Raw genomic sequence first — 60,948 nt, 5'->3', positions numbered from 1 at the left:
GTTGGTCATTTTTAAGAGTAGGAATTTCTTAACATCCCTCGCCATCCCCACGAGGATATATGAATAAATGCCTGCAGGTGTACGCCTGCCTTGAATTGGAAAAACAGGTATTACTCAAACACCTCCCACTCCAGAAACCCTAACCCCAGACCCCGCCCCACACAAACCCCGCCCCTTTCTCCCACTGCGGGTCCGGAGTTGGCGCAGTGGGCTGACGAAAGACGTAACCTCCGTAGCCTCCTACGTGCAGCTCCAGGCTCTGCCTCTGGGAGTTGAAGTTTCCGAAAGAAGACCTTCTCGAGTGGTAAAGACCACTACAAAAAGCTTTCTGAGAGGTTATCAGATTCCCCGACAACTCCTCTGTTCGGTAAGTCTCTTGGCGCGGAGGCTAGCGCTCGTCTACTCTTTGATATAATCCGAGAGCAAAAGGAGCGCGTGCCGGTCCCGCCTTCCACTAGCAATAGGGCTTCCGGGGGAGAGGGAAGTGGGATAATGGAAAATGGTAGCAAAAACCCAGCTCCGGAAGGAAGTGACGTCGAGAGAGCGCGCCCCTTCGCCTCGCCAAACAGCTTTCTGATTCGTCGGCTGCAAATTAACCCCGCCTCTGGAGTGCGACCGCGCGTGGGTGACATGGAGGCTAGAGTCGGGCTCGGTTCTGCCCACTAGTATAGGTCTTCTTGATGTCGACTTTTGTTTGGGGGTCGAGATACGTGTCCTAGTATGTGAAGTGTGTTCGCTTCCCAAGAATGAAGGGAGAGGGAAATCTGGACTCTGAAGGGCCGGAAAATGAGTTGTGGTTGTGCCCCTTGTTGGCAAGAGATCGTGGGCAAGTCGCTTTTCGTGTTTAAACTTCATTTTTCCTACCAGGGCTGATGTCTCTGAGCGCTGTAAAATGTGGGGAGAGGCCCAGGGGAAAGTTGCTGCAGGTGCTGTTAAAAACACGTTTTAAAAAAGGGTATTCCTTATTTACCCCCATTAGGTCATTTAATTCCGTTCTGCGGTTATTTCGACATTCCTTTGGATGTTTCTGGAAGGAAGGCTGTGTTATACATTATTAAGACTTTAGCCCAATCAGTAAAGCCATGAATTTTTTTTTTTTTTTAAACTTTCGGCCAGTCACACTCATGATGTGTGTTCTCCCTGCCAGGAGTTGTGCTAAGAAGTGGAAATACAAGGATAATGAAGATACAATTTTTTAATTGATCTGTCCCACACCAAATTGCATTAGTCATCTTTATCCATAGTTAGTTTCATAAAACCACCAGATGATCTATATCTAACTAAACGAACCATTTAAAAAAATTCAATGCTCAAGTAAACTAAATTTGGCGCAATTATTTCTGTAATTGCTACAAAGTTGGTTGAACCTGGTGAATGAATTAAAATGTGCTGTGAATAGCACTGCATGTGAGGGACGAATGCAGACTGCTATGGTGTTTATATTTTACTTAACAGGTTAATCTGAACAAAATAGTGCATAGTTAAATGCTCACTGTATGTTACAGGCATTAGGAATTGGTACATGTCTTTGTAAAGTGTGTTGAAAGCAATAAGGAAAGGATCTCAGTCTAGCATCATTTGATGCTTGATCATTGCATCATTCCCTGCAATGTATCTAGCTTATTCAAAGCTTTAAAAAAATTTCTTTTACTACATTCCTTTTTCTTAATTGGAAATAACTTAATTGGAAATAAAAATAGCAGTGATAATGATATTGACAAGCTCATGACCTTTCTATCTATTTGATAGGCTTTTTAAAAATACTAGTATGCAATGATAAGCAAATTAAATTTAACTTGGACTTCTTGGGAAAGGCGAAAGCTCCCCCTGGTGTGCATGAGTTGTAAACTTTTGCTGTACTTTATTATATTAAAATTTTCACAGTCTAGAGCCAATCAACTCTTGCTCTTTTGACCATCGTAGGAAATTATGAAAAACGATGCCACTGATGATAGAAATATTCTCTCCTAGAATATTAAGCAATTTCATAAAGAGAGCAATTTGTTTCCTCTGATTTTTAATTGTGCCTTAAAGTCCGCACGTTTGACTTCCGTTCCTGCATGCCAAGTCGCTTCAGTTGTGTCCGACAATTTGCGACCCTGTGAACTGTAGCCCAGGTTCCTCTGTGCGAGGATTCTCCAGGCAAAGATACTGGAGGGGGTTGCCACGCACTCCTCCAGGGAATCTTCCTGACCCAGGGATGGAACCCACGTGCATTGGCCGGGTTTTTGTTTGTTTGTTTGTTTGTTTTTACCACTAGCCCCACCTGGGACGCCTGCACATTTAGCTTAATGGGCAGGTTTAGCTTATGTTTTTTGTATTGTTTTGGATATATTCATTGCTAATTTTTGTTCATGTGTTTATGGAAAGGAAATAAAAGTGATCCTAGGAATCACAATATATGTTTAAAATTTTTCTTATCTTTTCAGGCTTACTGTGTTTCCTCTGTCTCCTGTTTCTTAAATTGAATAGTAACCTTATTTTCTAGATTAAAAAAAAATTAATGAATGCACTCAAGGTTCTACATTTACCTCCAGTTACCTTTTTGGCCTATGTTTCTCTCAAGCTGTTACTCACATGTTTTAAATGCTCAGACATACGATTTTTTTCGTTTTATTTTTCTGTCTGAACTCTGAATCAGATTGTGAGGTTGTCTTCTAATTCATCAACTACCTCTTGGAATCCAAGTAATCTGGAGTTTGCCTCATATGTTGAAATTTTTATGACTTCACTTCCTCCTTTCCAAATTGGTTCTTTTTTGTTTTTTTAGTGAATTCTTGTTTTGATATTTTTATGCCTGTTTTTGTGTACCAATTTCCCAGTTTTTGTTTTTATGGTTACTGCTCTTCATTAACTCTTTTTTCCCCCCTAATTTCCATCGTTTTATAATTTTGCTTTGCAGACTCATCTGGAATGGAATTATAGCTTCCCTTTCCAAACTATGTCTGTCTACTACTGATTTTGTGGTTTCACCCACCCATGAACCTTTTCAGTTCTTCAGCCCAATAGCAGAGCCTATGTATGTGGCTGAGAATTTCAGTCATATTATTGTACGTTCGTACGTCACCTCATAGCTGGGCCCAGGTTGTAGCCAAGAGGCTGGTATCTGTTCCCCTCAAGTAGTCAGCTTTGTATAAGCTATCTTTAATTTTACCTGTTGTTAGGCTTTTTTCTTGGAAAGAGGAGCCTCACCCCTAACACCAGTTTAAGGGTTCATCTTAAACTTCCTCCCATCTGTCTCCCATCCTCTGTATTGTATTATTATTTTTCTCTTTAAAGATAGGAAACCTCTTAGCTGTCTTTACACTGCAGACCCTGTTCTTAATTTTGATTTTGAAAGGCTATACTTGTTTTGTTTCCCATTTAATATTTTATCTGCCATTGTCATGTGTTGAGAGCTTGGAAGGCAGGATGTCACAGATATAAACTTTTGGCAGTGATCTCTAGGAAGTTTCCCAATTGTTCTTTGTTTTTTTTTTTTTTTGGTGCATTGGCATACAAGTAGAACCAAAGGGTTTTTTCCCCTCCGTTATCTTTTGGTGACACAGGTCTTCTCCGAGCCTTTCAACAGCAGGTGGATGAAAGCAACACAGCTCTTTAAGATTGTTTGGAAATTCCCATTTTCTAAATAAGACTTTGGACTTCTAGAAGACAGTAGAGTTGGATGTGGTCTTGAATCTTTGCTCCATTACTTCATTCAACAAGTATTTTGAGGACCTATTTTGTGCAACATTTGCTCTAGGTGCCTGTTTCTTAGGAATCATATAATAGCTTTGTAACTTTGGGCAAGTAATCTTGGTACCTCTTCCTTTGCAAAGGAGGCATATGTGACTACCCCTTAGGGTTTTTTTTAAGAGAGTAAACTAGATAATAACTTATTAAGTATAGTAAGAATTAATAAATGTTTGATGTTATAATTTTCATTACTTTTAGAAGTTCTTTATAATATCATAGTCTCTCATTTGTTTGTTCTGCCAATACATAACAAGCATCTACTAAGTGCTCGGTACTGTGCTAGTGTTGCCAGTGTAATGTTGGGAAAAAGCAGATGTTAGCCCTGCCCAGTGGGGTTTCCAGAGGAGAGTCAAAGTTGAGTTGTCATTTCTAGGAGATGATCTCCCTTAAAAGAAGTTTGGTTGGTGGCATAAAGAAAACGTGTGAACTCTTATTTGTATTACTAGATGATTCTTTCCCCTCTTAGTAATTTTGCAGTGTAGTAAAATGTCAGGGCTTTGCTCTAGCCCCTAAATCATGCATCTTAAAATTTCTTGTCTTGCAGTCAAGATTTGATAAACTTTCTAAGTTTTCTTAGGTACCCTATATGTCCTATTACATCATTGCATGTTTAAAGAAGGTAGGAACCGTATAATAAAACTGCTGCTCAAACTATGTTCTGCGAACTTTTTTTCTTTCCATTCTCTGAAATGTGGGGATTGTTCTTTTTCCTTTTAGATGTTGGGTTCTCTGCACAGACTTGTTAGCTATCTCTGTAAAGGGAAGAATTACATATTTTTGTGTCAGACCAATAGAATATTTGCAGACTTCATGCTTAGTTTTTAATAGGGATAAAGAACACACATTCTTAAGCTATGGTGTTAATAATTAAAGAGAAAAGATGTCTCAGTATTTCTATCCTTTTCCCTGCTCTAAAGGCAAGTTTAGCTCTAGACAGTGGATATAAAGATGTGGGTTGTGGTTTAGTTGCTAAGTCGTGTCTGACTCTTGCGACCCCATGGAATGTGGCCCGCCAGAATCCTCTGTCCATGGGACTTTCCAGGCAAGAATACACTGGGTTGCCATTTCCTTCTCCAGGGGCTCTTCCCGACACACACATCAATCCTGGGTCTCCTGCATTGCAGGTAGATTCTTTACCAACTGAGCTATCAGAGAAGACCCTTAAAGATGTTGGTGGTTAAATCTAAATAAGATGTTTTAGGTGGCCCTGAGTATTCCACAACTGATTACAGAGTCAGTTTACATATTTTGTTTTTCAGCTGTGACTGAAGTGAAAAATTTATAATTACATATTTATAATGGAATATGTTGGGGGCAACTCAATTTGTTCTCTGTACTGTCCAAAATATAGAAATGTATAGCATACCTTTTATCAAAAACCAATTGTTTGTTTTGATTTTCTTATTTAACATAATTATTTCCCTTTATCACTAAATAATATTGAGAAACATTTTTCTTGGCTGCTTAGTATTCCAATCCAGTATTATAGGTGAACTGTAATTTATATTTAGTCCCCATTTGCTGACATTCTAATTTTTTACTGTTAAAAATAGCAGTAATACATGTATTCTTTTCCATTAATTTTGTTTATATTTCCAATTAATTTACAGGAATTCTAAGGAAATAAATTATTGTAAGAAAGAGTATCAACATTTTAAATCTCTTCAAACATATAGGTCTGAGTAGCCTTCTGGGAAAATTGTGCTATGCTGCCAAAAGTGTATAAAAACATCCCATTTCATCAAATGATCTTTGCCAGTAAATGACGATTGATTGCCTAAATTTGCAGCTTTTTCGTTACTAATATGGTTTCATTTTAATCACACCCTTTGGTCTTTTTTTTAACTTTTATTTATTTATTTTTGGTTGTAAATCATCTGTTCATGTCAGAGTTGCTTTTCAATTTTTCAGAGGCATCAAATAATGTCATCTGAAATGTTGCCAGCATTTAGTGAGACTTGTAATGTTGAAAGACAGCAAGACTTAAGTGAAGACGGAGAGGAAAATCAGAAGCCAGGATTAAGTGAAAGGTTTCAACCAATATCTAAACGGCAAATGAAGAAGCTAATGAAACAGAAACAATGGGAAGAACAACGAGAACTCCGCAAGTATATATCAAAGTGCATATATTCTATCCCTATTTAGAGATATGGAATGTTGGACCTTCTGTATAGTAATTATGCAATTACATAATTATGCAGTAGTAATTATGTTAATTAAATTGGGACTGTACATATTGTTAGCTCACTTTGTCAGTTGGCTACTAAAACTGTTTTAAGTTTGTTTTTTTTTTTTAGCAGTGTTGCTGAATTTACACAGTACACTTTTCTCACCCACACCTATTGTGAATAGCACCTCAATTTCTAAAATAACCAATTTATAAAAAGGATATAGTTAGCATCTATGTCCTAGATATGGAACAAAAATAATCATCTCAGAAAGGTCAAATTTGGGCCTAACATTGATTTTATTAGAACTATTATAGGTTTTGGTAAGAGCAGTTAGGCTTAAGCTGTTATTATAGAAAGGCAAAATTTATTAGAAAATTAATTGTTGATGTAGATGAAAGAAAAACCTGAGGTTTGGGAGTAGCTTTTTCTTAAAAAATAACTTTTATTAAAGGGCTTCCCTGGGGTGGCTCAGATGATAAAGAATCTGCCTGCAATGTGGAGACCTGGGTTTGATCCCTGGGTTGGGAAGATTCCCTGGAGAAGGGAATGGCTACCCACTCCAGTGTTCTTGCCTAGAGAATTCCATGGACAGAGGCGCCTGGTGGGCTGCAGTCCATGGGGTTGCAGAAAGTCAGACACTACTGAGTGACTAACACTTTTTTCTTCATTTTATTTTTATGGGCTTCCCTGGTAGCTCAAAGAGTAAAGAATCTACCTGCAATGCAGGAGACCTGGGTTTGATCCCTGGGTTAGGAAGATCCTCTGGAGAAGGGAATGGCTACCCACTCTAGTATTCTTGATTGGAGGAATTCCATGGACAGAGGAGCCTGGCGCACTACAGTCCATGGGGTCACAGAATCAGACACGACTGAGCAACTAACACTTTATTTTTCATAGTTAATTCACAATGTTGTGTTAGTTTTAGATGTACTGGAAAGTGATTCAGTCGTATATATATGTATATGTGAAAGTAAAAATGTCAGTTGCTCAGTTGTATCCAGCTCTGCGACTCCATGGACTGTAGTCCTCCAGGCTCCTCTGTCCATGGAATTCTCCAGGCAAGGGTACGGGAGTGAGTTGCCATTTCCTTCTCCAGGGGATCTTCCCGACCCAGGGATCAAACCTGGGTCTCCCATATTGCAGACAGATTCTTTACCATCTGAGCCACCAGGGAAGCCGCATATATACATACATACTTTTTCAGATTATTTTCCATTATAGATGATTACAAAACATTGAATACAGTTCCCTGTGTGATACAGTAGGTCCTTGTTGGTGGCGCTAGCGGTAAAGAATCCACCTGCCAATGCAGAACATGTAAAAGACATGGGTTTGATCCCTGGGTAGGGAAGATCCCCTGGAAAAAGGCATGGCAACCCACTCCAGTATTCTTGCCTGGAGAATCCTATGGACAGAGGAGCCTAGCAGGCTACAGTCCTTAGGGTTGCAATGAGTTGGACACAACTGAAGTGCCTGAGCACAGAATGTGTATGTTAATCCCAAACTCCTAATTTATCTTCCCACTCCCTTAACTGTCCACTCTTGTAACCATACGTTTCTTTTCTGTGTCTGTGCGTCTACTGCTGTTTTCTAAATTACTTTATTTATATCACTTTTTTTAGATTCCACATGTAAGTGAGATCATATTTGTCTGAGTTACTTCACTTACTGTGATAATCTCTAGATCCATCCATGCTGCTGCAAATGGCATTATTTCATTCTTGCTTACAGCTGAGTAATTTTGCACTGTGTATATATACCACATCTTCTTTCTCCATTCAATTGTCAGTGAACATTTAGGTGCTTCTGTGTCTTGGTTTTTGTAAACAGTGCTTCTGTGAATGTTGGGGGTGTATGTGTCTTTTTTAATTAGAGTTTTCTCTGGCTATATGCCCAGGAGTGGGATTGCTGGACCATATGGTAACTCTATTTTCAGTTTTTTAAGGAATCTCTATACTGTTTTCTATAGTGGCTGCACAAATTCACATTCTCACCAACAATGTAGGAAGGCTCTCTTTTCTCTTCTTCCTCTCCAGCAGTTGTTATTCATAGACATTTTGATGATGGCCATATTGACTGGTGTGAGGTGATATGATAGTTCATTGTAGTTTTGATTTGCATTTCTCCAAAGCAACATTGAGCTCCTCTTCATGTGCCTTTTGGCCATCTGTATGTTTTCTTGGAGAGAAATGTCTGTTTAGGTCTTCTGCTCAATTTTCGTTTGGGTTGTTCAGTTTTGTTTTGTTTTAATATTAAGCTACATGAGCTTTTTGTTTATTTTGGAAGCAAATCCTTGTTAGTTACATCATTTGCAAATATTTACTGCCTGTCCATATGTTGTATTTTAATTTTGTTGATGGTTTCTTTTCCTGTGCAAAAGCTTTTATTTTTGTTTTTACTTTTGTTACTCTAGGAGGTGGATCAGAAAAGATCTTGCTGTGATGTATGTCAGAGTATTCTGCCTATATTTTTCTCTAAGAGCTTTATAGTATCTGGCCTTACATTTAGGTCTTCATTCCATTTTGAGTTTATTTTTGTGTATGGTGTTCTAGTTTCTTTTTTTTTTTCAGTTTTTTCAGTGTTTTCCCAAGACCACTTACTGAAGAGATTGTCTTTCCTCTTTCCTGTACTCTTTTTTTCCTTTGTCATAGATGAATTGATATTAATTAATTGATATGTTTCTGGGCTTCCTATCTGTTTCATTGATGTATGTGCCTCTGTGTTTGTGCCAGTGTAATACTGTTTTGATGACTATAGCTTTGTGGTATAGTCTGAAGTCAGAGAAGATGATTCCTCCAGCTTCATCCTTTTCTCTCAGGATTATTTTGTCTATTCAGGGTCTTCTGTGTTTCCATACAAGCTTCAAAAAGTTTTGTTCTAGTTCTGTGAAAAATGCCGTTGATATTTTGATAGGGATTGCACCAAATCTGTAGATTGCTTGCATAATATGGTCATTTTCACAGTATTCTTCTATTCCAAGAACATGGTATATCTTTGCATCCGTTTGTGTAATCTTCAATTTCTTTCATCAGTGTTTTATAGTTTTCAGAGTATAGGTCTTTTGTCTCCTTAAGTTGGTTTATTCCTGGCATTTTATTCTTTTTGATGAGATGGTAAATGGGACTGTTTCCCTTAGTTTCTGTTTTTGATATTTTGTTGTGTGTAGAAATGCAATATATTTCTGTGTATTAATTTTGTATCCTACAACTTTACCAAATTCATTGTTGAGCTCTAGTAATTTTCTTCTGCATCCTTAGGCTCTTTTGTATGCAACATTGTGTTATCTACAAACAATGACAGTTTACTTCTTTTCCAATTTGGATTCATTTTATTTCTTTTTCTTTCTGCCTGCTGTGGCTAGGATGTCCAAATCTGTGTTGAATAACAATTTTATTTTTTTTAATATATGGTTATAATTGTTGCTTGAAAATCATTAGGGGAATGATAAAAGTAAAATTTTTTATAACTCTCAAACTCAGCATTTTAAAAGTTTTCTAAGTACACATAATGGGCTGTGTGCTGTGCTGTACTGAGTCATTCAGTTCTGTCTGACTCTTTGTGACCCCGTGAACTGTAGCCCACCAGGCTCCTCTGACTTTGGAATTTTCCAGACAAGAATACTAGAGTGGGTTGCCATGCCCTCCTTCAGGGGATCTTCCCAATCCAGGGATCGAACCTTGAACCCAGGTCTCCCACATTGCAGGCAGATTCTTTACCATCTGAACCACCAGGGAAGCCCATGAATACTGGACTGGGTAGCCTATCCCATCTCTAGGGGATCTTTCTGACCCAGGCAGTGAACCAGGGTCTCCCACATTGCAGGTGGGTTCTTTAACAGCTGAGTTACCAGGGAAGCCCCATATAACGTGCTACCAATAATAAATGAACTTACAGTTCAGATCTGTGTAAACAATATTTTGCTTTTGCAAACTCATTTGCAAATGAGTAAAGCTTTTAGACTATCTAAAATTGCTGATATTTGACAATTTTTGATCCACGAAGTGGCAGTTTTTTATGATTTAGCCTACTGATTTTAAAATCATTTTTTCTTTGTTTAGAAAAGTTTTGTAAATATCCAAATAACAAAAAGTTGTTTTCGATTACTAATTTTAGACAAAAGCGGAAGGAGAAACGCAAGAGAAAGCAATTAGAACGACAATGTCAACCTGAGTCAAATTCAGATGGAAGTGACAGAAAACGTATTCGAAGAGACGTTGTTCACAGCCCACTCCGCCTTGTCATCGACTGCAGTTTTGACAGCTTGATGGTATTAAAGGTATCATGAATCATTGTCAGAAAAATCCTGTAGCTGAACTAGGTTGAATAATTCTTGCTTTAATATGTAATATTACTTTGATATAATTTATGTACTAAAATGCATCTTTTTTTCTTTTTAATTGTGGTTTTAATGTACATAACAAAGTTTACTATCTTAACCATTTTTAAGTGTACAGTTCAGTAGTGCTAAGTACACTTATGTTGTGCAGCCAATCTCCAGAACTCTTTTTCATCTTGCAAAACTAAAGTTTTATACCCACTGAACAGCCATTTCCATTCCCCCTCCCCCAGCCCTTGGCCTTGGCGTTCTACTTTCTGTCTCTATGAATGTGACTACTCTGTGTGTCTTATATAAGTGGAATCCTACTTTTGTGACAGGTGTTTTTCACTGAGCATCATGTCTTCACTGTGCTGTGCTCAGCTGTTAGTCACGTCTAACTCTCTGTCACCCCGTGGACTGCAGCTCACCAGGCTCCTCTGTCCATGGGATTTCTCAGGCAAGAATAACGGAGTGGATGGCCCTTTCTTACTCCAGGGGATCTTCCTGACCCAAGGATGGGACCCGTGTCTCCCACATTGAGTGGCGGATTCTTTACCACTGCACCACTTAAGAAGCCCCTGCATTGTGGTGTGTGTCAGAATTCCCTTATGTTTTAAGGTTGAATACTATTTTAGTGTATATATAGACCACTTTTTGTTTATTCTTTCATCTGTTGTCAGTGGACATTTATGTTGCTTCCCTCTCTAGGCTATTTTGTTGGTTTCTTGTGTGTGTGTGTGTTTTAAACTATTTTATTGAAGCAGTTGATTTACAATGTTGTGTTAGCTTCTATTGTACAGTAAGGTGACTCAGTTATGCATTTATATGTATATGTATATATACACACACATTTATCCCTTTTCATATTCTTTTCCATTATGGTTTATTACAAGATATTGAATATAGTTAGCTGTGCTGTATAGTTGTACCTTGTTGTTACCCATTCTGTGTGTAGTAGTTTGCATCTGATAAATCCCGGGTTCCCAGTTATCTCTCTCTCACCTTGGCAACCACAAGTCTATTCTGTCAGTCTGTTTCTGTTTTGTGGATAAGTTCACTTATGTCATATTTTTAGATTCACGGGTAAGTGACGCACATTTGTCTTTCTGTCTGACTCAGTTAGTATGATAATCTCTTAAGTCCATCCATGCTACTGTAAATAGCATTGTTTCTTTTTTATGGCTGAGTAGTATTCCATTATATAAATATACCATGTCTTCTTTTTTTTTTCTTAAGTGGCGTATAATTGCTTTAAAATGTTCTCTTAGTTTCTACTCTACAACAGTGGAATCAGCTGTATGTATATGTGTATCCCTCCTCTTGACCCGTCCATCCCACCTGCCTAGGTCGTCACGGAACACCGGGCTGAGCTCCTTGTGTTACACAGCAGCTTCCCACTAGGGGTCTGTTTTACACGTGGTAGTGTACATGTGTCAGTGCTACTCTCTCAGTCTGTCCCACCCTCTCCTTCCCGCTGTGTCCACAAGTCCATTTTTTATATCTGTGTCTTCTACTCCTGGCCTGCAGATAGGTTCATCAGTGCCCTTCTTCTAGATTCCATATATATGCATTAATATACAATATTTGTTTTTCTCTTTCTCTTACTTCACTCTGTATGACAGACTCTAGGTTCATCCATATCATTACAAGTGACCCAATTTCTTTCCTTTTATGGCTGAGTAACATTCCACTGTGTGTATGTACCACATCTTCTTTATCCATTCGTCTGTTGATGGATATTTACTTTGCTTGCATGTCCTATTGTAAATTGTAAATAGTGCTGCAGTGAACATTGGGATGCATGTATATTTTTGAATTATGGTTTTCTCTGAATGTATGCCCAGGAATGGGACTGCTGGATCATATGGTAATTCTATTTTTAGTTTTTTAAGGAACCTCCATACTATTCTCCATAGTAGCTATTCCAGTTTACGTTCCCATCAACAGTGTAGGAGGATTTCTTTTTCTCTACATCCTCTCCAGCGTTTATCGTTTGTACATTTTTTGATGATGGCCATTCTGACAGGTGTGAGATGATACTTCATTGTAGTTTTGGTTTGCATTTCTCTAATAATTAGTGATGTTGAGCATCTTTTCATATGCTTTTTAGCAATCTGTATGTCTTCTTTGGAGAAATGTCTGTTTAGATCTTCTGCCCATCTTTTGAATTGTTTTGATATTGAGCTGCAAGAGCTGTTCTATTTTTTTTGGAGATTAATCCCTCGTCAATTGCTTCTTTTGCAAATATTTTCTCCCATTCTGAGGGTTGCCTTTTTTGTTTATGGTTTCCTTTGCTGTGCAAAAGCATTTAAACTTAATTAGGTCCTGTTTATTTATTTTTGTTTCTCTTTTCATTACTCTAGGAGGTGGATTGGAGAAGATCTTGCTCTGATTTATGTCAAAGAGTGTTCTGCCAATATTTTCCTCTAGGAGTTTTATACTACCTGGCCTTAAATTTAGCTCTTTAATCCATTTTGAGTTTATTTTTGTGTATGTTTTTAGGAAGTGTTCTATTTCATTCTTTTTCTTGTAGCTGTTCAGTTTTCCCAGCACCACATACTGAAGGAACTGTCTTTCCCCCATCATACACTCTTGCTTCCTTTGTCATAGATGAATTGATGATAGGTGCATGGGGTTATTTCCGGGCTTTCTGTCCTGTTCCATTGATCACTATGTCTGTCTTTGTGCCAGTGTCATACTGTTTTGATGACTGTAGCTTTGTGATATCACCTGAAGTCAGGGAGCCTGATTCCACCAGCTCTGTTTTTCCTTCTCAAGATTGTTTTGGCTTTCCAGGATCTTTTGTTTTTCCATACAAATTGTAAAATTTTTTGGTTCTAGTTCTGTGAAAAATGCCATTGATAATCTGATAGGGATTGCATTGAATTTGTAGATTACTTTGGGGACTGTAGTCATTTTCACAGTATGGATTCTTCCAATCAAAAAACATGGTATATTATCTCTCCATCTGTTTGTGTCACGCATCTTTGATTTCTGTCATTAGTATCTTCTTATTTTCTGCATCCAGGTCTTTTGCCTCCTTGGGTAGGTTTATTCCTGGTATTTTATTCTTTTTGATGAGATGGTAAATGGGACTGTTTCCTTGATTTCTCTTTCTCATCTTCTGTTGTTAGAGTATAGGAATGTGTATTCTACCCAGTAAGGCTCTCATTCAGATTCAGCGGAGAAATCAAAAGCTTTACAGACAAGCAAAAGCTAAGAGAAGTCAGCACCACCAAATCAGCTTTAGTGTATCCTAAGTTGGGACTTCCCTGGTGGTCCAGTGGTTAAAACTCCTCGCTTCCAATGCAGGGGGCACAGGTTTGATCCCTGCTCGGGTAGCTAAGATCCCACATACTGCACAGAGTGGCCAGAAAAAAATAATAAATTTTAGATTTTTTTAAAAATTTAAAAAAATTTTTTCCTGAAAAAAATGCATCTTAAATTAAGCTTTTCAAAATCTGTGGCCCTAAATTAAAGTATTAAATAGCTAGTAGGTTGCTTTTATTTATATCTATATGTATGAAGTAGCTCAGTCGTGTCCGACTCTTTGAGACCCCATGTACTACTGTAGCCCACCAGGCTCCTCTCTCCATGGGATTCTCCAGGCAAGAATACTGGAGTGGGTTGCCATTTCCTTCTCCAAGGGATCTTCCTGACCCAGGGATCGAACCCGGGTCTCCCACATTGCAGGCAGACGCTTTACCGTCTAACACCAGGGAAGCTATATCTATATGTACAGACAGAGGGAAAGACAGGTACTGTAATAGGTTATGAAACTCAGTAACTGCATATTAATCGTAAAGAGCTGTGGGGGTTTTGTTATTAATCCTAACTGAAAGGAGGGGGGAAAAATATGACTGGCTTAAAAGGATTATTTAATAGTTTAAGATAGTTGGTTGTTTAAACAATGCTACTATGTTTTAATTACTTTCTAAACTTTAATACTATGGCTCTAAGAGTTTTATTTTTTTTTCTTTTGTTGTCTCCTAAGAAGAGTGAAAGTTTTCATGAATTTATATTTTAAGTGGATACAAAATGTGAAATTATGGGTCACTTACAGAATATTGACTTATAGTAATTATTTAAATAGTGTGTAAGGAAATTGAATGGAAATTAATCAGAAAGGACTTGTATTTCTAAAGAAGAAATGTACCTATCTAGTTATCCTTCCTGCTTCTTCTGTTCCACTCGGATTATGAAATGGCCACAGGTAATTTTTAAAATATTGCTTTAAAAATTGCACTCTTTTATAGGACATTAAGAAACTTCACAAGCAGATTCAACGATGTTATGCAGAAAATCGACGAGCACTGCATCCTGTGCAGGTATGTTTGAGGAATTAAAACAAACTTCCAGTTTCCTTTTATATCTTCCTTCAGAAAAGGTGTAGATGATCCTGATTGCCTGTACAAGAATTAATCTTACAGGTAATCTTTCTTAATGAGCTAAATGTCTCTTTGGGAAAATGTTCTATTTTTCTACAAAAATAGAATATTTTAAACATTTTTCATACATTATTCTCAGATACACTGTACCCAGTCATCATCAGTCCTATACACACTGACCTGTTCATTGTTATGTAGTTGAACATCTTCATTAAAGGACATACACATATTTTCCTACCAGTTTCTCAGCTCTCACTCCTTTCTGGGGAGTAGCGGAACTGCCCCAGTCTGATACGTGCCATTGTGCCTGTTGGCCAGATTTTCTCTACTTAAAGGATTTTGAGTCACTGATAATTTTGAAGGATTGAGGGAGTGATTTGTGAGACTAGTTGACTGCTCTTAAGAGTAGGGTCATTTTCCTTATTGTTTTAATTCTAAGTGAGCTAAAAATTAACTCTGGCTCACTGATGTTAAAAACTAGAAAATGTTGTTAAAATTTTGGTTAGATATTTTCTTTTTCTCAAGTGATAGTAATATTATATTTTTACATTTTATATTGTTTTCACCCTTGATTAGATTTCAAATATGTTTCAGGGTTTAAAGTCAAAGCAAAATTATGAAGACTGTGGACTAGTAATAAATAACAGCAGTGGCAAAAGAAGGGGAAGGGAAACTTGACATGGAAGCAGGAATATTATAGAAAAGTAAATGATCACCAAGCAAGAGGCAGATTATAACTGCTTAGAAAATGGAATGAAAATGTAGGTGGAATACAGAAGTTACTGGGTTAGGAGATGCACAAAAATACGCATTTCTACCAAAGATAAGTCTTTTCATGTTCAAAGCATGTCATAAATTAATTTTTTTCCAGAATGAAAATATTTTGTGCTTCATTGATAGTCACATTAGTGTGTGAGGAAATAAAATATTGACTTTAATAGTCTTTCAGTCTCTCTTTCTGTGCCTGCCAATCTCTTTATCAGTTTTATTTGACAAGCCATGGAGGCCAGCTGAAAAAGAACATGGATGAAAATGACAAAGGATGGGTCAACTGGAAGGTAACTAAAATCGATTAAGTCTCATATAATACAAAGTATTTTTAGGCTTAAAAGTCTGCGTTTTTTACCTGAGTTCTACATAGTGCTAACAAATATGAGTCAGCAGCTCCAAACCCTATGTATCACTGTTCCTAAGTCTAAGTTTACCAAGGAGAGAAGCTAAGAGACTTGAGATATAGTTTGTACCTTCTTTCATGAAATCTCACTTGCTATTTTACTGCCAACTTTAAAACATGTTTTTTTAAAAAAGGAAAGAATTTAAAGGTCTATATGCAATCTCAACCCAGCAAACTGTCTATACGTTATTTATAAGCATGAAGTCACTCTAAAATTTGGAAATATACTTGTTTTCTTCTAAATCTGTTCTATACCCTCTGGTGTCCACTATCCACACATGGCTATTGAACTCTTGAAGTGTGACTGGTCTGATTTGAGATGTGCTATAAATGTCAAATAAACATTGGATTTCAAAGATAGTACAAAAAGGAGAAAGAATGTAAAATATCTGCTTAAAATGAAAAAAACACAATCATTATAAGTTGAAATGATAACATTTAAGGTATATTGTGTTGAATACAATGTATTGTTAAAATGAATTTCATCTATTTCTTGTCCCTTTTAAAATCATTTACTTATTTATTTTTGGCTGTGCTGCGTCTCCGTTGCTGTGCCCAGGCTTTCTCTAGTTGTGGTGAGCGGGGGCTACGCTCTAGTTGCAGTGTGCAGGCTTCCCATTACAGTGGCATCTCCTGTTAAGAGCACAGGCTCTAGGCGCTAGGGCTTCAGTAGTTGCAGCCTTGGGGCTCAGTAGTCATGGTCCATGGGCTTAGTTGTTCCACATCATGTGGGATCTTCCCAGATTAGGGGTCAAATTTATGTACCCTGCATTGCAAGGTGGATTCTTAACCATGGGACCACCAGGGAAGCCCCTTGTCATTTTTTTTTTTAATGTGGCTACTAGGAGGATTCAAATTACATATGTGGCTCACATTTTTTTTTTTTCCTTTTGAACTGAACTACTCTGTTATTTGCAAAGATAACTAATAGATTGGCTTTAGTACCAATCCCTAAGGAACCTTAATCCTATTCTACTCAGAAGTGGTGGGTTATTCTTATACCTTTTCCCTTTCTCCAAGCCAGTTCTCACTGTGACAGACTTTCCCTGTCTCACTCATTAATCCTATAATGACTGCGTTTTTTATTTTATTAATAGTCTATAGCATAAAACATTTTCAAAAGTCTTTTTAAGTTTTAAAGTATGATATATTTACCAAGTTTTACATTCATACCTGTTTTCCTAAGAAATACTGTAATGAGTTAGAGTAGGCATACTCTCAGTTATTTTATGGCTTGTAAAATTTATTACTTTATACCACCAGTTTTCCAGAGACATAATGAGTTCACTAGTTTCTAGTTATGCACGTTCCTCTTGGGGCCTTTATTAAGTATAGGAATCATATTTATTGTATATCATTTTCCAGAAAAATGGCTGCTTATTAATCAATAGGCTATATACACTTAGGTGAGAGGTCTCCTGCTTCATTTTTTTATTTCCACAAAAATTATTGAGAAGTGCCATCTAAACTTTGTGATATATCTTCCTTTTTTTCTTTCGGTGCAATTTGCAAAATTCTGCCTACTGTTGTTCAGCCTTCAGTACCTCTGACCTGACAGTTTTGGTAAAGAAGATTTCAAATGTCTCTTTTTGTGGAAGTAGATACATGAAAATTATTAAATCTGTAAGCCCTTTCTTTTTGATGATTCATATAAATGGAGAAGGAAGTAATTGGAGAAGGCATTCTTTGGCTGGAGAACACTGTGAGCAAATATATAACAAAAATGCATTTGTTCTGTTGGAACAGAAAGTTAGAAAGATAGATTGGTGCTGTATTAAGGTGAGAGTTACTAAGTTAAGGAGCTTGAATTTTAACCTACAGATCAATATGAAACATTGAGAGTAGTGTTTTCAGAAAATGAGTCCCCCAGCCATGTGAGGAAGTAAATTGGAAGGATCTGAGGCTAGAGGTGGAAATAGCATCAGGAGGCTACATAAATAATTGAGATGTGAGGTGAAAAGATGTTGGAGTGATAGGTTCTAAGTAATACATTGTTATAATATTCTTTCAAACTTCCTGTCAAATATTTTTTGGGTAGGTTTGTCTAGGGAAAAGAAAATAATTGTTTTTAGCCAATTTTCACAAAATCCTGTTAATTAATAGCATCTTTCTCTTTGTGTTTTGAAGGATATCCACATCAAACCAGAGCACTATAGTGAATTCATACAGAAAGAAGACCTGATTTATCTTACATCAGATTCACCTAATATATTAAAGGAATTAGATGAATCAAAGGCCTATGTGATTGGAGGATTAGTAGATCACAACCATCACAAGGTACATACTATTAAGTTTTTATTTTGCTTTTGCTCATACTTAAAATTGCTGTACCAGTGTTCTTGATAGTAATGTTAATTTTCTTAACAGTAAATACTGAGAGCTTGTGTTTACTGAGTACCGCGATATTTCAGTCACCTTTCTAGCTAAGCGAAGCATTTCACACATGTTAGTTTGCTTTATCCTTACTGCAGCCCAGTGAAGTCAGTGTTGTTAGTACGCACAGTTTACAGATGAGGAACCAGAGGCACATAAAAATTAAATCTAAAATTAATAAAAATAGGTAGTAGACACTTGAAACTCCAGATTGGTCTGGAGCCCATGTGCTTAAATGATTTTCTGTATTGATAAATGCTGCTTCTGCTAATCAATTTCTAGCCTGCTGGTAAAATTTATATTAATTTATATAAAAATTTATATCCAAACTGGTAAACTTAGGCCCATTTTCAAATATGTGATTATATGGGATGTGTTTTCTCTCCTCTTTAATTTGTACTTTTGTCTCTTCCCACCTCCTTACCCTCATTCAAATGAAAAATTACAGAAATACACTTTCTAAAAGAAAACATTGTTTTGTGTTTTGCCAGCTATGTTGCATTGTGCTAAATTAAGCTCAATTTATTTAGTTAAGTATCTGTTGAAATGTTGTCAGCAGAATAATACACAGTAATTCATTATTCTCCTATAGCACCACTGTGCAGGAGAATTTTATGCATTGTTGGAAGTATGTATATCATCGTGTTCAGTATGGTAACCCATTGGCTGTTGAGCACATGAGTTGTACATAGTATGATTGAGAAATTGAGTTTTTAAAGATTATAATAAGTTTAGGTAGTCAATTGTGTCTACAGTTGGACAGTACAGCTCTATAGCATCATAGGGAATTTTATCAGGATGATCTTTAGCCTTTTTATTTTTTTCTTAGTAGAAAAATTCTGTTTTCTTATTTCTGTAGAACTGGTTTTTTTCTTTCATGTTGTATGTTTCTCTGAACTAAAACAATTTTGTTTTCAAAAAGACCTGACTTGACCTATTATCAAATATTGGCCTCTAAAATATGCAGACTATTGGCAACTCCTCTGGCAGTCCTGTGGTTAGGACTCTGTGCTCTTGCTGCCGAGGGCCTGGGTTTAATCTGTGATTGGGGAGCTATAAGATCCCAGAAGCTGTGCAGCATGAAGTGGCCAATAAAGGAATAATTATTTTTTTAAAATGCAGACTATTAGTTGAGAAATTTAGCTCTTTTTCCTCCTGTGTTATGTCTTTGGGCTCTTTTAGTCCTGGTTAGACCCAGGCTTTAAGGATTTTAATTTTGAGAAGAAAATTCATATTCAGCATTCTTTTTTTTTAAGTTGAAATTCATGCATCCAATAAGTATTATTCCACTGAAATTTGTATTATTTGTTTATTTTTTGTGTTTCTCACACATAAATTAAGTGTAACATTAATAGAATTTCTAAAGTGTTTACATTTCATTAAAACAAAGTCCTAAGACAGGATTTAACTTGATTTCCTTTCTAAAGCTTTTTATTCTACCAAGCTAAGGTTGGGTTTGGGGTTTGTTTGTTTGTTTTCATAATTCAGCATGCTTTTAATTGACAGAAATGGAAATATAAAATTTATGGACCATAGGAAATTTTTTTCATTCAGGTTTTTATTTCATTAGTTTTTGCCACTTGTGCCTCAGCGCTATGTAATTGAAACAGTTCTATGTTTCAGATTCATGAGAGGAGTGATGATGCTTCTATAAGAATTCAGTTTGAATACTTTAAACTGAGAAAAAGGCAGTGTGGAGTGATGAGAAGCTGCTTGAGTCAGGAGGCATGAGCCAGTTTTTCCTTTGGTTCTTCCACTGACGAACTTTGTGACAGGATAGAGAGCATAATGTCTTTGGTTTCCTCGTTTGGTTAAAATAAATACCAGCAACATTCTGACTATACTTATTATCAAGAGAATATTTTCAAATTAGCTGTTAAATATACACACTCAAATTCAGATTATATTCTCTGAACTAAAGTCTTTCCTAAAAATTATTTATTCTATCTTAGACTTTAAGTTTAAATAATGTAATATTCTAGTCCAGGTAATGATGTCTTTGTTTTAGGGACTCACATATAAACAAGCATCAGATCATGGAATTGATCATGCACAGCTTCCCCTTGGGAATTTTGTGAAGATGAATAGTAGAAAAGTTTTGGCAGTTAATCATGGTAAGCTATAAACTTATAAGCTAAAAATTTACCTATGTGAACACTGTGAAAAATAACCTTCTATTTACATTTTGGAAAAGTAGAAAATATATACCTTTGGAAAATTAAAATGTAGCCATTTATGATTTGTTTGACTGATACATGCATATTTTAGAAAGTTTTGAAGCTATAAAAAAGTGTAAAGAAAAATAAGTAGGTGTTATTTCACAACCCAGAAATACTTGATAGTAACTTTTTGGTGTTTCTCCAAGTTCTTTTCCTATGCATAATATCCTTTATTATATAAATGGATTCTTACTCTATTACATAAAATGTTATAAATGTGGGGTGTTTTCCCTCCATTTATATTTATTGAGTCATTAATGGCTGTGTAACTTTTATTCATCTGAATATATCAATACGATAATACAACCATTCTTCTGTTGATATGTTTTTCTTTTTACTATTGTAAATATTATAATAGATATCCTCAGACTTAAGTCTTTGCCTGGAGTTTTGCTTTTTGAAATTTTTTTTAGTAGAGATTTTCGTTAGTACACAACTATTAATTGGGTTTTTTAAATTTCTCTGTAGCAAGCTCTAGGGAGTTATAGAAATGAATTTATTGATTCAAGAAATGAACCTCTTCCAAGACTTTTGATATATAATGTATTCCTTTTCTATCATAAAGTAATCCAAATTTACCCTTTCATCAATGTGTTAAAGTGAGAGGAACTTGGCGGGACAGTATTTGAAAAAAAAAGGAGGCAAGACACTCCACAGAGCGAGTGGAAAGCTAGAAGAAATTTAGATTAATGGTAGCTTCTCCCTGCCCCCTTTTTTTTTTTTTTTTTGGTTTTTTATTAGCATATAAAGGATAAAAATGTGGCAGGAATAAAGAATAAGAAGGAAAAAAAAGAGGGGTCCTCTATTAGTTATAATTGACAACGGATAATGGTAAACCTCTGAGTGCTTAAGAAAGGATATGAGGAAAAGCTACAGAGTAGCATCTTTGAGAGCCTTGGTACATATTAGCTCTGACAGCTAATACAGGAGAAGGAAGTAATAAGAACAAAGTAGTTATTAGGACATATTAGCACTCTTAACACAAAAGCAATGTATTTTAAAGTATATAGCATTGTGATGAGCTAGGCTAAGAAACATACAGAGTTTGTCTTTGTTGCAGTGTTTGAGATTATTCTGGAATACCTGGAGACAAGAGACTGGCAAGAAGCATTTTTCACCATTTTACCCCAAAGGAAAGGAGCTGTTCCCACAGACCAAGCCTATGAAAGTTGTTCATGTGACAAGAAATTCGCCAGAGTTGAAGGTGGATTAAACAGTGATTCCAGTGAAGAGGAAAATAGGCATGAGCTGGATTCACCACATGAGGAAGAAAAGCAGGATAAAGAAAGTAGCACTGAATCTACAGTGAACTCTGTACCGTACTAGTATCATCTTTTTTTTTTTTTCTTAAGTTTAAGGAAAAATCAGGAGAAAGGTGTTTCATAGAATATTTGAATTGGAAGGAAATTTCATTTTCTTTTATTTCTGTTGTGAATTTTTTTAAACTTTCTTTTTGAACTAAGTGATAAAAAGTACTCATAAGAAAGCATTTTTTTGTTCTTGCATAAGAGTTAAATATGTAAAATAAAAAATAATTTTCTAAACCTCAAATAACCATTACTTGAGAATATTACCCTATTAGTAAATCTGTTGGAGAAGGAAATGGCAACCCACTCCAGTGTTCTGCCTGGAGAATCCCAGGGACCAGGGAGCCTTGGCGGGCTGCTGTCTATGGGGACGCAGAGTTGGACACAACTGAAGCAACTTAGCAGCAGCAGTAGCAGCAGTAAATCTGTATTCTTTTATTTACAAGATTGTGTTCTTCAGAATGTGCCTTCTGACCTTTCAGTTTTATTACTATATGTTTATATCAGTGTCTTTCTGATTTATTGCCTGCTTATTTGTGGAGGCAGGTATCCTAAATCTCCTTTAAGTATAACAAAATTTTCTGAATGGGAGGTTACCTTCTATTTGCAGCTTTTATATTCAGTTTAATTATTTCAAAGGAATATAGTGATTTTAGGAACAAAGTAGTATTGGATTGATGAGGGGCTTCTGTGGTGGCTCAGTGGTAAAGAATCCACCTGCCAATGCAGAAGACATGAGTTCAATCCCTGGGTCAGGAAGATCCCTGGAGATGGAAAAGGCAACCCATTCCAGTATTCTTGGATTGAATTGATAAATTCAAAAATTGATGTCTATTGGACTATGGACCCACCTCTATCCTTTTGTGTGTGTGTGATGCTTTTGTGGTTCTAAGGCAAGCACTGAGGACTTAATACTTTAATATATTTTCTTAATTTAAATAATGATGGTAAATTATTTTGATTACAAAATTAATTTTTCAGCCACCAGGGAGGTCCATTTTTCAAGCTAGATTAATTTAAAAGGCTGTTGAGGGATTTCCCTGGTGATCCAGTGTTTAAGAATCCACCTTCCAGTGCAGGGGACACGGGTTCGATCCCTGGTCTGAGAAAATTCCACATGCCGTGGGGTAACTAAGCACGTGCACTTTAACTACGGTGCCTGTGCTCCAGAGCCCTCACGCTGCAACTCCTGAAGCCCACGTGCTCTAGAGCCTGTGCTCCACAAGAGAAGCCACTGCAATGACAAACCCATGCACAGCAGCTAGAGAAAGCTCGCATGCAGCAATGAAGACCCAGCCCAATCAAATATAATAAAAGGCATCGATGGATCCATTTATGTCATTACCCAAATTTAAAAAGAAACAGCTCTTAAAAAAGTAGCCCTTAGCAGCTATCCTTTTTCTCCTTATGTACTTCTTTAAAATAATGTTGGTTCTTAAGCAAATAAAGTTAACTTTATATGTGCATCTGTCTATCATATAATAATATTTAAGCTAATGTAAATATGTTTCTGTAAATAATATAAGCATGTATGAAAATATGCATATAATTGTATATACATCTGTCTGTCCACATCATGTATAATTCTGTTATTGATGATAGTAGGATTGAGTTGCCATATCTATATTATTTGTGTGAATGTGCTGAAAAACACTAAGGAATTTAAATTTCATAAAATGTAAAAATCTGTAACTAAACATTTATATGAGGGCATTGGCAAGAGATGGTAGAGCTAGTAGATATTCTAGTTCCTGCCAGTAAATGTAGAGCAGTTATATTTAATGTGATTATTCTTTGTCACAGCTAAAGTAACATTTCAGAAGCCTTAGTTACTAAGTTTGGATAAATTAAGTTTCTGTTTTTTTTACTTATTGGCATCTCAGATTATATACATATTTGATCAAAAATTCACTGAATTTAATATTGATGTTCACTGTCTCTCTTGTTGCTTTATTCTTAGTAAGCTATTACAGTTATCCATTTAAAGGTCTGTGAGCAATGTATGTAAATAAAGAAAAGCCCCCACAGTTGTAGAACAGAGTTTATGTCTTAAGTTGTATTTTTCAAAGTTACAGATTTTTCTAAGTGTAGTTAGTAGCCTGGAATGTTAGGCTTATAATTTAAATCATTCCATATGGAATAAGGCTCAGTTTAATATTGAAAAGTGGGGAAAGGTCATTACAAGCACCATGTAGTTTAATTTTCACTAATTAAATAAGCCCTATATTTGTTTCCAGGGCTGCTGTAACAAAATACTGCAAACAACAGTAGTTTATTCAAAAACAACAGTAGTTTATTTAAAACAACAGAAATTTATTCTCAAAACAACAGAAACGTCCTCTTCTAGTTCTGGAGCCTGATAGTCCAGAATCAGGGCGCTGGATGGCTCATACCCCTCAGAAGGCTAGTGAAGATTCCCTCCTGGCTGCTTCTAGCTGTCGGGGGTTGCCAGCGGTCCTTGGCGTTCCTTGGCTTGAAACTGCATCACTGTAATCTTTGTCATCACATGGACTTCTGCCCTCTGTCTTTTGTGCTTGTATTGTCTTTTTAAGGATACTGATGATTGGATTAGGGTTCACCATTATCCACTGTGACCTCATTTTCACTTGATTTTATCTACAAAAACTGTTGTCAGATAAGTTCACATCCACAGGTACCACATACTAGGACTTGAACATATCTTTTGGGTGGATACAATTATGTTCACTCCAAGTCCATATCTAATTTGGATTGCTGATGACAAGAAGGCGAAGATGACAATTAGAAATTACTAATTCCTGAGGTATTTAAAATTTTGTTTTTCTTTAAATAATTGTATTTTTTTTCTTATTTTACTATGTTTTCAAAATTGTTTTGGTTTATCTGAGGTACTTTATGTAAAAACTTAAGTAATATTAAAGTCACTTGTATTGGAACATAGTAAAGGTGGGGAATTTAGTTAGTACTTAAATGCATAAAAAGGAGATATGTCTGCTGAAATAATAGGATTTTCTCATTCTTTTTTTTTTTAATTTTTAGAAGTTTATTGAAGTTTAGTTGATTTACAAGATTTTGGGTATATCACAAAGTGATATGATTATGCATACACACTATATTTATAAAATATATATTTTTTCTTTTTCAGGTTCTTTTCCATTATAGGTGATTAGAAGATATTGAATATTCCCTGTGCTACATAGTAAGTCCTTGTTTGTTTATTTTTTATGGAGTAGTGTGTATCTGTTAATCTCAAATTCCTAATGTATCTCATCCCCCACTTTGCCCTTTGGTAACTTAAGTTTGCTCTTTGTGTCTGTTTTGTAAATAAATTCATTTGTATAAGTTTTTTTTAGATTTCACATATAAGTCATGTGATGTTTTTGTATTTATCTGATTTACTTGACTTAGTATGATAATCTCTGGGTCCATCAGTGTTCCTACAAATGACATTATTTCGTCCTTTAACATTCCATTGTGTGTATATATATATATATATATATGTATATATATATACACACACACCCCCCACATTTTCTTTATCTGTTCATTTGTCAGTGGTCATTTAGGTTGTTTGCGTGTCTTGGCTATTGCAAATAGTGCTGTAGCAAACACTAGTGTGTGTGTATCTTTTTGAATTAAGAGTTTTTGTCTTTTCTGGAAATGTGCCCAGGAGTGTGATTGGTGAGTTCTAAGGTAACTATTTTTAGTTTTTTAAGAAACCTCCATACTGTTCTCCATAGTGGGCTGCACCAATTTACATTCTTAGCTACAGTGTAGGAAGGTTCTCTTTTCTCCACAAGCTCTCCAGCATTGATTTGTCGACTTTTTGATAATGGCATTTTGCCTGTTGTGAGGTGATACCTTACTGTAGTTTTGATTTGCTTTTCTCTAATAATTAGCAATGTGAACATCTCTTCACGTACCTATTGGCCATTGTATATCTTCTTGGGAGACATGTTTATATAGATTGTCTGTACATTTTTGATTGGGTTTTTTTGATTTTGATTTATCTTGGCCCTCTGGTGGGCTGGGCAGTGTCTCGAGGTGAGTCCAGAGGCTTGGGCTCACTGTCCTCTAGGCAGCCTATTTGTGATGGGTGGGGCTGTGTCCCTGGCCAGTTTGTTGTTTGTCCTGAAGCATCTTAGCACTGAAGTCCACAGGCTATTGGATGGGTCTGATGCTCTTGGTGCTAATGAGCCAAGATGTTAACCGTCAACAGCAAGTGTTCGCCAGGCTGGATGTTCCCCAGTGCGTCCATCACCGGCGTCTGTGCCCCCAGTGTAAGCCACAGCCGCCCCTGCCTCTCCAGGAGACTGGAGCCCGCAGGTTGGTCTGGCCCAGCTCCTATCAAATTGCTGCTTTTGCTCTGGGTCCCAGTGTGCTTAAGGCTTTGTGTGTCCCTTTCAGGAGTAAAGTTTCTATTTCCCCAGTCCTACAGGGCTCTTGACTGAATGCCCTGCTCGTTCTTCAAAGCCAGACGTTCAGGGAACTCATCTTCCCAGTGCCGGACTCCAGGCTGAGGAGTCTGATGTGGGGCTCAGAACTCTCCTGTGCGAGAACCTCTACAGACTAATTATTCTCCAGTTTGTGGGTCACCCACCTGGGGGGTATGGGATTTGACTATACTGTGAGTCTGCCCCTCCTGCCCCTCTTGTGGTTCCTTCTTGATGTTTCCAGTCTTTTTCATCAGTGATTGTTCTGCAGTTCTGATTTTGGTGTGCTCCTAAAAAGAGGTGAACTCAAGGTCTTTGTACTCCGCCATCTTGGCTGCTTTCTCATTTCATTTCTTTAAAAACACATGGTCTTTATAAAGCAAGCTCCTTTTTAAGGGGAAGGACATTGTTGAGACTGTTTCTCCAGAGATCAGAGTGTTTGCACTGTGAAGAATTTTAAAATACTTGGAAATGCCAAAAGGAAGCAATTCAGAAGATTCCTTTTAGGAATACTTTAGGAGGTGAATGAACAATTATGAAACCCACCAATTATAATCAGAAGGTAAAATGATGTATTATTTCACCTTATAGCTGGGAAAGGTCACTGAGATGATATAGATAGAAGGCAAGAACTGTCCACAGAGCATCAAGAATAGTACAGACAACTGTTGTAAAAAGTGAATAAATAAGAAAAAAGAATGCAGGGATTAGAATTAATGACAGCAGTGTTCTAGAACACTCATTGAAATTTCCTGCAGTTAGTATAGAGATATTTATCTCTGGTTTCTTGGCTTCTTGCTAGACACATATAGTAGGCACTTAAATAGGAAGGGGAGAACCAGTGACAGAATCAAGAGATAATACAAGTAATGTATGGCAAAACCAATGCAATGTTGTGAAGTAAAATAAATAAATAATTTAAATTTAAAAAAAAAAAGAGATAATACAGTTAGTGGAAAAAGTTGGTTTAAATCTCCCCACTGCCTTGTGATAGTTGTGTGACTCTGGGCAAGTTATTCAACCTTTTTAGGTCTCAGGAGTCCTCATTTGTAAAATGGAAATGTTATCCCATTTAGCCTATCCCTTAGGGTTGTGCAGTCAGCTGGTTTGAAACCAAACAGCAGCTAACTTGATAATGCTTTCTCATATTGACATTCCTTCATTTCTTGTCTCATTTTCTCCATTTCACACTCTTCCTTTTTGACATTGCCTGCCCCCCAAAAGGAATAATGTATAACCCTTTGTTTTAGTCTTTGCTTTAAGGATTGTGAATTAGATAAGATTCTAAACATTCAGACTTTCTAAATTATTAGAATGAACATTTATCAAAGTACAGAAATCAGGGCTCCTTTAGGAAACATTGAAAAAACAGCACTAACATAAAACAGTGACGAATCAAGACAATATCTGTCTGTCCTATCACCAGTAAAGTCACTCAGGTTAGATTTTTAAAACTCAGAACCCAAACTTATGCTGTATTTAAGTAAGTTTACTCAGCAATGTTAAAAATAAAATAGAAGCGTATCAGGCTAATAATAAAAAGGAAGACAGAAGTCACAGTTATAACAACACTTTACAGTGAAACAAGGAAAAGAAAGGCATGTTGTAGTGTTCAAGAATGTAATCCTTAGTGAACATATCATAGTTATGAATATCTGTGCACCAGGTAGCATAATATTCAAATTCATTGAAAGAAAACTGAGAATTATATGAAATATTAAGAAATGCGGTACTATATGGAGAATTTAATTCATTCTTTTCAATACATGATAGCTCAGGTGGACAAAGGATACATTTATGGAAGATGTAAATGCTAGAATTAATAAGAGATATAATTGATATATATCCAGTTCTATAGGTGAAAAAAAGTTTTCCAGTGCATAAGGGACCTTCATAAAAGTATCTGTTAAATCACAAAGGAAAGTAATTTCAAAAGTAGAAATAATATAGGCAACTTCTCTAATGACAATAAAAGTAGAAAATAAACTTCTAGGACAAGAGGAAAGGCTTGCAACCTAGAACCATAAAAAACAATATTGGAGATAGTTTCTTATAACTTAATTATAAAATTCTAAACTACATTTACACATCATTTCAAAATACATGAATCACAGTGAACAAAATTACAAAGACCACAGAACTACATCATCTACCATAATAGTTAGAAAATAAGCATGAAGAGAAAAATTAGATGGGATATGTAAGATTTGAATAGCACAATTAACAAGCTTGGTTTAATGGATATACCTGTGTGTCTAACAACTTTAAAATTCACATTATTTTCAAGTCATATGGAACATTTATAAAATTGATCATATGCTAACCCTCAAAGCTACCCACAAGAAAATTATTGTGGATCATTTTTGCCTATCTTATCATTTGATCACAATGCAGTTAAATTATAAATCATTTTTAAAAATACAAGAAGTTTAAAAAGCGTATGTTTGGGAAATTTTTTTTGAAAAGGCTTATCAAAACAGCTTATGGGTTGCAGAAGAAAAAATTAGAAAATATTTAGAAGCAAATTTAATGAAACAATGTGTGTTTAAACTCGTGGAGTGTAGTAAAACAGTTTAGAGGAAAATTTATAGCCCACTGAATTAGAAAAAGAAGGACTAGCATTATTGAGCCATGCATTTAATTTAACAAGTTAAAAAAGAACAGAATAAAATTCAAAGTTGAAAGAGGGAAACAAGATAAATTCAGCATTAAAAGCAAAATAAACATACAGTTAAGAGGCTGAAGGCAACAATTCTTTGAAAAAAATAATAGTCTTTTAAAGAAGAAAACTTTAAGGAGACAAGACTATAGAAATGATGGAGATGTTAAATTGTAAACAAATGGGGATTATAAATTACTTTGTGTCAGTACATATGAAAGTTTATGTGAAATGACAAAGTTAAAATCACCAAAAAATATTTAGTTCCCCAAAGAATTTTATAATTCTAAGTAATTTGATTTAGTATTTTAAAAATCTAGGACCAAATGTTTTATGGGCATATCTGTGAGACATACCAAAAGCAAATACATATTTTACACAGACTCTTTGTAGAGAACTAAAAATGAGGAAACACTCATTTTGTGAAGTTTGTTAACTATGCTGTTCAGGTCATATATTTTCCACTGTAGGTTTTTGTTATGATAAACACATAACATTGAATTTACCTTCTGAACTATTTTTAAGTGTACGGTTTAGTGAGATTATGTAGAAAAACCCTAGTGAGCTTTTCGGCCAACCCAGTACAGTCACATTGTTGGGGAACAGCTTTCTAGAACATATTCGTCACGCAACACTGAAACTCTGTACTCATTAAACATAAAATTCCCTTCCTCCTTCCCACCAGTCCTTGGTAACTATCTTTCTATCATTTTGACTACTTTAGATACTTCATACGGTAGAGTCACACAATATTGTCCTTTTATGACTGGTTACTTCACTTAGCATAATGTCCTCAAGGTTCATGCAAGTTATAGTACATGACAGAATTTCTTTCTTAGGCTGCACAGTATTCCATTGTACTACATTTTCTTTATCATTCATCTGTTTGTGAATATTTGGATTGCTTCTACCTCTTGGCTATTTTGAATAATGCTGTGATGAACATGATTGTACATCTGTCTCTTTGAATCCTGCTTTCGTTTCTTTTCCATATATGCCCACAAATGGGATTAGTGAATTATATGTTAATTCCATTTTTTGAGGAATCTATACTGTTTTCCATGATACCATTTTACATTCCCATCAACAATGTATAAGCATTCCAACTTCTCTGCATCTCACCAAAACTTATTTTCTGTTCTTCTGATAGGGGCCATCCTGATGGGTATGAAGGGATATCTCATTGTGATCATCTCTAATGATTAGTGATGTTGAACATTTTTTCACATACTTACTGGCCATTTGTAAAATCTGATTTGGAGAAATGTCTAATCAAGTCCTTATTTTAAAATTGGTTTGTTTTCTATCATTGAGTTATAAAATTTCCTTACATTTTCTAGATATTAATCCCTTATCAAATATATGATTTGGAAATATTTTCTCCCATCCCATAGATTGCCCTTTCACTATGTTGTTTCTTGTGCATGGAATTCTAAAATTTGATGGAGTCCCATTTATCTTTAATTTTATTGCCTGTGTTTTAGGTATCATATCCAAGAAATCACTGCTGAATCGAATGTCCTAAAGTTTTTCCCCTGTTTTCTTCTAGGAGCTTAATAGTTTTAGGTCTTACATTTAGGTCTTTAATCAAATGAGTTAATTTTTTATAAAGTATAAGGTAACTTTATACCTTTGCATATGGTATCTGGTTTTCCCAGCATCATTTGTTGAAGAGACTGCCCTCTCTCCATTGTATAGTCTCAGCACCTTTGTTGAAAATCATTTGGCCATGTATGCAAGCATTTATTTCTGGGTCGTCTATTCTTTTCTGTTGGTCTGTATGCCTATCTTTATGCCAGTATTGCTCTGTGATATGTTTTGAAATTGAAGAGTCTGAGGCTTGCTGCCTTTTTTTTTTTTTTATTTTTTTAAGATTGTTCTGGTTATTCAGGGTCCTTTAAAATTCCATATGAATTTTACAATTTTTCTTCTATTTCTATAAGAAGTGTCATTGAGAGTTTGATAGAGATTGCACTGAATCGGTTCATCTCTTTGAGTAGTATGGACAGTTTAACATGATATTCTTTCAGTCAATGCATGTGGAATGTCTTTCCACTTTTTCCTTTCTTCTTTAATCTCTCCTAGCATTGTCTTTTAGCTTTCAGTGTGTAAGTCTTTCACCTCCTTGGTTAATTTTTTTCCTAAGTATTTTATCCTTTCTAAGGCTATAGGACATGGGATTTTTTTCCCTTAATTTTCTTTTTGATTTGGTCATTGTAGTGTATCAGAATGCAACTGATTCCTAAGTGTTGATTTTGAATCTTCAACTTTGCTGAATTTGTTAGTTCTAAAGGGGATTTTTTTGTATGTGGAATCTTTAAGGTTTTTTACATATAAGATCATATCATCTGCAAATAAATCATTTTAATTGTATTCTTCCCCTTATTCTTTTCCAATTTGTATACCTTTTATTTCTTGTCTGGATTGCTCTGGTTAGAATTTCCAGGACTGTTGAATAGAAGTAGTGAGAAGGGATATCTTTGCCTTGGTCCTGATCTTCAAGGAAAAGCTGTCAGCCTTTTGCTTTGTTGAATTCCATGTTAGCTATGGGCTTTTCACATATGGCTTCTGTTATGTTGAGGTAGCTTTCATTGAATTCCTTGCTTGTTGACTGTTTCGATCACGAAAAAGTGCTGAATTTTGTTAGATTTTTTCTGCATTGATTGAAATAATGGTGTGATTTTTGTCCTTGATTTTGTTAATGTGCTATATTACACTGATTCTCCAAAATACAGAAAATGTAAACTGACCATTTATCACAGAAGAAATAAAATTGTCAAAGGACTACCACTCCCAAGACACCAAACCTACATGGTCTGATAGGTGAATATTACTAAAGTGTGAAAGTATTACTCACTAAGTTGTGTCTGACTCTTCGTGACCCCATGGATTATAGCCCACCAGGCTGTTCTGTCCATGGAATTCTCCAGGCAAGAATACTGTAGTGGGTTGCCATTTCCTCTTCCAGAGGATCTTCCTGACCGAGGGATCAAACCCACATCTCCTACATTACAGGCAGATTCTTCACCCCCTGAGCCACCAGGGAAGCCTGAATTTTACTTAAGTTTGCAAGGAAAAGGAATCTACAATGCTATTGCAACCTCTCCCTGAAAGGAAAAAGAGAGAGCAAGCTTGGAAATGCATTTAATGAAGGAGCATAGTATAGTCTTCATACATATTAGTAGTGCTTAGTGGTTAAGCAAATAGATTTCAGCTACACTTTAAACCAGTCACTTTTGTGTCAGAGTTAACTGTCCACCACAGAATATAGTTGTAGTTGGAAATATGATTCCTGCTTAATAATTTTCTCAGCTTCCTTTCAGCTAGACTAATTCTCAACCATTGAAGGAGACTAGAAGTGACAATTCCCATTTCAAGACCAAGACTTGAAGCAGATGTCCCCTCCCTGTGGAAGCAGAATAATGTTCCCCCAAAGATCCTAATTCCTGGAATCTATGGTGTTACATGGTAAAGGGGAATTAAATTGCTAATCATTTGACCTTAAAATTGTTTTGGATAACCTGGATAGCAGACAGGCTCTGTCTAACAATAGGATCCTAACAGGGGTATGCTGAAGAGTCAGTATCAGTGACATGTTACAAGAAAGACTCAACCAGCCCCTGCTGGCTTTAAAGACAGAGGGAGTCATGAGCCAAGGAGTGTGGGTACCCACTAGAGGTTGGAAAAAGCAAGGAAACAGATTTCCCCCTAAAGCCTCCAAAAGAAGTGAAGCCCTGCCAACACCTTGGTTTTAGCCCAAGGAGATCTATTTTGGATCTCAACCCTGGAATTTTAAGAATTTAAATATGTGTTGGCTTAAACCAGTTAAGTTTGTGGTAATTTACTATAGCAGCTATCGGAAGTTAATACTTTCTTCCACTTTTACTTTTTCCTCTCTTCCCAGGAAGGTGAAGTTAACAGTGAAACCTCGATGATGGTAGAGCCACAAGATGGAAGGATCAAGGGCCTGTGAATCACCAAGTGAAGTCATCTATTGGTTGAAAACACACACCTCAGACACTTACGTGTGGAAAAAACCTCTGTTGTATTTGAATGATGACATTTGTTACAACTGTTCTGTCTCATTCCAGTGAGTACAACTCTCAAAATGAGGATATCAATAATAGCTACCTCAGTTACTGTGAAAATTAAATAAGTTACTATAAAGTATTTAGAATGATTCCTGACACACAGTAAGTGTGGTATGTGTCAGTATTAAGATTGTGTGCATGCACTCACACACACACAAAATTTTTAAGAATATATATATTTTTTAATATCACAGCAAACATTCTAAACAAAAGATTGGCTGATTGCTAGGTAGAATTCAGCAGTACACTGAAAGAAGAATATAGCATGGCCCTCAGTTCAGTCGCTCAGTCGTGTCTGACTCTTTGCGAGCCCATGAACCGCAGCATGCCAGGCCTCCCTGTCCATCACCAACTCCCAGAGTTCACCCAAATTCATGTCCACTGAGTCGGTGATTCCATCCAACCATCTCATCCTCTGTCGTCCCCTTCTCCTCCTGCCCTCAGTCTTTCCCAGCATCATGGTCTTTTCCAATGAGTCAACTCTTTGCAAGAGATGGCCAAAGTATTGGAGTTTCAGCTTCAACATCAGTCCTTCCAGTGAACACCCAGGACTGATCTCCTTTAGGATGGACTGGTTGGATCTCCTTGCAGTCCAAGGGACTCTCAAGAGTCTTCTCCAACACCACAGTTCAAAAGCATCAATTCTTTGGTGCTCAGCTTTGTTTATAGTCCAACTCTCACATCCGTATGTGACTACTGGAAAAACCATAACCTTGACTAGACAGACCTTTGTTGGCAAAGTAATGTCTCTGCTTTTTAATATGCTGTCTAGGTTGGTCATAACTTTCCTTCCAAGGAGTAAGCGTCTTTTAATTTCATGGCTGCAATCACCATCTGCACTGATTTTGGAGCCCCCAAAAATAAAGTCAGCCACTCTTTCCACTGTTGCCCCATCTATTTGCCATGAAGTGATGGGACCTGTGCCATGATCTTAGTTTTCTGAATGTTGAACTTTAAGCCAACTTTTTCACTCTTCTCTTTCACATTCATCAAGAGGCTCTTTAGTTATTCTTCACTTTCTGCCATAAGAGTGGTGTCATCTGCATATCTGAGGTTATTGATATTTCTCCCACTGATCTTGATTCCATTTTGTGCTTCCTCCAGCCCAGCATTTCTCATGACGTACTCTGCATATATATGTACTCATGCATATACAAGCAGGATGACAATATACAGCCTTGACGTACTCCTTTTCCTATCTGGAACCAGTCTGTTGTTCCATGTCCAGTTCTAACTGTTGCTTCCTGACCTGCATACAGATTTCTCAAGAGGCAGGTCAGCATGGCCCTAAAGTGGTTTATTTTAAAAATACCAAAAGTTCAATATTAGGAAATATGTTAATATCATTCACAATTAGCAGTGAATAGAAAGGAACTAGCAGCAGTAGTTCCTTTCTGACTCATAAGTTGGACTATTAGAAAAATGCTCACCTCCTCACAAAAAGAAAAATTGTTCCTAACTTATGACACTTGTTACAACTGTTTAACAAATGGTTTTTTCAATAGTCCTACATTATTGAACACAATACATTGCGAGAAGTAGCTCAGATGTTAAAATTTGTTTATTATTGTTGATTTTCTATCAGAGTTTGGAGTAGTCTTGAATTGAAATTGCCTAAATTCTGATTATGGATGAGTTTTCTAGTATCAGAGTCCAATGCTTACATACTAATATTAATAGTAGCCCCAGACTAGAAATGTAGTATATAAACAAACATTTCTTTTACACAAGGTACTAATTAACTACAAATAGAAATATTTCCATTAATATTTATTTAGTAGCTTTATATACAGTTGCTTTGAGATTTACGTGTACCACCATATAGAGGAGCTGTTGATTCCTCCATACCAAAAATGTGTTTTTCATAATTGATGTCCTAACAAAGTGAAACTTGTGTTTCTGAAAGGTTTAGCCCAGCATACCATTTCTACCTTTGGTATGTTACAGGATAAAATGCTCTTTGGGCAGAGAGATTATATCCTTGTTGTGTACTCCTTGCTGACACTGGCTTTGTTGATGTGCTTTCCTGAGTTTTAGGCCTGGGAAGAGATTTTGGCTTGCTGAAATATTCTGCAACAGGTATTTTCATCTGATTTCTTCTTATAAACAATGGAGGCTTGCCCTCTGAAATAGAAAAATCTCAGTAAGACCATATTTGAGACATCCAAATATAGTAGCTTCTGCCATGTCTTAGTAGCAAATGACATACAAAAAAAACTGTATGAAGTTTGGGTGATTCAGATACATCCAAAATTCATAAAATTATTTATTCTCATCTTTATTACCACCTGCTCATCTTTAATAAGCTATTTGTACTACAACATGCAGGATATGTTCTTTCATTCTTAGAATCAAACATTATTTTGGTAGGGGCCATTTAGAGCTGGTGATGGGCAAAGGATGGGACCAGTGACAGAGAGGTGAAGGATCTACAGTCCTGACAGATAAAAAAACAAAGCAGACAAGCAGGTCAAAACAACTGCACTGATAAGACCTTCCCAAGGCCTCCACTAGCTCCACCCAAGCAGAAAGGAGAGTCTGCGGAGACGCTGAATGCCAGATCGGGAAAGGAGGACGTCAAGGCTGTATATTGTCACCCTGCTTATTTAACTTATATGCAGTGTACATCATGAGAAATGCTGGACTGGATGAAGCACAACTGGAATCAAGATTGTTGGGAGAAACATCAATAACCTCAGATATGCAGATGACACCACCCTTATGGCAGACAGCGAAGAAGAATTAAAGAGCCTCTTGATGAAAGTGAAAGAGGAGAGTGAAAAAGTTGGGTTAAAACTCAACATTCAGAAAACTAAGATCATGGCATCTGGTCCCATCACTTCATGGCAAATAGATGGGGAAACAGTGGCTTTATTTTTGGGGGGCTCCAAAATCACTGCAGATAGTGACCGCAGCCATGAAATTAAAAGACACTTGCTCCTTGGAAGAAAAGCTGTGGCCAACCTAGACAGCATATTAAAAAGCAGAGACATTACTTTGCCAGCAAAGGTCTGTCTCGTCAAAGCTATGGTTTTTCCATAGTCATGTATGGGTGTGCGAGTTGGACTATAAAGAAAGCTGAGAGCTGAAGAATTGATGCTTTTGAACTGTGGTGTTGGAGAAGACTCTTGAGAGTCCCTTAGACAGCAAGGAGATCCAACCAGTCCATTCTAGAGGAAATCACTCCTGAATATTCATTGGAAATACTGAAGCTGAAACTCCAATACTTTGGCCACCTGATGTGAAGAATTGACTCATTTGAAAAGACCATGATGCTGGGAAAGATTGAAGGCGGGAGGAGAAAGGGACGACAGAGGATGAGATGGTTGGATGGCATCACCAACTCAAAGGACATGAGTTTGGGTAAATTCCGGGAGTTGGTGATGGACAGGGACGCCTGGCGTGCTGCAGTTCATGGGGTCACAAAGAGTCAGACACAACTGAGTGAACTGAATACCTACACCAAAGACTAAGGGGTATGATTTGGGGGTTTGCATATAAGTATCTAGACACGGTAAAATATATTTGAGACCTGCAGATAAGACATAAAATTGAATAATAGAAATCATCACTGTCAGGATTTTATGGTCCTAGGGAGTCAGATACAACAGACCATCCTTGGGGTGTCAGAGTAAGTGAATGTTTTCTAATTTCTAAACTATACTTATTATTGCCTCATATTAGCAAATAACACTTCTTTGGGGTTTGATTAACCCCAACAGAAACTGCTGGGGTCTAGAGTGACCTCATGGATCTCTTAATTCATTGCTGTATCATTGCTGGTGTAAGAGGGACTTGTAAGATAATTCGAGGCTTGTAGACGTGCTTCATAGTGGCTGCTCTGTAGTCATTGTTGCTATGTTTGTTTTAAAGCTAGGAGTTGGCTGAACCCACAGGGATATTTGGATTGGGCTGTTTTGGACCAAACCTAGGGCTTTCCACAATTCTTGATATGTCTTGGTCCCGATTGCAGGCTGGGGCTGGACTTCTGACAGGGACACAAAGCTGCTGCTCTGCTGCTACTGATTCAAGCTGTGTCTCAGGCATATGTTGTGGCTGATTGCCAAAATGTTACTGTTTTCTTGGACTGACTTTGTTTCAAGTGAAAATCATTTAGTTCAATGACAGTTAAGCTGTGAAAAACCCAAACTGATATCACCGTTCTTTTTTTTTTGTTAGGTCAGTGCAGGTCTCTGGTCACTGGATTGAAATGACCAAACCTAGCTTCTCCAGTAGTGTGATGAGGCACTTTGCCTTTCAAAACAAAGTCAAATACAGGTCAGTTTTACCTCTATGAGAAATTCAGCAGATGCTGTCCCTTAAGAGTAGCTGTAAATCACTATTGCATTATACTCCCTTTAAAACCATAGATCTGTAATACCTGTGTCTCCAACTAGTTAGATACTTACTGGTTTCCTTATATGAATTCAGTAATTATCACAAACTGTACTTAACCTTTCAGTACTTCCTTATTTTCTTCAGATCCTTGACTTGACACTCTAAATCAATTGGAGAAACAAAATGAAATTCACAGATACAAATATTTTCTATAGACTGAACCATCATCAACAAGTTAAGAAATGTATGTTTCTTAAATAAACATCTCTGTTTTTTGATGCAGATAGCATTAAATGTATTTTCTGATGAAAAATTCTTCTGACTTGGAGTAAACATATGAACAGTACATCAGATATTACTCACTAGGGTAGAGAAACAGACCCTATCTCCCAGTCTCAAATTGTATGGAAACTTCAAGGTGGCAACTGTTTGCAATGTAAAATTCTCCTCCATCTGAATGCTTTTTAAAGTGACATATTACTTGTTTTGAATATTTATTTTCTCCAAATTTAAGATTTACCCAACTGTTGCTAATTTTAAAGCAAAATGATTTTCTCTCCCAGCTTAAATAACATCTTACCACATTCTTTATGATGTTACACATAAATATGTATTTTCTTCTGTCATTAAAATTATAAGGCTTGAGAAAAGTTTCTGCTGAAATAATTCCTAATTCCCTTAATAGTTGTTTTTCCTTCTGATAGCCCCCCAGGCATATGTCAGGGAAAATTAGGTTAAGCAATTTGTTTTAATCTTGCATTGTTCTGGACAGAAAGAAAAAGTGATACCTATATAATATGCATTCTTGCAAAGTATACAATAACAGTGAAGTTTTGTTTTATTGCTTCTGTTTTTCAGTAAATTGAGAACCACTACATTTTCTTAGATTTCTGGGTGGTTCCTCTGAGTGGAAAGGGAACTTTTCTCAAAAACATAGGTTGTTGGGTAAGGAAGACATGGCCTCTGCCAGCATGCTCTAAATAGTAGAATTTAGAATGATTTCTTTCATTTTCATAAATGTAGTATGAGAAAACAAGTACATTGTTGTCATTTACTGAATAAGGAGGATACTTAAAATTTCAGCAATTTTAGTGTTTTGAAAGATAACCAAAAGGAAATTCAAAGTCTGTATGAACCACATGCCCCATAACTGGCCATCGGGCCTGATTACCTCCTCTGTTGATGTTCTTCCCTAGAACTTGTTGGCACCTTTGATTTTGCTGATGAATTTGAGGGTGACTTAACTTTGGGTGGCTTCCCAGTCTCTGCTGCTGGTTCAGCTGAGGTGTTTCTTCTGAGGCGAGTTAACAAGTTTATCTCAGCCAGTTCAGCATGAATCAAAGCTGAGACCCACTCCTTTTCTGATTTAAAAAAGAAAGGGGTCATGAAGGTTGTACTTATCACGTTGGCTAGAAACACAGGATTAGTTCTTTTACCCAGCACTCCAGTGTGAAAGGTAACCTGTTTTCTGGGTAGGCACCTTTGTGTGAGTTAAGGTTTGTATAGAAAAGGTGGTTCATATCAACCTAGTTTCTCTCCCCCTGTGATATTGCAGACTACTCAGAATAGTTAACTCATGGGGCTACTTGTCCCTGAGTGGCAGTGGAATAGATTTTAAATATTGAGTACAAAATCCAGCCTTACAGGCCACTACCAAATAAAAAAAAAGATACCTATAAAAAATACTAAGTACAGTATGAGCTCATGAAAATTAAAACTAATATTTAAATAATAGTTATAAGCATCTCTGAAAAGATACATATCAAAGCATTACTAAAGTGGTGTCTGTGATAATTTTATTTTTCTCTTTTTTGGTCTGGCTCACCTTTTTTTTTTTTTTTTTGCCCAACAGTAAGCACTCATTATTTGTGTAAATTTTTAAAAGTTATATTCTTAAAAAGGAAAAAAAAAAAGTAAAAACTCCTTACCCCCAAATACTTCTCAGTTGCCTGCCAAGTAATCTTGAATTCCTGAGGTAAAGTATTCCAAATGCTCCCCATTTAAATTCATTAATCTATCCCTAACACATGGGTATCTCCTAGCTCTGATTACTACAGTGATTTTCAAAGGGTGCTCCCCAGACCAGGCTTATCAGCATCACCTGGGAACTTGGTAGAAAACCCTATTCTCAGGCCCCACCCACCTCAGAAGTTTTGTCTCAGTCAGTCAGATGACCAGCTAGGTTTGAGGACAGCTGCTATGTGTTGTTTATGGTCATCCCACTTGGGGACTGGCATATATTTTTCATGGAACAGACCAGAAAGAGCCTAAAGGAGGCTGGGAGATGACTGACTTGATGGTTTTGATGAGGAACTGGCAGAGGTGTTAGAATCTGGAACTTGGAAGGCGGTGCTCTTGCCATCCACATCGAAGAGGGGAAACAGGCTGTGTTGAGGGCTCCCAGCAGGCCAGAGATATGCTCACGGAGAGCCTGGGTGCATGGGCTCGGGAGGAGAAGCACAAACCAGCTCTGGACACAAGTGTTTCACATCACCCACAGAAGTTCAGTTTGGGGCATGACCAGCTTGTGTGCCGTTGGATATACAGGACTCTGATACTGAACACTAGGGAAATAAAATTGCAGCATTGTCTCTGCAAATCCAAGGTAGAAAACTTCAGACATTGGCACATTTCCTAGTTTCTGGCCACAAACTGAGCTCAGTGTTCACAAATACGTAATCTCACCTTTTGAACTTGCATGAAGCAGCCACTGTAGAACTTCTGCCAGAGAATCAGTGTGTAAAATGTTACAGAGCTTTTCCAGAATCTGACAGAGAATATTAGGGTTACATAGTGAGCAAAGTTTATAGGGTTTCCTTTACTCTCTCCACAGTCTTGTCTTCCCAAATGTCACTCTGTACACAGTGTTCAAGACAACTGGGATTTTAACTTGGAAGCCAGATTTCAAATAGGAAAAAACATTTTCAGTACAAATATAGTTGACTCCTGAGCAAGGCAAGGTTAGTCTATTGCCAACCCTCTAGGCAGTCGAAAATCCAACTATAACTTAGAGTCAGCCCTCTGTATAGGTGGCTCCTCCATATTCTAAATTCCACATCCATGGATGCAACCAACCATGGATCATGTAGCACTGTTGTATTTACTACTGAAAAAAATCCATGTATAAGTGGACCCACGCAGTTCAAACTCATATTGTTCAAGGGTCAACTGCAACAGTTTAGGTTAAGCCATGCATGCAGTTTTCTCTTATTTTGTCTGTTCAGTACCAACATCTTATGGAGGAGCAATTCACTTTTCTTCTCTTTGGGAACTGATCCTTTCCTACTGCACCATGGGATTCTCTGGTCACAAAACTGTCCCATCCGTTTTGCTTCTCTCTGTAGTGAGTGAACCTAGCTGGATTCATCATTGTTCCTCAGGCCCCAGAACACAGTGATTGGCCCAATCGGGTAGGAATATGATTCTCTTTAGTCAATCAGAATCCTTCATTGACTTCTTTTTCATTTGGAAGCTAACTGCCGTGTTGGTGATAGATGAAATAAATTAATAAAAATGGACTATAATAAATATTAAAAGTCCAAAATATTAAGCACATGTAATGTTTCCAGATTTACCCCAAATTGTATCTGCTTTAGGAATTTAGACATACCTGAAATTTAAACCTGTCTCCTGCACTTAGTCCATCTGTGACCATAGACATACAATAGGTAATTTGAACCCCAAATACCTAAAACTGCACCCATCTTTTTCTTTATAAAACCTGCTCCAAACTTGCTGTCCATTCTGGTTCCCCATTTCAGTGGACAGCACCTGCATACATTGAATGTATGTCCAAGCAAGACCCTGGGATTCACCCTAGATGACTCCCTTGTCCTTTTCTATGTCATACTGCCAAACAAGGTCAGTAAATTCTTTCTTGTAAATGTCTCAAATCTCCATTTCTCTTTATCCCCATAGCCTTGCTTGACACAGTGTAAACCATCATCAATTCTCGCTTGAGCATATTTTTTCCTAGACTTTCTGCCTGAAAACTTTTATTAAAATACTATTAATTCAACAGATATCAATATTTGTGTCTGTCATTGATTTAGGTGCTGGAGATACAGAATTTAAAGGGCAGAAAAATCCGCTGTCTTGTATTCAGCTTTGTTTATTAAGATTCCTGTCCTTGATGCCTTATCCTAGAAGAAAACAAGTTAAATTTGTTTTTAATTTCATGACAAATCAATGGAAATGGCAAAAGGAGAAGAGTAGGCCTATGGTATTCTCCAGGCCACTCTGCCTCTTACAGTTTTGTCATCAATATAGTGATTGCACGTCACCCCTGACTTCTTCTAACTTATAGGTCATTTACTGATCAGCTCTGAAAGAATGTAATTAATCATTTCAGTGAAAGAAAATAGAAGATGTCTTCCTCCGAACCCTGCTTTCTCTTCATTTTTATTCTGGAAAGCAATTACAATAAGTGGTGATAAATAAAGTGGGCGAGTTTGATCTACTGAAATTTGATTTTGGGATTTAAGAGTGTAGATCTAGAGTAGCCACAACTGTGGGCCAGAGCCCCCTATTCTTTTTCTAAGGTGTGACCTTTCTGGTGTCTCAGCTGTATCCTTGGTGTGTTCAGCAAGGTGTCTCCACTCTGCTGCTGCGGCTAAGTCACATCAGTCGTGTCCGACTCTGTGCGACCCCATAGACAGCAGCCCACCAGGCTCCCCTGTCCCTGGGATTCTCCAGGCAAGAACACTGGAGTGGGTTGCCATTTCCTTCTCCAGTGCATGAAAGTGAAAAGTGAAAGTGAAGGCACTCAGTTGTATCCAACTCTTAGCGACCCCATGGACTGCAGCCCACCAGGCTCCTCCATCCGTGGGATTTTCCAGGCGAGAGTATTGGAGTGGGGTGCCATTGCCTTCTCCGCTCTCCACTCTAGCAGATCACAGCTCCAGTAACTTTAAGCAGCATGCTCCCTCCCATTAGCTCTCTTCTGCCAGGTCTCAAGCTCCCATCCTGTACAGGTGCAGTCTGTATTGGGCTAAAGACTCAGGCAATCTTGTACAGATTTCTGAAGCTCATTCTCTGCACAAATACTTCTTCAGTATCTTAATTTGCAAATTCCAGCCACTTCAGCATCCCCAAACTCTAAACTCTCTTTTCTCTACCTAGTGAAGCTCTTACTCCCTTTTTGGCCTCCACTTCTCTGTGCCGTGATTTAGGAATGTGTCCCAGGAAAAAATCTGCAAGTGAAAAACAAGAGCAGGCCTTGGATTTCAGGCTGAGTAGTTTTAACTCAATTCAGTTGTCAATGGGAACCCATTAAAGTTTTAAGGATGCTAGTGATGTCATTTTTTTTGTATATTCATGCTGTTCCCATGTTATGGATTTAAAAAAACTTCCTCTTACTTTGATTTCCTGATCCAGATAGTTTGGTATGCAGATGGTGTTCTCTTTGATGGCAGTCTTGGTACTTGTCACCTCTGAAGAAGAAGAACTAGCAGTAGAGCATGCCTTTGGAGTCGATGGTGGATTTTTTACCTTTGTTTCATCCTATATCAAAGGTATAATATAATCAATATGCATTTGCATCCACTTATATTTTCTATGAAAATTGAATGTAAAATGAATGAGAAATGTTGTAACTGAGACACATACATAAAAGTAAGAGGTTAGTTTTAATCCTCCTTTAAAAAGCTCATTATCAAATATTTACATTTGAAGATGGAACAAATTAGTGATATGTTATTTACTTTTTATACAACGATTTTAAACTTTTGGTTTAAAAGATAATTCTGTAATGTTTAATGTGAAACCATCATTTATCTTGCTGCTTCTGGTAACAACCAACTCTTGACACAGATTTTTCTCTTGAGATTTTTCTTTTATGACTGGAGAAAGTCAGCCAAGAGTTTTTATGCTATCTGTGAAGAAACTACATGGTGTGAACCACTGCTTCCTGGCTCTGCTAAATGACAGCCGAGAGCTAGAGAATTAGAGGAGTAAACTCAGTTACTTCCCTTGGTTAGTTGGAAAAGGACATAGAAAGGCTATTTTTTTGTTCTGGGAGGTGAATATACTGTTTACAGGTTTTTTTTTTTTTTTTTAAACTGTATTGTCTATTCCAAGAAAGGCTTTTTAATCTTCAGAAGTGAGCGACACATAAAGGTACACAGAAGCTGGTAGCTGAATGTGTCAGCCAAGGACTGTAATGATTACAACCTCTAGAACAGTATTCAGTTGTTGATGTTTAATGAAAATAAGGGCTTCCCAGGTGGCTCACTGGCAAAGAATCCGTCTGCCGAGCAGGAGACATGGGTTTGATCCCTGAGTTTGGAAGATCCCCTGGAGAAGGAAATGGCAACCCATTCTAGTATTCTTGGCTGGGAAATCCCATGGACAGAGGAACCTGGTGGGCTACAGTCCATGGGGTCACAAAAGAGTTGGACATGATTGAGCAAGTAAACAACAACACAAGAGAAAATAAAGCTGTATTGTATATACATATTGTATATGCACTCTTCTGTTAAGGTTTATTATGCAGACTTCTTGTTTAGGGGAGTAGCAACATATATATATATATGTGTGTGTATATACACACACACATTTACATAATGTATATATATGTGTGTTTATGTTCAACCATGCCACGGAATACAGCTAAAATGGTAGGTTAAAATATTTTTTAAGTTTAAACTGTTGAGGCATGAATAACTTAGGAATTAGTGGGTCAAAAAATAAAATAGAAATAAGACACTTGAGGTGTAGGGTGTACAGTAGCCATTTTTTCCCTGAGATCATTGTCTTACTCCAGAAAATGAAAACTTTCCTTTTGACAGTCTTAAAATTCCTGAAAGACAGGACCCAAATAAAGGCCAACAAAGGTATTTCTAGGTCAAGATGACCTAGAAATGCAAAGTCCTTGAAGAAATATAGCCTTAGATCAAGGCTTGAACTTGGGCAAATTGGTCGAGGCTGGTAGGGCCCCAGGGTTCCTACAGAAGCAAACACCAATTCTTTGGAAGAAAGTGCATTTATCATGATCTTCAGATTTCTACAAATGAGCTTTCATACGTAATGTCTAACAATTAAATCATGAGTCATAGAATAAATTATAATGTGAATTAGAAAAAGGACTTGTCATTAAGATGGCTCCTTCTTACAAAAACACCAGAATCACAACTAACTGCTGAACAACCATCAAAAAAGAAAAAAACAAAAAAAATGTAGGGTGTACCAAAAAAGATACCCTATACGCAAAGACAAAGAAGAAACCACAACAAGACGGTAGGAGGGACACGTGCGGTAAAATCAAATCTCATATCCACAAGGTGGATGATCCACAAACTGGAAAATAATTCTACCACAGAAGTTCTCCCACAGGAGTGAAAGTCCTGAGCCCCACGTCAGGGTTCCCAGCCTGGGGGTCTGGCAACAGGAGGAGAAGGCTCCAGAGAATCTGGCTTGGAAGGCCAGTGGTATTTGATTGCAAAAATTCCACAGGACTGGGGGAAACAGAAAATCTACTCTTGGAGGGTGCATACAAGGTCTAGTGTGCACCAGGACCCAGGGAAAAAAGCAATAACTGATAGAAAAAGGAGATAACCTAGAAGGATGGGATTGTGGGGTGGGGGGGGGGTGGGGTGGGCGGGGAGGGGCTTGATGGGAGGGAAGGTTAAGAGGGTGAGGATAGTATACTTATAGCTGATTCATGTTGTTTTACAGCAGAAACTAACATTTTAAAGGAATTATACTGCAATTAAAAAGTAAATTTAAAAAATAAAAACCATAACGTGATAGGAAAAAGCAAATCAGTAAGGTTATCGAAGACTTGAGTGGCATTATTAACCAACTTGACCTAATTGATATTTATATAACACTCTCCCAAGAACCAGCAGAGTGAACATTCTTTTTATAGACATATGGAAAATTTATCAAGGTTGGGCATATTCTGGACCATATAACATCTGAATGAATAAAAAGTTTCAAAGTAAAGGATGTTCTCTGACCGTAATGGAGTTAAATTGGAAATCACATAAAGATAACTTTAAAATCCCCAAATATTTGTAAATTAACATAATTTTAAGTAACCTATGAGTCAAGAGGTTTAAAAGAAATTAGGTAGTATGTTGAGCAGAATGAAAAGGAAAACTCAGCAAGTAAAATTTGGAGGATGCAGCCAACACAGTTTGTAGAAAAATTATAGTAATATATGCCTATGTTAGAAAGGGAAAAGGTCTCAATTCAACACATAAGTTTTCATCTTATATAAAGACATGAACCAAACTCCATGAATCAAGAAACCTTTAACTAGAAACATCAGGAAAAAAAAGACAAGTTCTGTACCGATATCAAGAATGAGAGACAGAACATCTGCAGATTATATAACAATTTAAAGGGTATTTTATGAATGACTTCTTATCAGTAAATTCAACAACTTAGATGAAATGGACAAATTTTTTGAAAAACATAACCAAAACCTTGATTTAAAGAAAACTCCAGGTTCAGATGGCTTCACTGAAGAATTCTACTAAACTTTTAAATAAAAAATTATACTAATTATACATAAAATTTCCTAGATTATTGAAAAGGAGTTTCCAGCTGATTTTATGACGCCATTTACCAAAACCAGGAAAGACATTCATTACCAGTAAACTACAAATATCCCCTATGAACATAAACACAAAAATGCTAAACACTGTTTTATGAAATTAAATATATAAAAATAATACATCATCATCAACTGGAGTTTTCTCCCAGCAGCGCAGTCTAGTTTAACGTTTGGTTAACCAATGCAATTCATCATTAACAGACTGAAAAAGAAAAATCACATGATTGTTTCAAATAGATGCTGAGAAAGCATTTGGCAAAATCCTACCCCCATTTCTGATAAAAAACTCTCAGAACACCAGAAATAGAAGCTTCTTCAGCCATGTAAAGGGCACCTCTGGATAAAGTAAACTAATAGCACAATGGTAAAAGTCTGAATGCTTCCCGCCTGTGATTAGGTACAAGGCAAGAATGTCTGCCGTCCTCACTTTAATTCAGCACTGTACTAGAGGTTAGCCGTTGCAGTAAGGCACAAGAAACAGATAAACAGCATGTGAATTTGAAACTACAGGAGAAAAAATTTTAATTTAGGATTTATAAAAATTGTACATTTTGATTCTTCAAAAGACACTATCACCCCCCCCCAAAAAAAATAGTAAGCCTCAATTGGAAGAAAGCATTTGCAAAATGTATGTGTGACAAAAGAATTGTATCTAGAATATATAACAAGTGTTTAAAACTTCATGATAAAGAGACCAACACCCCAATTGAAAAAACTGACAAAATATTTGAACATATACTTTACATAAAAAAAATATGGATAGCAAGTAAGAACATGAAAACATGTCATTGGACAATTGTAAAGTAAGACTGTAGTGAGATACCATTGCACACCTACTAGATCGGCCAAAATTAAAAATATTGGTCATACTAAGTTTTAACAGGATATGCAGGAAAGGAAACCATTATATATAACAGGTGAGAATATAAAATCCTACAACCACTTTGGAAACTTCGGCAGTTTCTTAAAAATTTAAACATACATTTGCAATAAGACCCGGCCTCCGTGGTGGGTTCAGATAATAAAGAACCTGCCTGCAATGCAGGAGACCCAGGTTTGATCCCTGGGTTGGGAGGATCCCCTGGAGGAGGAAATGGCAATCCACTCCAGTATTCTTGCCTGGAGAATCCTGTGGACAGAGGAGCCTGGCGGGCTACAGTCCATGGGGTTGCAAAGAGTCAGACATGACTGAGTGACTAACACATACACTACTGTAAGACCCAGTCAATTCCACTCCTACTTATGTACCCGAGAAAAGAAAATATATATCCATATAAAGATTTGTACACAAACGTTCATCTCAGTGTCAGGGAACATTTAACAGGAGGATTCCTGCATGGTGTTTTCTATTTCTCATGAATCCTCTGCTTCTTATCAGTTCCTATTCCGGGAATGAGTAGAGCTGCATGCGGCTCCCAGGACTGAGATCATGAGAAATGGTATCTGCTTGGATTCCTTTCAGTAACTCCCTTCAGTGACTCTTTTCTGCAACCTTGTATGTATTAGACTATCCATATTGTGACTATTGATAAAATTTCATCCTGTGTAATAGCTGAGTAATCATCTTACTAAAGATATATAAGCCTGCATTTCTGCTAATAAAGCACCCTTGCTCCATCAGAGCTTGGGTCCCTGTGTCTTTCTTTCTTTCTCTCTCTCTCTTTCTCCCTCCCTCCGGCTCTCTCTTTCACTTTCTTATGGTGGACTCCTGACCACCAGGTCCCGGTCCATTAAAGGACTGCAACATATTAGCTTTGTTAAAAACTGGAAACAATGTAAGTCCATCAACAGGTGAACATATAAACAAATTGTGAGATACCAATATAATTGAATACTACTCAGCAATAAAAAAAGGAATGATACACATAACAAGATGAATGAGTCTTAAACATGCTGAGTTAAACCAGATTTTTTAAAAGATCACTGTAAATTTCATTTATCTAAAATCCTAAAAAATGCATGGTAATCTTTAGTGACAGCAAATAAATGTTTGCCTGTGGGAGGGCCAGGGTCATGAGAAAACTTTGGGGAGTTTTTATTCTCTTGATTTCAGTCTGTGAATATATATGTCAAAATTCATCAAACTGAACTCTCTAAAAATGTGCATTTTATATCATGTTAATTATACTTAAAAGCTGTAGAAAAAAATATTGTGAAAAACTTTTCCAGAAAGATATGTGAAGAAAAGGAGAGGAAATGATAGAAGTCAAAACCAAACAGGGGCAAAAACCACTACAATATTGTAAAGTAATTAGCCTCCAACTAATAAAAATAAATGGAAAAAAAACCCAAATAGATATCTATAAATAGTTGTTTCTTTACCTTTTTAATTACTAAGGGATTATCACTGGAAGTTTTGAAGCACTCCTTGACTTTTCGACAGGGCTCTGAAATGACAGGAAAAATATATTTATTTAGATCAAACTGAAAAATAATTTCTACCACATGATACATACATCACTTGCTGAAATGGATAAGAGTACATCGGAATTTCAGTTAAAGTCAACTCAGGGATCTGTTTATAAATACTAGAAAACCTGCAGGTAGAATTGTACTTTAACAGCATAATAAAAGCGTATTTATAAAGCTAACTCTATGCCCAGGAAGAAGCGATAAATACTACAAGAACTTCCTTGATCCCGGTAAACTGGTTCTTAAAAAGTATGTATTTCAGTATAAGACATGTTTTCTTTGTATTCTGTCCATATGACTGTCACTTTCTCTAGCTAAAGAGATTACATGTGTACTCTTTGCCCTGTAGACAGAAAGAGATGTGTGTTGAGTTATAATTACATTCTTTGTTCTAGTACTTCATCTGTCTTGCAACCCTGCCAATTTCACATAGCCATCTAATTAAATTACCCTTAATTACACTTAAATATTTGCTTAATTTCCCTTTGCATTCATTTAAAGATACATTCTGTGTGATGCTGGTTTTTTTTTTTCCCCACCACAGCCATAGTTAACAAAACAATTTTTTAAAAGCTGAAAAGATTTTGTGCATATACACAGTAGTAACTGAATTCATTAGTTCTAGCTGAGGAAAGTTTTTTTAAGTATAAAGGTACCTTTCTCCAAGTAGTGAGAAGGAAGTTATGGTTAGTGATTCTGCTTAGTGTCCACTTGTAGGAAACAGAAACCTCTCATCTATTTTAAGCAAAAATGTAAATAATACATAGAATTTAGCTGTTTGTAATATCATTAGAAGAGTTGGAGCAGTGAACAATTTTTATATAGATTTTTTCTTAATTGGTGGAAAATTGCTTTACAACATTGTGTTGGTTTCTGCTGCACAACAATGAATTGTCATATATGTATATAAATTATTACATATGTAAAAATTGTATATAGCCCCTTTTATATAAATACATACATCCCCTGTATAGTCACAACAGCATGAATCGTCATATTTATATATATACATTATTATATATATAAATTATTATATATATGTATGCCCCCTTCCTGTTGAGTCTCCCTCCCCTCCCCACGCCCCACCCCTCCAGGTCATCACAAAGCACCAGGCCGGGCTCCCTGTGTTATATAGCAACTTCTTACGGTCTATTTTACACATGCGTGTATATATGTCAGTGCTAGGAGAGAATAGACTTATGGACACAGCGGGGCAAGGTGAGAGTGAACTCTGTCTTGACCTTCACAAATCACTTCAAGAACAACACCGTGCACCTGTCCCTACTCATCAAGGGACTCTTGCAAAAGTAATCTGTAGGTTTCTAGGTTCTACAGTACAAGAAGGGACACTAGAAAGACGGTGGAATAAGTGGGTTTTAATTCTTCATTGCTGGTGAAAAGGATGAAATGAGTTAACTCATGTGAAGACTCTAGAATGGAATCTATTCCTCTTACTGTTATCTTTTAGAAGATATATGTGTTTTACCACATTATACCAAAATAATTTTCATGTGCCCTGAAAGTGTTAGTAATAGTTTGTAATTATAAAGGGCAGAGGGAAAAGTACCGGATATAATTTCTACCATCTAGAACTCCTTGTACAACATAACGATTTGATCTATGTATATTGTAAAATGATTATCAATCAGTTTAGTTGACATCCATCACCAATAGTTGCATATTTTTTCTTGCAATGAGAAATTTTAATATCTACTGTTAACTTTAAAATATATGATATAGTATTACTAACTATAGTCATCATGCTGTACTTTTGAGTAATCATTTTAAATTTAACTTAATAAGCATTAATTAATTGAATTAAATGTTTGCTAAAGATCAGGTCCTGTCGCAGGGCCTGGGAGAACAGTAAAACTGGGCCGTGACTTTAAGGAGGTGACTGTCCAGTGAGGAAAATGTAAACAGGACATTCCATCCTTACTGCATTTCCCTGACTCAGCTTTGGTCTGGAGTAGTTTCTCTACCAATGTTGGCTAACATTCGTTTTTGGTCTCTCCTAGCTACTTTCGTAGGGCTTAGAGGTTAGAACCATGCCAAATTTGGCTTGGGCACAATTAACAATAATGATAATTTTAAATCATATTTATTAACAGTATTGAACTGAATTGAGATGAGGTGAGTGGAAATTTTTATAATGAATAACTATTTCACAGTGGGAAAATTTCATGACTATTTAAAAATGACTGCAGCTATGTGAGCAATTATATAGATATTTTCCCTCCTGATAGTTGGCAGGAAGCCTCAGGAAAGATTTCATGAGCTGAGAGGGACTCACCAGAATGAGGCCGTGGGGGCACTCTGACCCCGCTAAGGGCTGGCGAGACTCCTCTGACGGGGCTCTGCGTGGCCACAGCACTGGGTGGGGAGCTGCATCTGCCGTATGGTATCTCATCTTTCTGTGAGTGGTGGGACTGGCCAACACCCCACAATGTTCTGAATGAGTTCTCATCATCGTTCACATTACAGATTGGAATGTTATTCAAACCTAGGTGAGTACGGATGAGAAAAACAAACCACCAGATTAGGTTTTTGGCAGGTTTTCTTTGAATACTCAGCAGTTTTCCAACCAGATATTATAAAATGTATGTAAAGATGTCAGACTTCAGATTTTATGAACCAGTGCTGGGTGGACAGTCTTTAAAAGTCAGTGTAGCAAATTATGTTTGCTTAAATGTCCTTCTTAAAATGTCCTGCCATCTTGTTAGCTTTGAGAACCAAGGCCCACATCTTTGATCTTTGGTCTGGGAGTTAAGTGGAGTAGATTTGCTGCTAATCCCAGACAGATCTCTCATTTCCCATGTCTTAATAATGACTAAGAGGGACTATGTTAGCACTCTTCAGGAATATCAGATTTAGATTTTTGAAAGCATCCAGAATGTCTCGATGTAACAAGGCCCCATAAAAGACGTACAGTGGCTCTTCAGTGCTGGCAGAAGAGAAAGAGTCATTCAAGTGAGGAACAGGGTAAGTTGTACGGGAAGGAAGGAAGGGAAACCTAGTTAAAAGGAACCTCCTTCCTCAGAGCCTTCTGGGTTCGTTCATTCTCCTATAATAGCTATTTGCTTTTCGCTCAAATATTGGATTATATCCAGGCCCTTTTCTTAGTATCAGTGCTGTGTTATATAAAACTGGGCAGCTGAGGAAGCATACGTGTGCAGGACACAGCTCTGTTAATAAGTGAATTGTGAGAGACAGTAATAGATGACTGCTTTGTTTCCCAAGAAATTGCACAAGAAGCTTTTGGATAATGTTTTGCAGTGGGAATTAGTAACTTTGACTAGGATTATGGTACAGACTAAAAAGAAAATGGCCAAGGATTTACCTGTGAAGGGATTCCAACATTTACTGCAGAATTAAAAAAAAAGAAAGAAAGAAAAAGAAACTACAGGAATAGGGGAAAAATTTTAGGAGTATATGGTGTGACCGAAACTAAATTTTCAAATGAGAAAGGAAGAAAGAGAAGGATGATGAGAGGAAGGAAAGGCGGAAAGGGAGGAAGAGGAGAAAGAAGAGAAAGGACTGAGAGAGAATGAGAGTGAGTGACATGCATGGTTCTCCAGGCTGGTATTTAACATGTTAGCACGACTGTACAGGTTGTTTAAAAATCGAGATACTTTCATACCACTGGGTCAGTTGCTGCCCTGAGCTTCCTGAGTGGCCCCTGCGGCACCTCTCCAGGTCCCTTTCCTATCAGTCAAGTAAAGCCAGGGGTGAGTGCCTGCACAGGGTTGTCTGCAGGCCTCTTCTGCCCTCGCTCCGGCGCTGGCATCTGGTCCCAACAGTCCGCGCCCGTGCCTCACCAGTGGTTCAGTATTTTGAATAACACCCCCGTGTTTACCCACTAGAATCATCAAGTAGTCCGAATATAGAGGAGAGAGACACATTCTAGGACTCTGAATTACCTCACCTTTGATGTGGCAGACCCTTCTGGGATGAGGAGTGTGCCTGACTAGAAAACAGCTTCCATTTCTAGCTGAAATATGGCTTCCTTTGCTCTCAAACTGAGGGGCAGACATCGGGGATTTGAGGCTCATGTTCACGAAGTGTTGGTTTCCTCCTCTCTGCTGTTGCCACAAAAGGTCTTGGAGTGTACCTTGTTAACCTCACTTCCAGAGGTGCTCAGACCCTGAAATCATAGCATGACAATCGTTCAGACAAGGGGTTCTAGACATTTTCTTGCACATCAAACGTTTCACCATCACCTTTGTTTGCCCTGAGTTGTCTCTCATGTCAGAGACAACAAATAAGTAATTAGAATGTTATTTGTTAAAGTGAGGCTAATTTTACTTTAAGACCAAGTTTTTGTAAACATTAAAATCAAGATAGACATAAGCAGAACAGGTAAAAATTTTTCCCTGGAAAAATCAAAGCATTTGTGAGAAACTTAAAACATTTCCAACATAAAATATATGACATGGTTATCAATCAATTTTGATATAATAAAATGTTAACTTTAAAATACAACACCCACAAATGTGCTTTACATTCAGTTTACTGTAAATGAGGACTTTTCATATTGTACTCTTAAGAAAACCAGCATCTTAAATTTTTATCTTCTGAGAGGATGGTAAAACTTGAAGGAGAAAAAAAATTCAGTAGCAAAAGAATGATATTACATCTACAGATAATAAATTGGAGAGCTTTGGGCATGTTATTTGCTGTTATTTGCAGTATTCAGTAATATTTAATGATTTTTCTTCAACCACTCAACAGTTGTTTATTAGACCCAGTGTCGTAGGCCTAAGAGGTAAAAGATAAATAAATAGCCCAATTAAAAACTGGGCAAAAGATCTGAACACCTCATCAAAGAAGATTCTGTCCATGGGATTCTCCAGGCAAGGATACCGGAGTGAGTTGCCATTCCTTTCTTCAGGGTCTTCCCGACCCAGAGATCAAACCTAGGTCTCCTTCATTGCAGGCAGATTCTTTACCATCTGAGCCACCAGGGAAGCCCATCAAAGAAGATTATCAGATGGCAAATAAGCATTCGTATGAAGAGATACTCAACATCATTTGTCATTAGAGAATTGCAAATTGAAACAACAATATGATACTGCTACACCTATTAAAAATGGCTAGAATCCAAAACATTGACACCACCAAATGCTGGTGAGGATGTAGAGCAACAGGAATGCCCAGTCATCATTGATGGGAATGCAAAATGATACAGCCACTTTAGACAATAGTTTAGAAGTTTCTTAACAAAGCTAAATATACTCTTATCACAGGATCCAGCAATTGCATTCCATGTTTATTCAAAGAGAGTTGAAAACACATCCACACAGAAACCTACAAATAATGTTTATTCATAATTGCCAAAAATTGGAAGTAATCAAGGTGACCTTCAGTAGGAATGGATAAACAAAGTGTGGTACCTCCATACATTGGAATACTGTTCAGTGCTAAAAAGAAATGAGTTTTCAAGCCCTGAAAAGACATGTTTAAGGAAACTTAAACAGGCTTCCCAGGTAGCTCAGTTGATAAAGAATCTACCTACAATGCAGGAGACCCTAGTTCAATTTCTGGGTTGGGAAGTTCCCCTGGAGAAGGGATAGCCTACTGACTCCAGTATTCTTTCCTGGAGAATCCCCATGGGCAGAGGAGCCTGGTGGACTACAGTCCATGGAGTCTCAGAGAGTTGGACACGTCTGAGCTACTAAGCACAGCACAGCAAGCACGTATTACTAAGTGCGACCAACTTGAAAATGCTGCATACTGTGTAATTTTACATATGTTACATTCCAGAAAAAGGATAACTAGAGACTATAAAAAGATCGGCAGTTCCCAGGGGTTCCAGAGGGGAAGTGGAGGAGGAATGAATAGGTAGAACATAGGGGATTTGGGGGCAGTGAAGCCTCTATACTGTTCAATACCATGACAATGGATACATGACATTATGCATTTTGTCAAAATCCATAGAACTATACAACAGAAAGTGAACTCTAATGTAAACTATAGACTTTAGTTAATAATGTATGGTATTGGTCCATCAGTTGTAACAAGTGTACCACACTGCTGCAAGATTAATAATAGGAGAAGCTGGGCAGAGGGATATGGAACTCTCTGTACTTTCTGCTCAGTTTTTCCATAAGCTTAAAAACCGCTCTAAAAATATTAGCAATTGAAAAACAACTACCTCGATAGAGCTTCCCTGGTAGATCAGTCGGTAAAGAATCTACCTGCAGTGCAGGAGACCCAAGAGATGCAGGTTCAATCGCTGAGTCAGGAAGGTCCCCTGAAGAAGGAAAAGGCAACCCACTCGCGTACACTTGCCTGGAGATTCCCATGGACAGAGGAGCCTGGCAGGCTACAGTCCATAGAGTCACTCACAGTCAGACACAACTTAGTAACTAAACCACCACCACCTCAAACTAGCAACATTTTGTTGTATTAATAATGGCCCACATCTTACTCTCCCTTCTATGGCCTATATTGATTTCAGTACTTTTTAATTGATTGATAATTCATTGCTCAGTGATTTTAATGGATAGCTTTCAAGCCCATTAGTTGGCTTGGAATAATATTTATCTATTAAAGATTTCTCTTTATAACAAGCATTGATTTTGGACTGTAACTTTTTAAGACATAAATCCACAAGAAATGAAATGATCATTCATTCTCACAAAGGGTGAGAATGGGTTTTTTTCCTCCCAAAACAAGAGAAATATGAGAACATATTACTAAAGTAAGGAATTAATAGAAGTAGATACCAGGAAATACATAACTTACTCATAAATATTATCTGTATTAGAGAAACAGAAATCTCACTGTGATGAAGTGACTAAAAGTTTTCCTAAACCAGTATTCTAATTTCTCTAGAAATCAATCAATGGAAAACACATATATATGATGGATGGATTCAGTAGACTAAATCAGCTATAGTTACTTCTACAAATTTGCCATGGATTATTTACTAGGGACCAAATTCCTGGGTTGGAAAGATCCACTGGAGAAGGGATAGACTACCCATGCCAGTATTCTTGGGCTTCCCTTGTGGCTCAGCTGATAAAGAATCTGTCTGCAATGCAGGAAACCTGGGTTTGATCCCTGGGTTGGGAATGGAGAAGGGAAAGGCTACCCACTCCAGTTTTCTGGCCTGGAGAATTCCATGGACTATGTAACCATGGGGTCACAAAGAGTCAGACACAACTGAGTGACTTTCGCTTTCAAATACAGTCATATGATAAATAGTAGACACATTTTAAAAGCCAAAAATGTTTAAAAAACAACACAAGGGGGAAAAACACTTTCTAGTAGTCTAGCTTCATAGGTATTTGCTATATAACAGATAAGTAGGCGTTGTCAGCCTATTTTCCCCACCGTGCTACACGTGACAGTAATGTTCACGTGGAAGACACACACATTCCCATCACATGTTCAGATTTTAAAGACCACGTCCCAAAATTGTGGGAAGCAAAGTACTAAAAACATGTTTTAATCACCTAACTGTGGGTGTCAGTAACTGCTGCTCAGCAGAGCTGTATAAATAGACTCGAACTCCAAGCTTTCCAGTCAGGTAAGAACAGGACATTGCAACTAAATGCCAGCGATGGTGTTAGAAAACTTACCCTTCTTTATATTAATCCCTTTTAAAAACTAAAAAATTTGCAAATGTGAACAGTTTAACTATTATTAGTAAATATCTTGGGTCTTGCCTGACTCAGTTCAGTTCAGTCGCTCAGTTGTGTGTGACTCTTTGTGACCCCATGGACTGCAACACGCCAGGCCTCCCTGTCCATCACCAACTCCTGGAGTTTACTCAAACTCATGTCCATTGGGTCAGTGATGCCATTCAACCATCTCATCCTCTGTCATCCCCTTCTCCTCCCACCTTCAATCTTTCCTAGCATCAGGGTCTTTTCAGATGGGTCAGTTCTTCACATCAGGTGGCCAAAGTACTGGAGTTTCAGCTTCAGCATCAGTCCTTCCAATGAATATTCAGGACAGATTTCCTTTAGGATGGACTGGTTGGATCTCCTTGCAGTCCAAGGGACTCTCAAGAATCTTCTCCAACACCGCAGTTCAGAAGCATCAATTCTTTGGCACTCAGCTTTCTTTATAGTCCAACTCTCACATCCATACATGACTATGGAAAAAGCCATAGACTTTACTAGACAGACCTTTGTTGGCAAAGTAATGTCTTTGCTTTTCAACATACTATCTAGGTTGGTCATAGCTTTCCTACCAAGGAGCAAGCGTCTTTTAATTTCATGGCTGCAATCACCATCTGCAGTGATTTTGGAGCCCCCAAAAATAAAGTCTGTCACTGTTTCCACAGTTTCCCCATCTATTTGCCATTAGGTGATGGGACCAGATGCCATGATCTTAGTTTTCTGAATATTGAGTTTTAAGCCAACTTTTTCACTCTCCTCTTTCACTTTCATCAAGAGGCTCTTTAGTTCTTCTTCACTTTCTGCCATCAGAGTGGTGTCATCTGCATATCTGAGGTTATTGATATTTCTCCCAGCAATCTTGATTCCAGCTTGTGCTTCTTCCAGCCCAGCATTTCACATGATGTACTCTGCATATAAGTTAAATAAGCAGGGTGACAATATACAGCCTTGACGTACTCCTTTTCCTATATGGAACCAGTCTGTTGTTCCATGTCCAGTTCTAACTGTTGCTTCTTGACCTACATACAGATTTCTCAAGAGGCAGGTAAGGTGGTCTGGTATTCCCATCTCTTTAAGAATCTTCCACAGTTTGTTGTGATCCACACAGTCAAAGGCTTTGGCATAGTCAATAAAGCAGATGTTTTTCTGGAACTCTCTTGCTTTTTCAGTGATCCAGCAGATGTTGGCAATTTGATCTCTGGTTTCTCTGCCTTTTCTAAAACCAGCTTGAACATCTGGAAGTTCACGGTTCATGTATTGTTGAAGCCTGGCTTGGAGAATTTTAGCATTACTTTACTAGCGTGTGAAATGAGTGCAATTGTGCAGTAGTTTGAGCATTCTTTGGCATTGCCTTTCTTTGGGATTGGAATGAAAACGGACTTTTTCCAGTCCTGTGGCCACTGCTGAGTTTCCCAAATTTGCTGGCATATTTATTGAGTGCAGCACTTGCACAGCATCATCTTTTAGGATTTGAAACAGCTCAAGTGGACTTCCTTCATCTCCACTGGAATTCCATCACCACTAGCCTGGCTGCCTTATAAAACCTAGGCTGAAATGTCTTAAGAGAATACATCCAAAAGATTTGCTGAGTCAAAGTAGCCAAGTTCTATTTATAATTCTGTTTTAATTGTGATGCTAAAACTGTGCTTTCATCCTGAAGAACAGAAGAAAAACTTGTATATGGGTAACTCTGTGGGAAAATCTAATTAAAATTACCATTCACCACTCAGAATCATATTAGTACTGGGAAAAATATCTCCTTTTCTAAAGCCTCTAAAATCTACCTATATATTAGTAAATTATTGAATTTTATCTAGACCACATGACACAAAATCCTCAGAATAGGTAGTTTTAAAAACATTATTAATCAATCTAGTCCTGGCCATTTACTTGGAAAATACCATGCAAATGTGTATTAAATACAGATTTAATTTAGTCCAAAATAGCACATATGCAAAATGTATGCTTACAAAAGGAGACAACAATAGCTGATCATTGAGCAGCTAAGTTACTATGAATTCCTTGAGATGTGAAGACGGTTATTTATGTGATGAATGCAGAACCATTTTACATTTGCAGAGCTCCTGGCCACCCAGATCTTCCCGTCACTTCCTCCCTCACCTTGTTCATGGCTTTGTCTGGTAAGACTTTCTCCAAAAGGCTTCCTGTGTATGTGTGTGTTCTCAGTCATGTCCAACTCTTTGCAACCCCACTGACTGTAGCCCATCAGGCTCCTTTGTCCATGGAATTTTCCAGGCAAGAATACTGGAGTGGGTTGCCATTTCCTTCTCCAAAGGCTTCCTACCCCTCTCCAAAGTCGTTTCCACCATCATCCCATTCTTTTTCCCTCAACCCTCTTTAAACTGTCTTCATAACTCATAATGTATGTCACTGACTTTTTTTTTCTTACATTTGTGTGTTTATTTTTTGCTTCTCTCAATAGGATGTATCAAGCAGGCAGTGATCTAGTCCAATTTTCCACCTGTCACATAGTTTATGCTCAATAAATATTTATTAAGTAAACCTTTTCAAAGAATAAATGTTCTTATCCCACAAATTCAGCATTTGTTATTTGTTGCTCTCTCAGAAATAGGTGGTTTATTTTAGAAGGTAATGCCCCATTTCCTCAAAACAGACTTAACTGGCTTTTATGTAGTCTTAAAAAGGTCAGCTCAACTGTGGTCCATAAACTAAATCAAACCTAAAACTTTAAAAAATTATTTTAATGATGAATTTAAAATTATACCTGAGGTCAATTTTAAAGGAAGGTGATCTGGCTGACAGGAACTCAAGGCTTGTGATACCCTTCAAGCCTTGTAATGGGTCTATCTTGAGTTGTTATTGATTTCCTGAAATCTTTGTACTTGAGCTGGGAATCCTTAATTGGCAAAGACAGCCTAATGTCTAAGGCTTCCAAATGAATGTAACTGTCTCCCTCCGGTTTCTCCTGCTCTTGCTCCAAGGAGCCCTATGTGGTTCCCTGGTTGTTAAGATACTCTATATAGCTTAGCAACATGGTAACATTCCTTGGGGAAATCTGAGTTCCAGAACCTCTCCACTTGTCATTCTTCTTAGAGCTTTACCTATCCACAGCTTGACTGAGCCACTTGGCAGCAGTGACTTTTCTCATCTTTGAATGTAAAATAGAGCTGAATCAAATGCAAGAGAAAGAACAACAGAGTGGGGGGAAGAATTTCAACCATGCAGATAATTCTCTGCAAAATGGTGCTTAAAGAACACGTACCATGCAGATGTAATCAAACTTAGCTCATCAAAAACATGTAGGAAGAAAGTGTGAATGACTTTAAAGAATCCCAGTCATCCTGCTCGAATAATCAGGATGACCATGCTGATGACTGTTCAACAGCCTTGAAAAAGAACTGAAATGTTAATTAAAAATCATAAAGATATATTAAGTAATACAGTTAAAGTCATAAAGTTCTCTATGAAAATTAAAGATGGAATTACCATGTACACACACAAGTATACAAACATGTATGTTGCTATCAACTGTCAGAAGTATGTATACTGGTGCTTTCCAGTATTTTTCTTTTCAGACCACACATTACTTTTGATAGCTGAGTTACTGTCTCTGAAAGCAATGTAGCTAATTCCTGAAGGGCAAACACTTAATTTATAATACAAGGATAGAATTTAATGCAATCTTGTTTTCTTGACTGGCCCCAAGAATTAAAGGCTCAACATCTCTCTGCACCTGTAACCCATTCAGGACTTACGTATTATTTATGGAGGGTTTAAAGGATTTTCCAAGGTAATTTTTGCATTTTGAGATTTTCTTTCTATACTTTCTACCAGTTAGGAATTGGCTTTATGCAGCTAGTAGCAGAGATTATTTCTCCCTCACGTGAAAGAGTTCCGTGGTTGATACAACAGTTCCATGGTGTCATTATGGCCCTAGGCTTGTCGCACATTTAGGTCCATCTTCCTTAAGGTGTGGCTTCTCTTCTGGAGCTTAACTCTTATCTCAGATGGTGCCTGAAGTTCTAATCATCCAGATGGCTACTCTGTTGCCAGGCATCACATCAATAATCCAGGAAGAAAACAAGAGGAAAGGCAGGGGGCGGGTAAGGACAGACAGGGGCACTAGCTAGCCATTTGCCCCTCCTGCGATAATCTAAATGCACTGATCACTTGTAGCTGGAAGGCGGGGTGGGGCGGGGGGAAGGAAGGGGGAGGTTGGGGGGCACAGAAAATGTAGCTTCCTCACAGAGTACATTCCCACCCCTTTCTAAAACAGAGGCTTAGAAAACATACTTTAGGTTTATAAGCAGTGATCTCTACCACAGAGCCCGACATACCTAACCCATGTGTGAAAGGTGTCCATATTCTTGTGGTTTACACCTTTCCTTAGAGACAAGTATCATCCGTTAGAAGGAGATGTGACCGTCTGGCATGTGACCATAATTCTGTTGTATTCCCTTTATGAGGACCTTTCTTCTGTCACTGCCAGAAAAAAATGATACAACTCATTGGGTTGGGCACAGTTTGCAGTAATTCTGTCAGAACCATGGACTGAGATGGCTCTGAGGCTCTGTTCAGGGCAACTTGTGTGTCCTTATTGTCTTGGAGACAGACTACCAGTCCAAGACACTGTTATCTTCAGCACAGGTAGAAGACAGATGGAGAGATTTCTTGGGATATATGCGTGAATCTATGAATGGTGATTAGTAAGTTTTAAAACACCAGTAATAAACAGCAAGAAACTCCACATGTTCATTGTCCACAGATACTTCTGAGTATTGTTGTGGACTGAAGTGTGTCCCCCAAATTCCTGTGTTGAAGCACTCACCCCCAGCATGACTCTGTGTGGAGACAGGACCTAGGAGGAGGTAAAGTTACATGAGGTCACAAGGGTGGGTCCTAAACAGCTAGGACTAGCATCCTTAGAAGAGAAGAAAGAAACACCAGAGCTCGCTCTCTTTTTCTCTCTGCACATACTGAAGAAAGGTCATGTGAGGATACAGCAAGGAGGCATCCATCTACTCATCAGGAAGAGTGGTTTAACCAGGAACCAACCCAGCCAGCAACCTAATCTTAGACTTCCGGCCACTACAACTCTGAAAAAATAAAATTCTGTTGTTTAAGCCACATAATGTCAGTGGCATTATGTTACAGCAGCCCTAGCAGATTCACACAGGT

At 37.3% G+C, this 60,948-nt stretch overlaps 2 protein-coding genes and 1 long non-coding RNA gene across 6 annotated transcripts; 2 read left to right on the top strand and 1 right to left on the bottom strand.

Annotated features, from left to right (window-relative positions):
* Nucleotides 1-204: 204 nt before the first annotated feature.
* TRMT10A (tRNA methyltransferase 10A) lies at nucleotides 205-23,725 on the top strand. 4 transcript variants are annotated; one of them, XM_043438622.1, is made up of 8 exons: nucleotides 205-367; nucleotides 5,647-5,843; nucleotides 10,020-10,182; nucleotides 14,481-14,552; nucleotides 15,596-15,670; nucleotides 17,914-18,063; nucleotides 20,168-20,273; nucleotides 21,439-23,725. In XM_043438622.1, exons 2-8 carry the CDS (start codon nucleotides 5,659-5,661, stop codon nucleotides 21,702-21,704), a joined length of 1,017 nt encoding a protein of 338 aa, XP_043294557.1. In that variant the 5' UTR covers nucleotides 205-367; nucleotides 5,647-5,658; the 3' UTR covers nucleotides 21,705-23,725. The 4 variants fall into 4 exon arrangements, with proteins under 4 accessions (XP_043294557.1, XP_043294559.1, XP_043294558.1 ...); XM_043438624.1 differs by lacking the exon at nucleotides 205-367 and adding an exon at nucleotides 433-718; XM_043438623.1 differs by lacking the exon at nucleotides 205-367 and adding an exon at nucleotides 433-826.
* A 7,442-nt stretch (nucleotides 23,726-31,167) lies between these two features.
* Nucleotides 31,168-43,492, top strand: LOC122422266. Its single transcript, XR_006263758.1, has 3 exons — nucleotides 31,168-32,846; nucleotides 37,027-37,125; nucleotides 42,562-43,492. It is a non-coding gene; the product is annotated as an uncharacterized LOC122422266 (long non-coding RNA).
* On the bottom strand, nucleotides 34,609-52,301 carry C19H4orf17 (chromosome 19 C4orf17 homolog). The gene is made up of 8 exons (XM_043438625.1): nucleotides 52,083-52,301; nucleotides 50,451-50,660; nucleotides 48,068-48,132; nucleotides 42,544-42,687; nucleotides 39,871-39,952; nucleotides 38,357-38,546; nucleotides 37,303-37,346; nucleotides 34,609-34,971 (listed from the first exon to the last, which is right to left on the bottom strand). The coding sequence occupies exons 1-8, from the start codon at nucleotides 52,207-52,209 to the stop codon at nucleotides 34,775-34,777; spliced, it is 1,059 nt and encodes a 352-aa protein (XP_043294560.1). The 5' UTR covers nucleotides 52,210-52,301; the 3' UTR covers nucleotides 34,609-34,774.
* Between the last annotated feature and the right edge of the window lie 8,647 nt (nucleotides 52,302-60,948).

Source organism: Cervus canadensis, chromosome 19 (assembly GCF_019320065.1).
Source record: "Cervus canadensis isolate Bull #8, Minnesota chromosome 19, ASM1932006v1, whole genome shotgun sequence".
NCBI classification, from domain to species: domain Eukaryota; kingdom Metazoa; phylum Chordata; class Mammalia; order Artiodactyla; family Cervidae; genus Cervus; species Cervus canadensis.
The sequence above is the reverse complement of the archived record's forward strand: the minus strand, read 5'-3'. Positions and strand labels throughout refer to the sequence as shown.

What these genes read in the sequence shown, in the direction of transcription:
- TRMT10A (XM_043438621.1), top strand. Translation starts at nt 4,322, where the DNA reads ATGTCCTATTACATCATTGCATGTTTAAAGAAG. An exon ending in TCATTGCATGTTTAAAGAAG is followed by an intron (nt 4,355 to 5,646) that starts GTAGGAACCGTA and finishes TCAATTTTTCAG; the next exon opens with AGGCATCAAATAATGTCATC. An exon ending in ACAGCTTGATGGTATTAAAG is followed by an intron (nt 10,183 to 14,480) that starts GTATCATGAATC and finishes ACTCTTTTATAG; the next exon opens with GACATTAAGAAACTTCACAA.
- C19H4orf17 (XM_043438625.1), bottom strand. Translation starts at nt 52,209, where the DNA reads ATGAGCCTCAAATCCCCGATGTCTGCCCCTCAGTTTGAGAGCAAAGGA. An exon ending in AAGGGTCTGCCACATCAAAG is followed by an intron (nt 50,661 to 52,082) that starts GTGAGGTAATTC and finishes GTACTCACCTAG; the next exon opens with GTTTGAATAACATTCCAATC. An exon ending in ATCCCTTAGTAATTAAAAAG is followed by an intron (nt 42,688 to 48,067) that starts GTAAAGAAACAA and finishes CCTTTGATATAG; the next exon opens with GATGAAACAAAGGTAAAAAA.